Consider the following 67,155-nt stretch of genomic DNA (forward strand, 5'->3'; position numbering starts at 1 on the left):
AAAGGAAAAAAAGAAAAGAAAATAGAGGGGACAAGAGAAAAGAGAAAAGAAGAGAGAAGAGAAAAGAAGAGGAAAGAGAAAAGACAAAACAAGAAAAAAGAGAAAAAGAGAATAGAAGACAAAAGGGAACAGAGGAAAGAAGATAAAAGAGAACAGAAGAAAATAGAGAAAAGAGAAAAGAAGAGAACAGAATAAAAGAAGTGAAAAGGGAAAAGAGTAAAGAAGAGAAAAGAAGAGAAAAGAGGAAAAAGAGTATAGAAGAGAAAAGCGAAAAGAGAAATGAAAAGTGAAAAGAGAAAAGAAGAGAAAAGAAATGAAAAGAAGAGAAAAGGAGAAAAGAAGTGAAAAAAGGGAAAAGAAAAAAGAAGAGAAAAGAAGAGAAAAGAGAAAAGGGAAAAGAGATAAGAAGAGAAAAGAGAAAAGAGAAAAGAAAAGTGAAAAGTGAAAAGTGAAAAGTGAAAAGTTAAGGGTAAAGAAATGAAAAGAAGAGAAAAGAGAAAAGAAGAGAAAAAAAAAAGAAAAAAGGGAAAAGAGAAAAAGAAGAGAAAAGAGAAAATTGAAAAAAGAAAAGAGAAAAGAGGAGAAAAGGATAAAGAGAAAAGAAAATAAAGGGGACAAGGGAAAAGAGAAAAGAAGAGAAAAGGAAAAAGAGAAAAGAAAATAAAGTGGGCAAGAGAAAAGAGAAAAGAAGAGAAAAGGAAAAAAAGAAAAGAAAATAGAGGGGACAAGAGAAAAGAGAAAAGAAGAGAGAAGAGAAAAGAAGAGGAAAGAGAAAAGACAAAACAAGAAAAAAGAGAAAAAGAGAATAGAAGACAAAAGGGAACAGAGGAAAGAAGATAAAAGAGAACAGAAGAAAATAGAGAAAAGAGAAAAGAAGAGAAAAGAGAAAAGAAGAGAAAAGGAAAAGAGAAAAGAAAATAGATGGGACAACAGAAAAGAGAAAAGAAGAGAGAAGAGAAAAGAAGAGGACAGAGAAAAGACAAAACCAGGGAAAAGAGAAAAAGAATAGAGGAGAAAAGGGAACAGAGGAAAAAAGACAAAACAGAACAGAAGAGAATAGAGAAAAGAGAAAAGAAGATGAAAGTAGACAGAAGAAGAGAAAATAGAAAAGAGTAAAGAAGAGAAAAGAAGAGAAAAGAGAAAAGAGAAATGAAAAGTGAAAAGAGAAAAGAAGAGAAAAGAAATCAAAAGAAGAGAAAAGAGAAAAAGAGAAATGAAGAGAAAAAAAGGAAAAGAAAAAAGAAGAGAAAAGAAGAGAAAAGAGAAAGGAGGAGAAAAGGGAAAAGAGAAAAGAACAGAAAAGAGAAAAGGGAAAAGAGATAAGAAGAGAAAAGAGAAAAAGAGAATAGAGAAAAGAAGAGTAAAGGGAAAAGAGAAAATAAGATAAAAGTGAAAAGAGTACAGAAGAGAAAAGAGGAAAGAGAAAAGAAGAGAAAAGAGAAAAGAGAAAAGAAGAGAAAAGGAAAAGAGAAAAGAAAATAGATGGGACAAGAGAAAAGAGAAAAGAAGAGAGAAGAGAAAAGAAGAGGAAAGAGAAAAGACAAAACAAGGGAAAAGAGAAAAAGAATAGAGGAGAAAAGGGAACAGAGGAAAAAAGACAAAACAGAACCGAAGAGAATCGAGAAAAGAAGATGAATGTAGGCACAAAAGAGAAAATAGAAAAGAGTAAAGAAGAGAAAAGAAGAGAAAAGAGAAAAGAGAAATGAAAAGTGAAAAGACAAAAGAAGAGAAAAGAAACCAAAAGAAGAGAAAAGAGAATAAGAGAAAAGAAGAGAAAAAACGGAAAAGAAAAAAGAAGAGAAAAGAAGAGAAAAGAGAACAGAAGAGAATAGAGAAAAGAGAAAAGAGACAAGAAGAGAAAAGAGGAAAGAGAAAAGAAGAGAAAAGAGAAAAGAGAAAAGAAGAGAAAAGGAAAAGAGGAAAGAAAATAGATGGGTCAAGAGAAAAGAGAACAGAAGAGAATAGAGAAAAGAGAAAAGAGACAAGAAGAGAAAAGAGAAAAGAGAAAAGAAAAGTGAAAAGTGAAAAGTTAAGGGTAAAGAAATGAAAAGAAGAGAAAAGAGAAAAGAAGAGAAAAAAGAAAACAAGAGAAAAGGGAAAAGAGAAAAAGAGGAGAAAAGAGAAAAGAGAAAAAATAAAAGAGAAAAGAAGAGAAAAGGAAAAAGAGAAAAGAAAATAAAGGGGGCAAGAGAAAAGAGAAAAGAAGAGAAAAGGAAAAAGAGAAAAGAAAATAGAGGGGACAAGAGAAAAGAGAAAAGAAGAGAGAAGAGAAAAGAAGAGGAAAGAGAAAAGACAAAACAAGAGAAAAGAGAAAAAGAGAATAGAAGACAAAAGGGAACTGAGGAAAGAAGACAAAAGAGAACAGAAGAAAATAGAGAAAAGAGAAAAGAAGAGAACAGAATAAAAGAAGTTAAAATGGAAAAGAGTAAAGAAGAGAAAAGAAGAGAAAAGAGAAAAAAGAGTATAGAAGAGAAAAGCGAAAAGAGAAATGAAAAGTGAAAAGAGAAAAGAAGAGAAAAGAAATGAAAAGAAGAGAAAAGGAGAAAAGAAGTGAAAAAAGGGAAAAGAAAAAAGAACAGAAAAGAAGAGAAAAGAGAAAAGGGAAAAGAGATAAGAAGAGAAAAGAGAAAAGAGAAAAGAAAAGTGAAAAGTGAAAAGTGAAAAGTGAAAAGTTAAGGGTAAAGAAATGAAAAGAAGAGAAAAGAGAAAAGAAGAGAAAAAAGAAAACAAGAGAAAAGGGAAAAGAGAAAAAGAAGAGAAAAGAGAAAAGAGAAAAAAGAAAAGAGAAAAGAAGAGAAAAGGATAAAGAGAAAAGAAAATAAAGGGGACAAGGGAAAAGAGAAAAGAAGAGAAAAGGAAAAAGAGAAAAGAAAATAAAGTGGGCAAGAGAAAAGAGAAAAGAAGAGAAAAGGAAAAAAAGAAAAGAAAATAGAGGGGACAAGAGAAAAGAGAAAAGAAGAGAGAAGAGAAAAGAAGAGGAAAGAGAAAAGACAAAACAAGAAAAAAGAGAAAAAGAGAATAGAAGACAAAAGGGAACAGAGGAAAGAAGATAAAAGAGAACAGAAGAAAATAGAGAAAAGAGAAAAGAAGAGAACAGAATAAAAGAAGTGAAAAGGGAAAAGAGTAAAGAAGAGAAAAGTAGAGAAAAGAGGAAAAAGAGTATAGAAGAGAAAAGCGAAAAGAGAAATGAAAAGTGAAAAGAGAAAAGAAGAGAAAAGAAATGAAAAGAAGAGAAAAGGAGAAAAGAAGTGAAAAAAGGGAAAAGAAAAAAGAAGAGAAAAGAAGAGAAAAGAGAAAAGGGAAAAGAGATAAGAAGAGAAAAGAGAAAAGAGAAAAGAAAAGTGAAAAGTGAAAAGTGAAAAGTGAAAAGTTAAGGGTAAAGAAATGAAAAGAAGAGAAAAGAGAAAAGAAGAGAAAAAAAAAAGAAAAAAGGGAAAAGAGAAAAAGAAGAGAAAAGAGAAAAGAGAAAAAAGAAAAGAGAAAAGAGGAGAAAAGGATAAAGAGAAAAGAAAATAAAGGGGACAAGGGAAAAGAGAAAAGAAGAGAAAAGGAAAAAGAGAAAAGAAAATAAAGTGGGCAAGAGAAAAGAGAAAAGAAGAGAAAAGGAAAAAAAGAAAAGAAAATAGAGGGGACAAGAGAAAAGAGAAAAGAAGAGAGAAGAGAAAAGAAGAGGAAAGAGAAAAGACAAAACAAGAAAAAAGAGAAAAAGAGAATAGAAGACAAAAGGGAACAGAGGAAAGAAGATAAAAGAGAACAGAAGAAAATAGAGAAAAGAGAAAAGAAGAGAACAGAATAAAAGAAGTGAAAAGGGAAAAGAGTAAAGAAGAGAAAAGAAGAGAAAAGAGGAAAAAGAGTATAGAAGAGAAAAGCGAAAAGAGAAATGAAAAGTGAAAAGAGAAAAGAAGAGAAAAGAAATGAAAAGAAGAGAAAAGCAGAAAAGAAGTGAAAAGGGAAAAGAGTAAAGAAGAGAAAAGAAGAGAAAAGAGAAAAGGGAAAAGAGATAAGAAGAGAAAAGAGAAAAGAGAAAAGAAAAGTGAAATGTGAAAAGTGAAAAGTGAAAAGTTAAGGGTAAAGAAATGAAAAGAAGAGAAAAGAGAAAAGAAGAGAAAAAAGAAAACAAGAGAAAAGGGAAAAGAGAAAAAGAAGAGAAAAGAGAAAAGAGAAAAACGAAAAGAGAAAAGAAGAGAAAAGGAAAAAGAGAAAAGAAAATAAAGGGGGCAAGAGAAAAGAGAAAAGAAGAGAAAAGGAAAAAAAGAAAAGAAAATAGAGGGGACAAGAGAAAAGAGAAAAGAAGAGAGAAGAGAAAAGAAGAGGAAAGAGAAAAGACAAAACAAGAAAAAAGAGAAAAAGAGAATAGAAGACAAAAGGGAACACAGGAAAGAGGAGAAAAGAGAACTGAAGAAAATAGAGAAAAGAGAAAAGAAGAGAACAGAATAAAAGAAGTGAAAAGGGAAAAGAGTAAAGAAGAGAAAAGGGAAAAGAGAAAAGAACTGAAAAGAGAAAAGAAGAGAAAAGAGAAGAGAGAAAAAAGAAAAGAGAAAAGAAGAGAAAAGAAAAAAGAAGAGAAAAGGGAAAAGAGAAATGAAAAGTGAAAAGAGAAAAGAAATCAAAAGAAGAGAAAAGAGAAAAGAAAAGTGAAAAGTGAAAAGTGAAAAGTTTAGGGTAAAGAAATGAAAAGAAGAGAAAAGTGAAAAGAAGAGAAAAAAGAAAACAAGAGAAAAGGGAAAAGAGAAAAAGGAAAAGAAATAAAGAAGAGAAAAGAGAAAAGAGAAAAATGAAAAGAGAAAAGAAGAGAAAAGGAAAACGAGAAAAGAAAATAAAGGGGACAAGAGAAAAGAGAAAAGTCGAGAAAAGGAAAAAGAGAAAAGATAATAGAGGGAAAAGAGAAAAGAGAAAAGAAGAGAGAAGAGAAAAGAAGAGGAAAGAGAAAAGACACAACAAGAGAAAAGAGAAAAAGAGAAAAGAAGAGAAAAAAGGGATAAGAAAAAAGAAGAGATAAGAGGAGAAAAGGGAAAAGAGAAAAGAACAGAAAAGAGAAAAGGGAAAAGAGATAAGACGAGAAAAGAGAAAAAGAGAATAGAGAAAAGAAGAGTAAAGGGAAAAGAGAAAAGAAGATAAAAGTGAAACGAGTACAGAAGAGAAAAGAGGAAAGAGAAAAGAAGAGAAAAGAGAAAAGAAGAGAAAAGGAAAAGAGAAAAGAAAATAGATGGGACAACAGAAAAGAGAAAAGAAGAGAGAAGAGAAAAGAAGAGGACAGAGAAAAGACAAAACAAGGGAAAAGAGAAAAAGAATAGAGGAGAAAAGGGAACAGAGGAAAAAAGACAAAACAGAACAGAAGAGAATAGAGAAAAGAGAAAAGAAGATGAAAGTAGACAGAAGAAGAGAAAATAGAAAAGAGTAAAGAAGAGAAAAGAAGAGAAAAGAGAAAAGAGAAATGAAAAGTGAAAAGAGAAAAGAAGAGAAAAGAAATCAAAAGAAGAGAAAAGAGAAAAAGAGAAATGAAGAGAAAAAAGGGAAAAGAAAAAAGAAGAGAAAAGAAGAGAAAAGAGAAAGGAGGAGAAAAGGGAAAAGAGAAAAGAACAGAAAAGAGAAAAGGGAAAAGAGATAAGAAGAGAAAAGAGAAAAAGAGAATAGAGAAAAGAAGAGTAAAGGGAAAAGAGAAAATAAGATAAAAGTGAAAAGAGTACAGAAGAGAAAAGAGGAAAGAGAAAAGAAGAGAAAAGAGAAAAGAGAAAAGAAGAGAAAAGGAAAAGAGAAAAGAAAATAGATGGGACAAGAGAAAAGAGAAAAGAAGAGAGAAGAGAAAAGAAGAGGAAAGAGAAAAGACAAAACAAGGGAAAAGAGAAAAAGAATAGAGGAGAAAAGGGAACAGAGGAAAAAAGACAAAACAGAACCGAAGAGAATCGAGAAAAGAAGATGAATGTAGACACAAAAGAGAAATTAGAAAAGAGTAAAGAAGAGAAAAGAAGAGAAAAGAGAAAAGAGAAATGAAAAGTGAAAAGACAAAAGAAGAGAAAAGAAATCAAAAGAAGAGAAAAGAGAAAAAGAGAAAAGAAGAGAAAAAACGGAAAAGAAAAAAGAAGAGAAAAGAAGAGAAAAGAGAACAGACGAGAATAGAGACAAGAGAAAAGAGACAAGAAGAGAAAAGAGGAAAGAGAAAAGAAGAGAAAAGAGGGAAGAGAAAAGAAGAGAAAAGGAAAAGAGAAAAGAAAATAGATGGGTCAAGAGAAAAGAGAACAGAAGAGAATAGAGAAAAGAGAAAAGAGACAAGAAGAGAAAAGAGAAAAGAAAAGTGAAAAGTGAAAAGTGAAAAGTTAAGGGTAAAGAAATGAAAAGAAGAGAAAAGAGAAAAGAAGAGAAAAAAGAAAACAAGAGAAAAGGGAAAAGAGAAAAAGAGGAGAAAAGAGAAAAGAGAAAAAATAAAAGAGAAAAGAAGAGAAAAGGAAAAAGAGAAAAGAAAATAAAGGGGGCAAGAGAAAAGAGAAAAGAAGAGAAAAGGAAAAAGAGAAAAGAAAATAGAGGGGACAAGAGAAAAGAGAAAAGAAGAGAGAAGAGAAAAGAAGAGGAAAGAGAAAAGACAAAACAAGAGAAAAGAGAAAAAGAGAATAGAAGACAAAAGGGAACTGAGGAAAGAAGACAAAAGAGAACAGAAGAAAATAGAGAAAAGAGAAAAGAAGAGAACAGAATAAAAGAAGTTAAAATGGAAAAGAGTAAAGAAGAGAAAAGAAGAGAAAAGAGAAAAGAGAAAAAAGAGGATAGAAGAGAAAAGCGAAAAGAGAAATGAAAAGTGAAAAGAGAAAAGAAGAGAAAAGAAATGAAAAGAAGAGAAAAGGAGAAAAGAAGGGAAAAAAGGGAAAAGAAAAAAGAAGAGAAAAGAAGAGAAAAGAGAAAAGGGAAAAGAGATAAGAAGAGAAAAGAGAAAAGAGAAAAGAAAAGTGAAAAGTGAAAAGTGAAAAGTGAAAAGTTAAGGGTAAAGAAATGAAAAGAAGAGAAAAGAGAAAAGAAGAGAAAAAAAAAGAAAAAAGGGAAAAGAGAAAAAGAAGAGAAAAGAGAAAAGAGAAAAAAGAAAAGAGAAAAGAGGAGAAAAGGATAAAGAGAAAAGAAAATAAAGGGGACAAGGGAAAAGAGAAAAGAAGAGAAAAGGAAAAAGAGAAAAGAAAATAAAGTGGGCAAGAGAAAAGAGAAAAGAAGAGAAAAGGAAAAAAAGAAAAGAAAATAGAGGGGACAAGAGAAAAGAGAAAAGAAGAGAGAAGAGAAAAGAAGAGGAAAGAGAAAAGACAAAACAAGAAAAAAGAGAAAAAGAGAATAGAAGACAAAAGGGAACAGAGGAAAGAAGATAAAAGAGAACAGAAGAAAATAGAGAAAAGAGAAAAGAAGAGAACAGAATAAAAGAAGTGAAAAGGGAAAAGAGTAAAGAAGAGAAAAGAAAAGAGAAAAGAGAAATGAAAAGTGAAAAGAGAAAAGAAGAGAAAAGAAATGAAAAGAAGTGAAAAGGAGAAAAGAAGTGAAAAAAGGGAAAAGAAAAAGGAAGAGAAAAGAAGAGAAAAGAGAAAAGAGAAAAAGAGAATAGAGAAAAGAAGAGTAAAGGGAAAAGAGAACAGAAGAGAAAAGGGAACAGAGAAAAGAAGAGAAAGGAAGATAAAAGTGAAAAGAGAACAGAAGAGGAAAGAGGAAAGAGAAAAGAAGAGAAAAGAAAATAAAAGTGAAAAGAGAACAGAAGAGAAAAGAAATGAAAAGAAGAGAAAAGAGAAAAGAGAACAGAAGAGAAAAAAGGGAAAAGAAAAAAGAAGAGAAAAGAAGAGAAAAGAGAAAGGAGGAGAAAAGGGAAAAGAGAACAGAACAGAAAAGAGAAAAGGGAAAAGAGATATGAAGAGAAAAGAGAAAAAGAGAATAGAGAAAAGAAGAGTAAAGGGAAAAGAGAAAAGAAGATAAAAGAGGAAAGAGAAAAGAAGAGAAAAGAGAAAAGAAGAGAAAAGGAAAAGAGAAAAGAAAATAGATGGGACAAGAGAAAAGAGAAAAGAAGAGAGAAGAGAAAAGAAGAGGACAGAGAAAAGACAAAACAAGGGAAAAGAGAAAAAGAATAGAGGAGAAAAGGGAACAGAGGAAAAAAGACAAAACAGAACAAAAGAGAATAGAGAAAAGAGAAAAGAAGATGAAAGTAGAGAGAAGAGAAAATAGAAAAGAGTAAAGAAGAGAAAAGAAGACAAAAGAGAAAAGAGAAAAAAGAGAAAAGAAGAGAAAAGACAAAAGCGAAATGAAAAGTGAAAAGAGAAAAGAAGAGAAAAGAAATCAAAAGAAGAGAAAAGAGAAAAAGAGAAAAGAAGAGAAAAAAGGGAAAAGAAAAAAGAAGAGAAAAGAAGGGAAAAGAGAACAGAAGCGAATAGAGAAAAGAGAAAAGAGACAAGAAGAGAAAAGAGAAAAGAGAAATGAAAAGTGAAAAGTGAAATTTGAAAAGTTAAGGGTAAAGAAATGAAAAGAAGAGAAAAGAGAAAAGAAGAGACAAAAGAAAACAAGAGAAAAGGGAAAAGAGAAAAAGGAAAAGAGAAAAAGAAGAGAAAAGAGAAAAGAGAAAAAAGAAAAGAGAAAAGAAGAGAAAAGGAAAAAGAGAAAAGAATATAAAGGGGACAAGAGAAAAGAGAAAAGAAGAGATAAGGAAAAAGAGAAAAGAAAATAGAGGGGACAAGAGAAAAGAGAAAAGAACAGAGAAGAGAAAAGAAGAGGAAAGAGAAAAGACAAAACAAGAGAAAAGAGAAAAAGAGAATAGAAGACAAACTGGAACAGAGGAAAGAAGACAAAAGAGAACAGAAGAAAATAGAGAAAAGAGAAAAGAAGAGAACAGAATAAAAGAAGTGAAAAGGGGAAAGAGTAAAGAAGAGAAAAGAGAAAAGAGAAAAAAGAGACAAGAAGAGAAAAGAGAAAAGAGAAATGAAAAGTGAAAATTGAAATTTGAAAAGATAAGGGTAAAGAAATGAAAAGAAGAGAAAAGAGAAAAGGGAAAAGAAGAGTAAAGGGAAAAGAGAAAATAAGATAAAAGTGAAAAGAGTACAGAAGAGAAAAGAGAAAAGAAGAGAGAAGTGAAAAGAAGATGAAAGAGAAAAGACAAAACAAGAGAAAAGAGAAAAAGAGAATAGAAGACAAAAGGGAACAGAGGAAAGAAGACAAAAGAGAATAGAAGAAAATAGAGAAAAGAGAAAAGAAGAGAACAGAATAAAAGAAGTGAAAAGGGAAAAGAGTAAAGAAGAGAAAAGAAAAGAGAAAAGAGAAAAAAGAGTAAAGAAGAGAAAAGAGAAATGAAAAGTGAAAAGAGAAAAGAAGAGAAAAGAAATGAAAAGAAGATAAAAGGAGAAAAGAAGTGAAAAAAGGTTAAAGAAAAAAGAAGAGAAAGAAGAGAAAAGAGAAAAGAGAAAAAGAGAATAGAGAAAAGAAGTGTAAAGGGAAAAGAGAACAGAAGAGAAAAGGGAAAAGAGAAAAAAAGATAAAAGTGAAAAGAGAACGGAAGAGAAAAGAGGAAAGAGAAAAGAAGAGAAAAGAGAAAAGAGAAAAGAAGAGAAAAGGAAAAGAGAAAAGAAAATAGATGGGACAAGAGAAAAGAGAAAAGAAGAGAGAAGAGAAAAGAAGAGGAAAGAGAAAAGACAAAACAAGGGAAAAGAGAAAAAGAATAGAGGAGAAAAGGGAACAGAGGAAAAAAGACAAAACAGAACCGAAGAGAATCGAGAAAAGAAGATGAATGTAGACACAAAAGAGAAAATAGAAAAGAGTAAAGAAGAGAAAAGAAGAGAAAAGAGAAAAGAGAAATGAAAAGTGAAAAGACAAAAGAAGAGAAAAGAAACCAAAAGAAGAGAAAAGAGAATAAGAGAAAAGAAGAGAAAAAACGGAAAAGAAAAAAGAAGAGAAAAGAAGAGAAAAGAGAACAGAAGAGAATAGAGAAAAGAGAAAAGAGACAAGAAGAGAAAAGAGGAAAGAGAAAAGAAGAGAAAAGAGAAAAGAGAAAAGAAGAGAAAAGGAAAAGAGGAAAGAAAATAGATGGGTCAAGAGAAAAGAGAACAGAAGAGAATAGAGAAAAGAGAAAAGAGACAAGAAGAGAAAAGAGAAAAGACAAAAGAAAAGTGAAAAGTGAAAAGTTAAGGGTAAAGAAATGAAAAGAAGAGAAAAGAGAAAAGAAGAGAAAAAAGAAAACAAGAGAAAAGGGAAAAGAGAAAAAGAGGAGAAAAGAGAAAAGAGAAAAAATAAAAGAGAAAAGAAGAGAAAAGGAAAAAGAGAAAAGAAAATAAAGGGGGCAAGAGAAAAGAGAAAAGAAGAGAAAAGGAAAAAGAGAAAAGAAAATAGAGGGGACAAGAGAAAAGAGAAAAGAAGAGAGAAGAGAAAAGAAGAGGAAAGAGAAAAGACAAAACAAGAGAAAAGAGAAAAAGAGAATAGAAGACAAAAGGGAACTGAGGAAAGAAGACAAAAGAGAACAGAAGAAAATAGAGAAAAGAGAAAAGAAGAGAACAGAATAAAAGAAGTTAAAATGGAAAAGAGTAAAGAAGAGAAAAGAAGAAAAGAGAAAAGAGAAAAAAGAGTATAGAAGAGAAAAGCGAAAAGCGAAATGAAAAGTGAAAAGAGAAAAGAAGAGAAAAGAAATGAAAAGAAGAGAAAAGGAGAAAAGAAGTGAAAAAAGGGAAAAGAAAAAAGAAGAGAAAAGAAGAGAAAAGAGAAAAGGGAAAAGAGATAAGAAGAGAAAAGAGAAAAGAGAAAAGAAAAGTGAAAAGTGAAAAGTGAAAAGTGAAAAGTTAAGGGTAAAGAAATGAAAAGAAGAGAAAAGAGAAAAGAAGAGAAAAAAGAAAACAAGAGAAAAGGGAAAAGAGAAAAAGAAGAGAAAAGAGAAAAGAGAAAAAAGAAAAGAGAAAAGAAGAGAAAAGGATAAAGAGAAAAGAAAATAAAGGGGACAAGGGAAAAGAGAAAAGAAGAGAAAAGGAAAAAGAGAAAAGAAAATAAAGTGGGCAAGAGAAAAGAGAAAAGAAGAGAAAAGGAAAAAAAGAAAAGAAAATAGAGGGGACAAGAGAAAAGAGAAAAGAAGAGAGAAGAGAAAAGAAGAGGAAAGAGAAAAGACAAAACAAGAAAAAAGAGAAAAAGAGAATAGAAGACAAAAGGGAACAGAGGAAAGAAGATAAAAGAGAACAGAAGAAAATAGAGAAAAGAGAAAAGAAGAGAACAGAATAAAAGAAGTGAAAAGGGAAAAGAGTAAAGAAGAGAAAAGAAGAGAAAAGAGGAAAAAGAGTATAGAAGAGAAAAGCGAAAAGAGAAATGAAAAGTGAAAAGAGAAAAGAAGAGAAAAGAAATGAAAAGAAGAGAAAAGGAGAAAAGAAGTGAAAAAAGGGAAAAGAAAAAAGAAGAGAAAAGAAGAGAAAAGAGAAAAGGGAAAAGAGATAAGAAGAGAAAAGAGAAAAGAGAAAAGAAAAGTGAAAAGTGAAAAGTGAAAAGTGAAAAGTTAAGGGTAAAGAAATGAAAAGAAGAGAAAAGAGAAAAGAAGAGAAAAAAAAAAGAAAAAAGGGAAAAGAGAAAAAGAAGAGAAAAGAGAAAATTGAAAAAAGAAAAGAGAAAAGAGGAGAAAAGGATAAAGAGAAAAGAAAATAAAGGGGACAAGGGAAAAGAGAAAAGAAGAGAAAAGGAAAAAGAGAAAAGAAAATAAAGTGGGCAAGAGAAAAGAGAAAAGAAGAGAAAAGGAAAAAAAGAAAAGAAAATAGAGGGGACAAGAGAAAAGAGAAAAGAAGAGAGAAGAGAAAAGAAGAGGAAAGAGAAAAGACAAAACAAGAAAAAAGAGAAAAAGAGAATAGAAGACAAAAGGGAACAGAGGAAAGAAGATAAAAGAGAACAGAAGAAAATAGAGAAAAGAGAAAAGAAGAGAAAAGAGAAAAGAAGAGAAAAGGAAAAGAGAAAAGAAAATAGATGGGACAACAGAAAAGAGAAAAGAAGAGAGAAGAGAAAAGAAGAGGACAGAGAAAAGACAAAACCAGGGAAAAGAGAAAAAGAATAGAGGAGAAAAGGGAACAGAGGAAAAAAGACAAAACAGAACAGAAGAGAATAGAGAAAAGAGAAAAGAAGATGAAAGTAGACAGAAGAAGAGAAAATAGAAAAGAGTAAAGAAGAGAAAAGAAGAGAAAAGAGAAAAGAGAAATGAAAAGTGAAAAGAGAAAAGAAGAGAAAAGAAATCAAAAGAAGAGAAAAGAGAAAAAGAGAAATGAAGAGAAAAAAAGGAAAAGAAAAAAGAAGAGAAAAGAAGAGAAAAGAGAAAGGAGGAGAAAAGGGAAAAGAGAAAAGAACAGAAAAGAGAAAAGGGAAAAGAGATAAGAAGAGAAAAGAGAAAAAGAGAATAGAGAAAAGAAGAGTAAAGGGAAAAGAGAAAATAAGATAAAAGTGAAAAGAGTACAGAAGAGAAAAGAGGAAAGAGAAAAGAAGAGAAAAGAGAAAAGAGAAAAGAAGAGAAAAGGAAAAGAGAAAAGAAAATAGATGGGACAAGAGAAAAGAGAAAAGAAGAGAGAAGAGAAAAGAAGAGGAAAGAGAAAAGACAAAACAAGGGAAAAGAGAAAAAGAATAGAGGAGAAAAGGGAACAGAGGAAAAAAGACAAAACAGAACCGAAGAGAATCGAGAAAAGAAGATGAATGTAGGCACAAAAGAGAAAATAGAAAAGAGTAAAGAAGAGAAAAGAAGAGAAAAGAGAAAAGAGAAATGAAAAGTGAAAAGACAAAAGAAGAGAAAAGAAACCAAAAGAAGAGAAAAGAGAATAAGAGAAAAGAAGAGAAAAAACGGAAAAGAAAAAAGAAGAGAAAAGAAGAGAAAAGAGAACAGAAGAGAATAGAGAAAAGAGAAAAGAGACAAGAAGAGAAAAGAGGAAAGAGAAAAGAAGAGAAAAGAGAAAAGAGAAAAGAAGAGAAAAGGAAAAGAGGAAAGAAAATAGATGGGTCAAGAGAAAAGAGAACAGAAGAGAATAGAGAAAAGAGAAAAGAGACAAGAAGAGAAAAGAGAAAAGAGAAAAGAAAAGTGAAAAGTGAAAAGTTAAGGGTAAAGAAATGAAAAGAAGAGAAAAGAGAAAAGAAGAGAAAAAAGAAAACAAGAGAAAAGGGAAAAGAGAAAAAGAGGAGAAAAGAGAAAAGAGAAAAAATAAAAGAGAAAAGAAGAGAAAAGGAAAAAGAGAAAAGAAAATAAAGGGGGCAAGAGAAAAGAGAAAAGAAGAGAAAAGGAAAAAGAGAAAAGAAAATAGAGGGGACAAGAGAAAAGAGAAAAGAAGAGAGAAGAGAAAAGAAGAGGAAAGAGAAAAGACAAAACAAGAGAAAAGAGAAAAAGAGAATAGAAGACAAAAGGGAACTGAGGAAAGAAGACAAAAGAGAACAGAAGAAAATAGAGAAAAGAGAAAAGAAGAGAACAGAATAAAAGAAGTTAAAATGGAAAAGAGTAAAGAAGAGAAAAGAAGAAAAGAGAAAAGAGAAAAAAGAGTATAGAAGAGAAAAGCGAAAAGCGAAATGAAAAGTGAAAAGAGAAAAGAAGAGAAAAGAAATGAAAAGAAGAGAAAAGGAGAAAAGAAGTGAAAAAAGGGAAAAGAAAAAAGAAGAGAAAAGAAGAGAAAAGAGAAAAGGGAAAAGAGATAAGAAGAGAAAAGAGAAAAGAGAAAAGAAAAGTGAAAAGTGAAAAGTGAAAAGTGAAAAGTTAAGGGTAAAGAAATGAAAAGAAGAGAAAAGAGAAAAGAAGAGAAAAAAGAAAACAAGAGAAAAGGGAAAAGAGAAAAAGAAGAGAAAAGAGAAAAGAGAAAAAAGAAAAGAGAAAAGAAGAGAAAAGGATAAAGAGAAAAGAAAATAAAGGGGACAAGGGAAAAGAGAAAAGAAGAGAAAAGGAAAAAGAGAAAAGAAAATAAAGTGGGCAAGAGAAAAGAGAAAAGAAGAGAAAAGGAAAAAAAGAAAAGAAAATAGAGGGGACAAGAGAAAAGAGAAAAGAAGAGAGAAGAGAAAAGAAGAGGAAAGAGAAAAGACAAAACAAGAAAAAAGAGAAAAAGAGAATAGAAGACAAAAGGGAACAGAGGAAAGAAGATAAAAGAGAACAGAAGAAAATAGAGAAAAGAGAAAAGAAGAGAACAGAATAAAAGAAGTGAAAAGGGAAAAGAGTAAAGAAGAGAAAAGAAGAGAAAAGAGGAAAAAGAGTATAGAAGAGAAAAGCGAAAAGAGAAATGAAAAGTGAAAAGAGAAAAGAAGAGAAAAGAAATGAAAAGAAGAGAAAAGGAGAAAAGAAGTGAAAAAAGGGAAAAGAAAAAAGAAGAGAAAAGAAGAGAAAAGAGAAAAGGGAAAAGAGATAAGAAGAGAAAAGAGAAAAGAGAAAAGAAAAGTGAAAAGTGAAAAGTGAAAAGTGAAAAGTTAAGGGTAAAGAAATGAAAAGAAGAGAAAAGAGAAAAGAAGAGAAAAAAAAAAGAAAAAAGGGAAAAGAGAAAAAGAAGAGAAAAGAGAAAATTGAAAAAAGAAAAGAGAAAAGAGGAGAAAAGGATAAAGAGAAAAGAAAATAAAGGGGACAAGGGAAAAGAGAAAAGAAGAGAAAAGGAAAAAGAGAAAAGAAAATAAAGTGGGCAAGAGAAAAGAGAAAAGAAGAGAAAAGGAAAAAAAGAAAAGAAAATAGAGGGGACAAGAGAAAAGAGAAAAGAAGAGAGAAGAGAAAAGAAGAGGAAAGAGAAAAGACAAAACAAGAAAAAAGAGAAAAAGAGAATAGAAGACAAAAGGGAACAGAGGAAAGAAGATAAAAGAGAACAGAAGAAAATAGAGAAAAGAGAAAAGAAGAGAAAAGAGAAAAGAAGAGAAAAGGAAAAGAGAAAAGAAAATAGATGGGACAACAGAAAAGAGAAAAGAAGAGAGAAGAGAAAAGAAGAGGACAGAGAAAAGACAAAACCAGGGAAAAGAGAAAAAGAATAGAGGAGAAAAGGGAACAGAGGAAAAAAGACAAAACAGAACAGAAGAGAATAGAGAAAAGAGAAAAGAAGATGAAAGTAGACAGAAGAAGAGAAAATAGAAAAGAGTAAAGAAGAGAAAAGAAGAGAAAAGAGAAAAGAGAAATGAAAAGTGAAAAGAGAAAAGAAGAGAAAAGAAATCAAAAGAAGAGAAAAGAGAAAAAGAGAAATGAAGAGAAAAAAAGGAAAAGAAAAAAGAAGAGAAAAGAAGAGAAAAGAGAAAGGAGGAGAAAAGGGAAAAGAGAAAAGAACAGAAAAGAGAAAAGGGAAAAGAGATAAGAAGAGAAAAGAGAAAAAGAGAATAGAGAAAAGAAGAGTAAAGGGAAAAGAGAAAATAAGATAAAAGTGAAAAGAGTACAGAAGAGAAAAGAGGAAAGAGAAAAGAAGAGAAAAGAGAAAAGAGAAAAGAAGAGAAAAGGAAAAGAGAAAAGAAAATAGATGGGACAAGAGAAAAGAGAAAAGAAGAGAGAAGAGAAAAGAAGAGGAAAGAGAAAAGACAAAACAAGGGAAAAGAGAAAAAGAATAGAGGAGAAAAGGGAACAGAGGAAAAAAGACAAAACAGAACCGAAGAGAATCGAGAAAAGAAGATGAATGTAGGCACAAAAGAGAAAATAGAAAAGAGTAAAGAAGAGAAAAGAAGAGAAAAGAGAAAAGAGAAATGAAAAGTGAAAAGACAAAAGAAGAGAAAAGAAACCAAAAGAAGAGAAAAGAGAATAAGAGAAAAGAAGAGAAAAAACGGAAAAGAAAAAAGAAGAGAAAAGAAGAGAAAAGAGAACAGAAGAGAATAGAGAAAAGAGAAAAGAGACAAGAAGAGAAAAGAGGAAAGAGAAAAGAAGAGAAAAGAGAAAAGAGAAAAGAAGAGAAAAGGAAAAGAGGAAAGAAAATAGATGGGTCAAGAGAAAAGAGAACAGAAGAGAATAGAGAAAAGAGAAAAGAGACAAGAAGAGAAAAGAGAAAAGAGAAAAGAAAAGTGAAAAGTGAAAAGTTAAGGGTAAAGAAATGAAAAGAAGAGAAAAGAGAAAAGAAGAGAAAAAAGAAAACAAGAGAAAAGGGAAAAGAGAAAAAGAGGAGAAAAGAGAAAAGAGAAAAAATAAAAGAGAAAAGAAGAGAAAAGGAAAAAGAGAAAAGAAAATAAAGGGGGCAAGAGAAAAGAGAAAAGAAGAGAAAAGGAAAAAGAGAAAAGAAAATAGAGGGGACAAGAGAAAAGAGAAAAGAAGAGAGAAGAGAAAAGAAGAGGAAAGAGAAAAGACAAAACAAGAGAAAAGAGAAAAAGAGAATAGAAGACAAAAGGGAACTGAGGAAAGAAGACAAAAGAGAACAGAAGAAAATAGAGAAAAGAGAAAAGAAGAGAACAGAATAAAAGAAGTTAAAATGGAAAAGAGTAAAGAAGAGAAAAGAAGAGAAAAGAGAAAAAAGAGTATAGAAGAGAAAAGCGAAAAGAGAAATGAAAAGTGAAAAGAGAAAAGAAGAGAAAAGAAATGAAAAGAAGAGAAAAGGAGAAAAGAAGTGAAAAAAGGGAAAAGAAAAAAGAACAGAAAAGAAGAGAAAAGAGAAAAGGGAAAAGAGATAAGAAGAGAAAAGAGAAAAGAGAAAAGAAAAGTGAAAAGTGAAAAGTGAAAAGTGAAAAGTTAAGGGTAAAGAAATGAAAAGAAGAGAAAAGAGAAAAGAAGAGAAAAAAGAAAACAAGAGAAAAGGGAAAAGAGAAAAAGAAGAGAAAAGAGAAAAGAGAAAAAAGAAAAGAGAAAAGAAGAGAAAAGGATAAAGAGAAAAGAAAATAAAGGGGACAAGGGAAAAGAGAAAAGAAGAGAAAAGGAAAAAGAGAAAAGAAAATAAAGTGGGCAAGAGAAAAGAGAAAAGAAGAGAAAAGGAAAAAAAGAAAAGAAAATAGAGGGGACAAGAGAAAAGAGAAAAGAAGAGAGAAGAGAAAAGAAGAGGAAAGAGAAAAGACAAAACAAGAAAAAAGAGAAAAAGAGAATAGAAGACAAAAGGGAACAGAGGAAAGAAGATAAAAGAGAACAGAAGAAAATAGAGAAAAGAGAAAAGAAGAGAACAGAATAAAAGAAGTGAAAAGGGAAAAGAGTAAAGAAGAGAAAAGTAGAGAAAAGAGGAAAAAGAGTATAGAAGAGAAAAGCGAAAAGAGAAATGAAAAGTGAAAAGAGAAAAGAAGAGAAAAGAAATGAAAAGAAGAGAAAAGGAGAAAAGAAGTGAAAAAAGGGAAAAGAAAAAAGAAGAGAAAAGAAGAGAAAAGAGAAAAGGGAAAAGAGATAAGAAGAGAAAAGAGAAAAGAGAAAAGAAAAGTGAAAAGTGAAAAGTGAAAAGTGAAAAGTTAAGGGTAAAGAAATGAAAAGAAGAGAAAAGAGAAAAGAAGAGAAAAAAAAAAGAAAAAAGGGAAAAGAGAAAAAGAAGAGAAAAGAGAAAAGAGAAAAAAGAAAAGAGAAAAGAGGAGAAAAGGATAAAGAGAAAAGAAAATAAAGGGGACAAGGGAAAAGAGAAAAGAAGAGAAAAGGAAAAAGAGAAAAGAAAATAAAGTGGGCAAGAGAAAAGAGAAAAGAAGAGAAAAGGAAAAAAAGAAAAGAAAATAGAGGGGACAAGAGAAAAGAGAAAAGAAGAGAGAAGAGAAAAGAAGAGGAAAGAGAAAAGACAAAACAAGAAAAAAGAGAAAAAGAGAATAGAAGACAAAAGGGAACAGAGGAAAGAAGATAAAAGAGAACAGAAGAAAATAGAGAAAAGAGAAAAGAAGAGAACAGAATAAAAGAAGTGAAAAGGGAAAAGAGTAAAGAAGAGAAAAGAAGAGAAAAGAGGAAAAAGAGTATAGAAGAGAAAAGCGAAAAGAGAAATGAAAAGTGAAAAGAGAAAAGAAGAGAAAAGAAATGAAAAGAAGAGAAAAGCAGAAAAGAAGTGAAAAGGGAAAAGAGTAAAGAAGAGAAAAGAAGAGAAAAGAGAAAAGGGAAAAGAGATAAGAAGAGAAAAGAGAAAAGAGAAAAGAAAAGTGAAATGTGAAAAGTGAAAAGTGAAAAGTTAAGGGTAAAGAAATGAAAAGAAGAGAAAAGAGAAAAGAAGAGAAAAAAGAAAACAAGAGAAAAGGGAAAAGAGAAAAAGAAGAGAAAAGAGAAAAGAGAAAAACGAAAAGAGAAAAGAAGAGAAAAGGAAAAAGAGAAAAGAAAATAAAGGGGGCAAGAGAAAAGAGAAAAGAAGAGAAAAGGAAAAAAAGAAAAGAAAATAGAGGGGACAAGAGAAAAGAGAAAAGAAGAGAGAAGAGAAAAGAAGAGGAAAGAGAAAAGACAAAACAAGAAAAAAGAGAAAAAGAGAATAGAAGACAAAAGGGAACACCGGAAAGAGGAGAAAAGAGAACTGAAGAAAATAGAGAAAAGAGAAAAGAAGAGAACAGAATAAAAGAAGTGAAAAGGGAAAAGAGTAAAGAAGAGAAAAGGGAAAAGAGAAAAGAACTGAAAAGAGAAAAGAAGAGAAAAGAGAAGAGAGAAAAAAGAAAAGAGAAAAGAAGAGAAAAGAAAAAAGAAGAGAAAAGGGAAAAGAGAAATGAAAAGTGAAAAGAGAAAAGAAATCAAAAGAAGAGAAAAGAGAAAAGAAAAGTGAAAAGTGAAAAGTGAAAAGTTTAGGGTAAAGAAATGAAAAGAAGAGAAAAGTGAAAAGAAGAGAAAAAAGAAAACAAGAGAAAAGGGAAAAGAGAAAAAGGAAAAGAAATAAAGAAGAGAAAAGAGAAAAGAGAAAAATGAAAAGAGAAAAGAAGAGAAAAGGAAAACGAGAAAAGAAAATAAAGGGGACAAGAGAAAAGAGAAAAGTCGAGAAAAGGAAAAAGAGAAAAGATAATAGAGGGAAAAGAGAAAAGAGAAAAGAAGAGAGAAGAGAAAAGAAGAGGAAAGAGAAAAGACACAACAAGAGAAAAGAGAAAAAGAGAAAAGAAGAGAAAAAAGGGATAAGAAAAAAGAAGAGATAAGAGAAAAGAGGAGAAAAGGGAAAAGAGAAAAGAACAGAAAAGAGAAAAGGGAAAAGAGATAAGTAGAGAAAAGAGAAAAAGAGAATAGAGAAAAGAAGAGTGAAGGGAAAAGAGAAAAGAAGAGAAAAGAAGATAAAAGTGAAAAGAGTACAGAAGACAAAAGAGGAAAGAGAAAAAAGAGAATAGAGAAAAGAGAAAAGAAGAGAAAAGGGAAAAGAGAAAAGAAAATAGATGGGACAAGAGAAAAGAGAAAAGAAGAGAGAAGAGAAAAGAGAAAAAAGGAAAGAGAAAAGAAGAGAAAAGGAAAAAGAGAAAAGAAAATAAAGGGGACAAGAGAAAAGAGAAAAGAAGAGAGAAGAGAAAAGAAGAGGAAAGAGAAAAAACAAAACAAGAGAAAAGAGAAAAAGAGAATACAGGAGAAAAAGGAACAGAGGAAAAAAGACAAAACAGAACAGAAGAGAATAGAGAAAAGAGAAAAGAAGATGAAAGTAGACAGAAGAAGAGAAAATAGAAAAGAGTAAAGAAGAGAAAAGAAGAGAAAAGAGAACAGAGAAAAGAAGAGAAAAAAGAGAAAAGAGAAAACAGAAATGAAAAGTGAAAAGAGAAAAGAAGAGAAAAGAAATCAAAAGAAGAGAAAAGAGAAAAAGAGAAAAGAAGAGAAAAAGGGAAAAGAAAAAATAAGAGAAAAGAAGAGAAAAGAGAACAGAAGAGAATAGAGAAAAGAGAAAAGAGATAAGAAGAGAAAAGAGAAAAGAGAAAAGAAAAGTGAAAAGTGAAATGTTAAGGGTAAAGAAATGAAAAGAAGAGAAAAGAGAAAAGAAGAGAAAAAAGAAAACAAGAGAAAAGGGAAAAGAGAAAAGAACAGAAAAGAGAAAAGGGAAAAGAGATAAGTAGAGAAAAGAGAAAAAGAGAATAGAGAAAAGAAGAGTAAAGGGAAAAGAGAAAAGAAGAGAAAAGAAGATAAAAGTGAAAAGAGTACAGAAGACAAAAGAGGAAAGAGAAAAAAGAGAAAAGAGAAAAGAGAAAAGAGAAAAGGGAAAAGAGAAAAGAAAATAGATGGGACAAGAGAAAAGAGAAAAGAAGAGAGAAGAGAAAAGAAGAGGAAAGAGAAAAGACAAAACAAGAGAAAAGAGAAAAAGAGAATACAGGAGAAAAAGGAACAGAGGAAAAAAGACAAAACAGAACAGAAGAGAATAGTGAAAAGAGAAAAGAAGATGAAAGTAGACAGAAGAAGAGAAAATAGAAAAGAGTAAAGAAGAGAAAAGAAGAGAAAAGAGAACAGAGAAAAGAAGAGAAAAGAAGAGAAAAGAGAAAAGAGAAATGAAAAGTGAAAAGAGAAAAGAAGAGAAAAGAAATCAAAAGAAGAGAAAAGAGAAAAAGAGAAAAGAAGAGAAAAAGGGAAAAGAAAAAATAAGAGAAAAGAAGAGAAAAGAGAACAGAAGAGAATAGAGAAAAGAGAAAAGAGATAAGAAGAGAAAAGAGAAAAGAGAAAAGAAAAGTGAAAAGTGAAATGTTAAGGGTAAAGAAATGAAAAGAAGAGAAAAGAGAAAAGAAGAGAAAAAAGAAAACAAGAGAAAAGGGAAAAGAAAAAGAAGAGAAAATAGAAAAGAGAAAAAAGAAAAGAGAAAAGAAGAGAAAAGGATAAAGAGAAAAGAAAATAAAGGGGACAAGGGAAAAGAGAAAAGAAGAGAAAAGGAAAAAGAGATAAGAAAATAGAGGGGACAAGAGAAAAGAGAAAAGAAGAGAGAAGAGAAAAGAAGAGGAAAGAGAAAAGACAAAACAAGAGAAAAGAGAAAAAGAGAATTGAAGACAAAAGGGAACAGAGGAAAGAAGACAAAAGAGAACAGAAGAAAATAGAGAAAAGAGAAAAGAAGAGAACAGAATAAAAAAAGTGATAAGGGAAAATAGTAAAGAAGAGAAAAGAAGAGAAAAGAGATAAGAGGAGAAAAGGGAAAAGAGAAAAGAACAGAAAAGAGAAAAGGGAAAGGAGATAAAAAGAGAAAAGAGAAATAGAGAATAGAGAAAAGAAGAGTAAAGGGAAAAGAGAACAGAAGAGAAAAGGGAAAAGAGAAAAGAAGAGAAAAGAAGATAAAAGTGAAAAGAGAACAGAAGAGAAAAGAAATGAAAAGAAGAGAAAAGAGAAAAAGAGAAAAGAAGAGAAAAAAGGGAAAAGGAAAAAGAAGAGAAAAGAGGAGAAAAGGGAAAAGAGAAAAGAACAGAAAAGAGAAAAGGGAAAAGAGATAAGTAGAGAAAAGAGAAAAAGAGAATAGAGAAAAGAAGAGTAAAGGGAAAAGAGAAAAGACGAGAAAAGAAGATAAAAGTGAAAAGAGTACAGAAGACAAAAGAGGAAAGAGAAAAAAGAGAAAAGAGAAAAGAGAAACGAAGAGAAAAGGGAAAAGAGAAAAGAAAATAGATGGGACAAGAGAAAAGAGAAAAGAAGAGAGAAGAGAAAAGAAGAGGAAAGAGAAAAGACGAAACAAGAGAAAAGAGAAAAAGAGAATACAGGAGAAAAAGGAACAGAGGAAAAAAGACAAAACAGAACAGAAGAGAATAGAGAAAAGAGAAAAGAAGATGAAAGTAGACAGAAGAAGAGAAAATAGAAAAGAGTAAAGAAGAGAAAAGAAGAGAAAAGAGAACAGAGAAAAGAAGAGAAAAGAAGAGAAAAGAGAAAAGAGAAATGAAAAGTGAAAAGAGAAAAGAAGAGAAAAGAAATCAAAAGAAGAGAAAAGAGAAAAAGAGAAAAGAAGAGAAAAAGGGAAAAGAAAAAATAAGTGAAAAGAAGAGTAATGAGAACAGAAGAGAATAGAAAAAAGAGAAAAGAGATAAGAAGAGAAAAGAGAAAAGAGAAAAGAAAAGTGAAAAGTGAAATGTTAAGGGTAAAGAAATGAAAAGAAGAGAAAAGAGAAAAGAAGAGAAAAAAGAAAACAAGAGAAAAGGGAAAAGAAAAAGAAGAGAAAATAGAAAAGAGAAAAAAGAAAAGAGAAAAGAAGAGAAAAGGATAAAGAGAAAAGAAAATAAAGGGGACAAGGGAATAGAGAAAAGAAGAGAAAAGGAAAAAGAGATAAGAAAATAGAGGGGACAAGTGAAAAGAGAAAAGAAGAGAGAAGAGAAAAGAAGAGGAAAGAGAAAAGACAAAACAAGAGAAAAGAGAAAAAGAGAATTGAAGACAAAAGGGAACAGAGGAAAGAAGACAAAAGAGAACAGAAGAAAATAGAGAAAAGAGAAAAGAAGAGAACAGAATAAAAGAAGTGATAAGGGAAAATAGTAAAGAAGAGAAAAGAAGAGAAAAGAGAAAAGAGGAGAAAAGGGAAAAGAGAAAAGAACAGAAAAGAGAAAAGGGAAAGGAGATAAGAAGAGAAAAGAGAAATAGAGAATAGAGAAAAGAAGTGTAAAGGGAAAAGAGAACAGAAGAGAAAAGAAATGAAAAGAAGAGAAAAGAGAAAAAGAGAAAAGAAGAGAAAAAAGGGAAAAGGAAAAAGAAGAGAAAAGAGGAGAAAAGGGAAAAGAGAAAAGAACAAAAAAGAGAAAAGGGAAAAGAGATAAGTAGAGAAAAGAGAAAAAGAGAATAGAGAAAAGAAGAGTAAAGGGAAAAGAGAAAAGAAGAGAAAAGAAGATAAAAGTGAAAAGAGTACAGAAGACAAAAGAGGAAAGAGAAAAAAGAGAAAAGAGAAAAGAGAAAAGAAGAGAAAAGGGAAAAGAGAAAAGAAAATAGATGGGACAAGAGAAAAGAGAAAAGAAGAGAGAAGAGAAAAGAAGAGGAAAGAGAAAAGACAAAACAAGAGAAAAGAGAATAAGAGAATACAGGAGAAAAAGGAACAGAGGAAAAAAGACAAAACAGAACAGAAGAGTATAGAGAAAAGAGAAAAGAAGATGAAAGTAGACAGAAGAAGAGAATATAGAAAAGAGTAAAGAAGAGAAAAGAAGAGAAAAGAGAACAGAGAAAAGAAGAGAAAAGAGAAAAGAGAAATGAAAAGTGAAAAGAGAAAAGAAGAGAAAAGAAATCAAAAGAAGAGAAAAGAGAAAAAGAGAAAAGAAGAGAAAAAGGGAAAAGAAAAAATAAGAGAAAAGAAGAGAAAAGAGAACAGAAGAGAATAGAGAAAAGAGAAAAGAGATAAGAAGAGAAAAGAGAAAAGAGAAAAGAAAAGTGAAAAGTGAAATGTTAAGGGTAAAGAAATGAAAAGAAGAGAAAAGAGAAAAGAAGAGAAAAAAGAAAACAAGAGAAAAGGGAAAAGAAAAAGAAGAGAAAAGAGAAAAGAGAAAAAAGAAAAGAGAAAAGAAGAGAAAAGGATAAAGAGAAAAGAAAATAAAGGGGACAAGAGAAAAGAGAAAAGAAGAGAGAAGAGAAAAGAAGAGGAAAGAGAAAAGACAAAACAAGAGAAAAGAGAAAAAGAGAATTGAAGACAAAAGGGAACAGAGGAAAGAAGACAAAAGAGAACAGAAGAAAATAGAGAAAAGAGAAAAGAAGAGAACAGAATAAAAGAAGTGATAAGGGAAAATAGTAAAGAAGAGAAAAGAAGAGAAAAGAGAAAAGAGGAGAAAAGGGAAAAGAGAAAAGAACAGAAAAGAGAAAAGGGAAAGGAGATAAGAAGAGAAAAGAGAAATAGAGAATAGCGAAAAGAAGAGTAAAGGGAAAAGAGAACAGAAGAGAAAAGGGAAAAGAGAAAAGAAGAGAAAAGAAGATAAAAGTGAAAAGAGAACAAAAGAGAAAAGAAATGAAAAGAAGAGAAAAGAGAAAAAGAGAAAAGAAGAGAAAAAAGGGGAAAGAAAAAAGAAGAGAAAAGAAGAGAAAAGAGAAAAGAGGAGAAAAGGGAAAAGAGAAAAGAACAGAAAAGAGAAAAGGGAAAAGAGATAAGTAGAGAAAAGAGAAAAAGAGAATTGAGAAAAGAAGAGTAAAGGGAAAAGAGAAAAGAAGAGAAAAGAAGATAAAAGTGAAAAGAGTACAGAAGACAAAAGAGGAAAGAGAAAAAAGAGAACAGAGAAAAGAAGACAAAAGGGAAAAGAGAAAAGAACAGAAAAGAGAAAAGGGAAAGGAGATAAGAAGAGAAAAGAGAAATAGAGAATAGCGAAAAGAAGAGTAAAGGGAAAAGAGAACAGAAGAGAAAAGGGAAAAGAGAAAAGAAGAGAAAAGAAGATAAAAGTGAAAAGAGAACAAAAGAGAAAAGAAATGAAAAGAAGAGAAAAGAGAAAAAGAGAAAAGAAGAGAAAAAAGGGGAAAGAAAAAAGAAGAGAAAAGAAGAGAAAAGAGAAAAGAGGAGAAAAGGGAAAAGAGAAAAGAACAGAAAAGAGAAAAGGGAAAAGAGATAAGTAGAGAAAAGAGAAAAAGAGAATAGAGAAAAGAAGAGTAAAGGGAAAAGAGAAAAGAAGAGAAAAGAAGATAAAAGTGAAAAGAGTACAGAAGACAAAAGAGGAAAGAGAAAAAAGAGAACAGAGAAAAGAAGAGAAAAGGGAAAAGAGAAAAGAAAATAGATGGGACAAGAGAAAAGAGAAAAGAAGAGAGAAGAGAAAAGAAGAGGAAAGAGAAAAGACAAAACAAGAGAAAAGAGAAAAAGAGAATACAGGAGAAAAAGGAACAGAGGAAAAAAGACAAAACAGAACAGAAGAGAATAGTGAAAAGAGAAAAGAAGATGAAAGTAGACAGAAGAAGAGAAAATAGAAAAGAGTAAAGAAGAGAAAAGAAGAGAAAAGAGAAAAGAGGAGAAAAGGGAAAAGAGAAACGAACAGAAAAGAGAAAAGGGAAAGGAGATAAGAAGACAAAAGAGAAATAGAGAATAGAGAAAAGAAGAGTAAAGGGAAAAGAGAACAGAAGAGAAAAGAAATGAAAAGAAGAGAAAAGAGAAAAGAGAAAAGAAGAGAAAAAAGAAAACAAGAGAAAAGGGAAAAGAGAAAAAGAGGAGAAAAGAGAAAAGAGAAAAAATAAAAGAGAAAAGAAGAGAAAAGGAAAAAGAGAAAAGAAAATAAAGGGGGCAAGAGAAAAGAGAAAAGAAGAGAAAAGGAAAAAGAGAAAAGAAAATAGAGGGGACAAGAGAAAAGAGAAAAGAAGAGAGAAGAGAAAAGAAGAGGAAAGAGAAAAGACAAAACAAGAGAAAAGAGAAAAAGAGAATAGAAGACAAAAGGGAACAGAGGAAAGAAGACAAAAGAGAACAGAAGAAAATAGACAAAAGAGAAAAGAAGAGAACAGAATAAAAGAAGTGAAAAGGGAAAAGAGTAAAGAAGAGAAAAGAGAAAAGAGAAAAAAGTGTATAGAAGAGAAAAGCGAAAAGAGAAATGAAAAGTGAAAAGAGAAAAGAAGAGAAAAGAAATGAAAAGAAGAGAAAAGGAGAAAAGAAGTGAAAAAAGGGAAAAGAAAAAAGAAGAGAAAAGAAGAGAAAAGAGAAAAGGGAAAAGAGATAAGAAGAGAAAAGAGAAAAGAGAAAAGAAAAGTGAAAAGTGAAAAGTGAAAAGTGAAAAGTTAAGGGTAAAGAAATGAAAAGAAGGGAAAAGAGAAAAGAAGAGAAAAAAGAAAACAAGAGAAAAGGGAAAAGAGAAAAAGAAGAGAAAAGAGAAAAGAGAAAAATGAAAAGAGAAAAGAAGAGAACAGGAAAACGAGAAAAGAAAATAAAGGGGACAAGAGAAAAGAGAAAAGTCGAGAAAAGGAAAAAGAGAAAAGAAAATAGAGGGGAAAGAGAAAAGAGAAAAGAAGAGAGAAGAGAAAAGAAGAGGAAAGAGAAAAGACACAACAAGAGAAAAGAGAAAAATAGAAAAGAAGAGATAAAAGGGATAAGAAAAAAGAAGAGATAAGAGAAAAGAGGAGAAAAGGGAAAAGAGAAAAGAACAGAAAAGAGAAAAGGGAAAAGAGATAAGTAGAGAAAAGAGAAAAAGAGAATAGAGAAAACAAGAGTGAAGGGAAAAGAGAAAAGAAGAGAAAAGAAGATAAAAGTGAAAAGAGTACAGAAGACAAAAGAGGAAAGAGAAAAAAGAGAAAAGAGAAAAGAGAAAAGAAGAGAAAAGGGAAAAGAGAAAAGAAAATAGATGGGACAATGGAAAAGAGAAAAGAAGAGAGAAGAGAAAAGAGAAAAAAGAAAAGAGAAAAGAAGAGAAAAGGAAAAAGAGAAAAGAAAATAAAGGGGACAAGAGAAAAGAGAAAAGAAGAGAGAAGAGAAAAGAAGAGGAAAGAGAAAAGACAAAACAAGAGAAAAGAGAAAAAGAGAATACAGGAGAAAAAGGAACAGAGGAAAAAAGACAAAACAGAACAGAAGAGAATAGAGAAAAGAGAAAAGAAGATGAAAGTAGACAGAAGAAGAGAAAATAGAAAAGAGTAAAGAAGAGAAAAGAAGAGAAAAGAGAACAGAGAAAAGAAGAGAAAAAAGAGAAAAGAGAAAACAGAAATGAAAAGTGAAAAGAGAAAAGAAGAGAAAAGAAATCAAAAGAAGAGAAAAGAGAAAAAGAGAAAAGAAGAGAAAAAGGGAAAAAAAAAATAAGAGAAAAGAAGAGAAAAGAGAACAGAAGAGAATAGAGAAAAGAGAAAAGAGATAAGAAGAGAAAAGAGAAAAGAGAAAAGAAAAGTGAAAAGTGAAATGTTAAGGGTAAAGAAATGAAAAGAAGAGAAAAGAGAAAAGAAGAGAAAAAAGAAAACAAGAGAAAAGGGAAAAGAGAAAAGAACATAAAAGAGAAAAGGGAAAAGAGATAAGTAGAGAAAAGAGAAAAAGAGAATAGAGAAAAGAAGAGTAAAGGGAAAAGAGAAAAGAAGAGAAAAGAAGATAAAAGTGAAAAGAGTACAGAAGACAAAAGAGGAAAGAGAAAAAAGAGAAAAGAGAAAAGAGAAAAGAGAAAAGGGAAAAGAGAAAAGAAAATAGATGGGACAAGAGAAAAGAGAAAAGAAGAGAGAAGAGAAAAGAAGAGGAAAGAGAAAAGACAAAACAAGAGAAAAGAGAAAAAGAGAATACAGGAGAAAAAGGAACAGAGGAAAAAAGACAAAACAGAACAGAAGAGAATAGTGAAAAGAGAAAAGAAGATGAAAGTAGACAGAAGAAGAGAAAATAGAAAAGAGTAAAGAAGAGAAGAGAAGAGAAAAGAGAACAGAGAAAAGAAGAGAAAAGAAGAGAAAAGAGAAAAGAGAAATGAAAAGTGAAAAGAGAAAAGAAGAGAAAAGAAATCAAAAGAAGAGAAAAGAGAAAACGAGAAAAGAAGAGAAAAAGGGAAAAGAAAAAATAAGAGAAAAGAAGAGAAAAGAGAACAGAAGAGAATAGAGAAAAGAGAAAAGAGATAAGAAGAGAAAAGAGAAAAGAGAAAAGAAAAGTGAAAAGTGAAATGTTAAGGGTAAAGAAATGAAAAGAAGAGAAAAGAGAAAAGAAGAGAAAAAAGAAAACAAGAGAAAAGGGAAAAGAAAAAGAAGAGAAAATAGAAAAGAGAAAAAAGAAATGAGAAAAGAAGAGAAAAGGATAAAGAGAAAAGAAAATAAAGGGGACAAGGGAAAAGAGAAAAGAAGAGAAAAGGAAAAAGAGATAAGAAAATAGAGGGGACAAGAGAAAAGAGAAAAGAAGAGAGAAGAGAAAAGAAGAGGAAAGAGAAAAGACAAAACAAGAGAAAAGAGAAAATGAGAATTGAAGACAAAAGGGAACAGAGGAAAGAAGACAAAAGAGAACAGAAGAAAATAGAGAAAAGAGAAAAGAAGAGAACAGAATAAAAGAAGTGATAAGGGAAAATAGTAAAGAAGAGAAAAGAAGAGAAAAGAGAAAAGAGGAGAAAAGGGAAAAGAGAAAAGAACAGAAAAGAGAAAAGGGAAAGGAGATAAGAAGAGAAAAGAGAAATAGAGAATAGAGAAAAGAAGAGTAAAGGGAAAAGAGAACAGAAGAGAAAAGGGAAAAGACAAAAGAAGAGAAAAGAAGATAAAAGTGAAAAGAGAACAGAAGAGAAAAGAAATGAAAAGAAGAGAAAAGAGAAAAAGAGAAAAGAAGAGAAAAAAGGGAAAACGAAAAAGAAGAGAAAAGAAGAGAACAGAGAAAAGAGGAGAAAAGGGAAAAGAGAAAAGAACAGAAAAGAGAAAAGGGAAAAGAGATAAGTAGAGAAAAGAGAAAAAGAGAATAGAGAAAAGAAGAGTAAAAGGAATAGAGAAAAGAAGAGAAAAGAAGATAAAAGTGAAAAGAGTACAGAAGACAAAAGAGGAAAGAGAAAAAAGAGAAAAGAGAAAAGAGAAACGAAGAGAAAAGGGAAAAGAGAAAAGAAAATAGATGGGACAAGAGAAAAGAGAAAAGAAGAGAGAAGAGAAAAGAAGAGGAAAGAAAAAGGCGAAACAAGAGAAAAGAGAAAAAGAGAATACAGGAGAAAAAGGAACAGAGGAAAAAAGACAAAACAGAACAGAAGAGAATAGAGAAAAGAGAAAAGAAGATGAAAGTAGACAGAAGAAGAGAAAGTAGAAAAGAGTAAAGAAGAGAAAAGAGAACAGAGAAAAGAAGAGAAAAGAAGAGAAAAGAGAAAAGAGAAATGAAAAGTGAAAAGAGAAAAGAAGAGAAAAGAAATCAAAAGAAGAGAAAAGAGAAAAAGAGAAAAGAAGAGAAAAAGGGAAAAGAAAAAATAAGTGAAAAGAAGAGAAAAGAGAACAGAAGAGAATAGAGAAAAGAGAAAAGAGATAAGAAGAGAAAAGAGAAAAGAGAAAAGAAAAGTGAAAAGTGAAATGTTAAGGGTAAAGAAATGAAAAGAAGAGAAAAGAGAAAAGAAGAGAAAAAAGAAAACAAGAGAAAAGGGAAAAGAAAAAGAAGAGAAAAGAGAAAAGAGAAAAAAGAAAAGAGAAAAGAAGAGAAAAGGATAAAGAGAAAAGAAAATAAAGGGGACAAGGGAAAAGAGAAAAGAAGAGAAAAGGAAAAAGAGATAAGAAAATAGAGGGGACAAGTGAAAAGAGAAAAGAAGAGAGAAGAGAAAAGAAGAGGAAAGAGAAAAGACAAAACAAGAGAAAAGAGAAAAAGAGAATTGAAGACAAAAGGGAACAGAGGAAAGAAGAGAAAAGAGAACAGAAGAAAATAGAGAAAAGAGAAAAGAAGAGAATAGAATAAAAGAAGTGATAAGGGAAAATAGTAAAGAAGAGAAAAGAAGAGAAAAGAGAAAAGAGGAGAAAAGGGAAAAGAGAAAAGAACAGAAAAGAGAAAAGGGAAAGGAGATAAGAAGAGAAAAGAGAAATAGAGAATAGAGAAAAGAAGAGTAAAGGGAAAAGAGAACAGAAGAGAAAAGGGAAAAGAGAAAAGAAGAGAAAAGAAGATAAAAGTGAAAAGAGAACAAAAGAGAAAAGAAATGAAAAGAAGAGAAAAGAGAAAAAGAGAAAAGAAGAGAAAAAAGGGAAAACGAAAAAGAAGAGAAAAGAAGAGAAAAGAGTAGAAAAGGGAAAAGAGAAAAGAACAGAAAAGAGAAAAGGGAAAAGAGATAAGTAGAGAAAAGAGAAAAAGAGAATAGAGAAAAGAAGAGTAAAGGGAAAAGTGAAAAGAAGAGAAAAGAAGATAAAAGTGAAAAGAGTACAGAAGACAAAAGAGGAAAGAGAAAAAAGAGAAAAGAGAAAAGAGAAACGAAGAGAAAAGGGAAAAGAGAAAAGAAAATAGATGGGACAAGAGAAAAGAGAAAAGAAGATGAAAGTAGACAGAAGAAGAGAAAATAGAAAAGAGTAAAGAAGAGAAAAGAAGAGAAAAGAGAACAGAGAAAAGAAGAGAAAAAAGAGAAAAGAGAAAACAGAAATGAAAAGTGAAAAGAGAAAAGAAGAGAAAAGAAATCAAAAGAAGAGAAAAGAGAAAAAGAGAAAAGAAGAGAAAAAGGGAAAAGAAAAAATAAGAGAAAAGAAGAGAAAAGAGAACAGAAGAGAATAGAGAAAAGAGACAAGAGATAAGAAGAGAAAAGAGAAAAGAGAAAAGAAAAGTGAAAAGTGAAATGTTAAGGGTAAAGAAATGAAAAGAAGAGAAAAGAGAAAAGAAGAGAAAAAAGAAAACAAGAGAAAAGGGAAAAGAGAAAAGAACAGAAAAGAGAAAAGGGAAAAGAGATAAGTAGAGAAAAGAGAAAAAGAGAATAGAGAAAAGAAGAGTGAAGGGAAAAGAGAAAAGAAGAGAAAAGAAGATAAAAGTGAAAAGAGTACAGAAGACAAAAGAGGTAAGAGAAAAAAGAGAAAAGAGAAAAGAGAAAAGAGAAAAATGGGAAAAGAGAAAAGAAAATAGATGGGACAAGAGAAAAGAGAAAAGAAGAGAGAAGAGAAAAGAAGAGGAAAGAGAAAAGACAAAACAAGAGAAAAGAGAAAAAGAGAATACAGGAGAAAAAGGAACAGAGGAAAAAAGACAAAACAGAACAGAAGAGAATAGTGAAAAGAGAAAAGAAGATGAAAGTAGACAGAAGAAGAGAAAATAGAAAAGAGTAAAGAAGAGAAAAGAAGAGAAAAGAGAACAGAGAAAAGAAGAGAAAAGAAGAGAAAAGAGAAAAGAGAAATGAAAAGAGAAAAGAGAAAAGAAGAGAAAAAGGGAAAAGAAAAAATAAGAGAAAAGAAGAGAAAAGAGAACAGAAGAGAATAGAGAAAAGAGAAAAGAGATAAGAAGAGAAAAGAGAAAAGAGAAAAGAAAAGTGAAAAGTGAAATGTTAAGGGTAAAGAAATGAAAAGAAGAGAAAAGAGAAAAGAAGACAAAAAAGAAAACAAGAGAAAAGGGAAAAGAAAAAGAAGAGAAAATAGAAAAGAGAAAAGAAGAGAAAAGGATAAAGAGAAAAGAAAATAAAGGGGACAAGGGAAAAGAGAAAAGAAGAGAAAAGGAAAAAGAGATAAGAAAATAGAGGGGACAAGAGAAAAGAGAAAAGAAGAGAGAAGAGAAAAGAAGAGGAAAGAGAAAAGACAAAACAAGAGAAAAGAGAAAAAGAGAATTGAAGACAAAAGGGAACAGAGGAAAGAAGACAAAAGAGAACAGAAGAAAATAGAGAAAAGAGAAAAGAAGAGAACAGAATAAAAGAAGTGATAAGGGAAAATAGTAAAGAAGAGAAAAGAAGAGAAAAGAGAAAAGAGGAGAAAAGGGAAAAGAGAAAAGCACAGAAAAGAGAAAAGGGAAAGGAGATAAGAAGAGAAAAGAGAAATAGAGAATAGAGAAAAGAAAAGTAAAGGGAAAAGAGAACAGAAGAGAAAAGGGAAAAGACAAAAGAAGAGAAAAGAAGATAAAAGTGAAAAGAGAACAGAAGAGAAAAGAAATGAAAAGAAGAGAAAAGAGAAAAAGAGAAAAGAAGAGAAAAAAGGGAAAACGAAAAAGAAGAGAAAAGAAGAGAACAGAGAAAAGAGGAGAAAAGGGAAAAGAGAAAAGAACAGAAAAGAGAAAAGGGAAAAGAGATAAGTAGAGAAAAGAGAAAAAGAGAATAGAGAAAAGAAGAGTAAAGGGAAAAGAGAAAAGAAGAGAAAAGAAGATAAAAGTGAAAAGAGTACAGAAGACAAAAGAGGAAAGAGAAAAAAGAGAAAAGAGAAAAGAGAAACGAAGAGAAGAGGGAAAAGAGAAAAGAAAATAGATGGGACAAGAGAAAAGAGAAAAGAAGAGAGAAGAGAAAAGAAGAGGAAAGAAAAAGGCGAAACAAGAGAAAAGAGAAAAAGAGAATACAGGAGAAAAAGGAACAGAGGAAAAAAGACAAAACAGAACAGAAGAGAATAGAGAAAAGAGAAAAGAAGATGAAAGTAGACAGAAGAAGAGAAAGTAGAAAAGAGTAAAGAAGAGAAAAGAAGAGAAAAGAGAACAGAGAAAAGAAGAGAAAAGAAGAGAAAAGAGAAAAGAGAAATGAAAAGTGAAAAGAGAAAAGAAGAGAAAAGAAATCAAAAGAAGAGAAAAGAGAAAAAGAGAAAAGAAGAGAAAAAGGGAAAAGAAAAAATAAGTGAAAAGAAGAGAAAAGAGAACAGAAGAGAATAGAGAAAAGAGAAAAGAGATAAGAAGAGAAAAGAGAAAAGAGAAAAGAAAAGTGAAAAGTGAAATGTTAAGGGTAAAGAAATGAAAAGAAGAGAAAAGAGAAAAGAAGAGAAAAAAGAAAACAAGAGAAAAGGGAAAAGAAAAAGAAGAGAAAAGAGAAAAGAGAAAAAAGAAAAGAGAAAAGAAGAGAAAAGGATAAAGAGAAAAGAAAATAAAGGGGACAAGGGAAAAGAGAAAAGAAGAGAAAAGGAAAAAGAGATAAGAAAATAGAGGGGACAAGTGAAAAGAGAAAAGAAGAGAGAAGAGAAAAGAAGAGGAAAGAGAAAAGACAAAACAAGAGAAAAGAGAAAAAGAGAATTGAAGACAAAAGGGAACAGAGGAAAGAAGACAAAAGAGAACAGAAGAAAATAGAGAAAAGAGAAAAGAAGAGAATAGAATAAAAGAAGTGATAAGGGAAAATAGTAAAGAAGAGAAAAGAAGAGAAAAGAGAAAAGAGGAGAAAAGGGAAAAGAGAAAAGAACAGAAAAGAGAAAAGGGAAAGGAGATCAGAAGAGAAAAGAGAAATAGAGAATAGAGAAAAGAAGAGTAAAGGGAAAAGAGAACAGAAGAGAAAAGGGAAAAGAGAAAAGAAGAGAAAAGAAGATAAAAGTGAAAAGAGAACAAAAGAGAAAAGAAATGAAAAGAAGAGAAAAGAGAAAAAGAGAAAAGAAGAGAAAAAAGGGAAAACGAAAAAGAAGAGAAAAGAAGAGAAAAGAGTAGAAAAGGGAAAAGAGAAAAGAACAGAAAAGAGAAAAGGGAAAAGAGATAAGTAGAGAAAAGAGAAAAAGAGAATAGAGAAAAGAAGAGTAAAGGGAAAAGAGAAAAGAAGAGAAAAGAAGATAAAAGTGAAAAGAGTACAGAAGACAAAAGAGGAAAGAGAAAAAAGAGAAAAGAGAAAAGAGAAAAGAAGAGAAAAGGGAAAAGAGAAAAGAAAATAGATGGGACAAGAGAAAAGAGAAAAGAAGAGAGAAGAGCAAAGAAGGGGAAAGAGAAAAGACAAAACAAGAGAAAAGAGACAAAGAGAATACAGGAGAAAAAGGAACAGAGGAAAAAAGACAAAACAGATCAGAAGAGTATAGAGAAAAGAGAAAAGAAGATGAAAGTAGACAGAAGAAGAGAATATAGAAAAGAGTAAAGAAGAGAAAAGAGAACAGAGAAAAAAAGAGAAAAGAAGAGAAAAGAGAAAAGAGAAATGAAAAGTGAAAAGAGAAAAGAAGAGAAAAGAAATCAAAAGAAGAGAAAAGAGAAAAAGAGAAAAGAAGAGAAAAAGCGAAAAGAAAAAATAAGAGAAAAGAAGAGAAAAGAGAACAGAAGAGAATAGAGAAAAGAGAAAAGAGATAAGAAGAGAAAAGAGAAAAGAGAAAAGAAAAGTGAAAAGTGAAATGTTAAGGGTAAAGAAATGAAAAGAAGAGAAAAGAGAAAAGAAGAGGAAAAAGAAAACAAGAGAAAAGGGAAAAGAAAAAGAAGAGAAAAGTGAAAAGAGAAAAAAGAAAAGAGAAAAGAAGAGAAAAGAATAAAAGAAGTGAAAAGGGAAAAGAGTAAAGAAGAGAAAAGAAGAGAAAAGAGAAAAGAGAAAAGAAGAGAAAAGGGAAAAGAGAAAAGAAAATAGATGGACAAGAGAAAAGAGAAAAGAAGAGAGAAGAGAAAAGAAGAGGAAAGAGAAAAAACAGAACAAGGGAAAAGAGAAAAAGAGAATAGAGGAGAACAGGGAACAGAGGAAAAATGACAAAACAGAACAGAAGAGAATAGAGAAAAGAGAAAAGAAGATGAAAGTAGACTGAAGAAGAGAAAATAGAAAAGAGTAAAGAAGAGAAAAGAAGAGAAAAGTGAAAAGATAGAAAAAGAGAAAAGGAGAGAAAAGAGAAAAGAGAAATGAAAAGTGAAAAGAGAAAAGAAGAGAAAAGAAATCAAAAGAAGAGAAAAGAGAAAAAGAGAAAAGAAGAGAAAAAAGGGAAAAGAAAAAAGAAGAGAAAAGAGAACAGAAGCGAATAGAGAAAAGAGAAAATAGACAAGAAGAGAAAAGAGAAAAGAGAAAAGAAAAGTGAAAAGTGAAAAGTTAAGGGTAAAGAAATGAAAAGAAGAGAAAAGAGAAAAGAAGAGACAAAAGAAAACAAGAGAAAAGGGAAAAGAGAAAAAGGAAAAGAGAAAAAGAACAGAAAAGAGAAAAGAGAAAAATGAAAAGAGAAAAGAAGAGAAAAGGAAAAAGAGAAAAGAAAATAAAGGGGACAAGAGAAAAGAGAAAAGAAGAGAAAAGGAAAAAGAGAAAAGAAAATAGAGGGGACAAGAGAAAAGAGAAAAGAAGAGAGAAGAGAAAAGAAGAGGAAAGGGAAAAGAGAAAAGAAAATAGATGGGACAAGAGAAAAGAGAAAAGAAGAGAGACGAGAAAAGAAGAGGAAAGAGATAAGACAAAACAAGGGAAAAGAGAAAAAGAGAATAGAGGAGAAAAGGGAACAGAGGAAAAAGGACCAAACAGAACAGAAGAGAATACAGAACAGAGAAAAGAGACAAGAAGAGAAAAGAGAAAAGAGAAAAGAAAAGTGAAAAGTGAAAAGTGAAAAGTTAAGTGTAAAGAAATGAAAAGAAGAGAAAATAGAAAAGAAGAGACAAAAGAAAACAAGAGAAAAGGGAAAAGAGAAAAAGGAAAAGAGAAAAAGAAGAGAAAAGAGAAAAGAGAAAAAAGAAAAGAGAAAACAAGAGAAAAGGGAAAAGAGAAAAGAAAATAAAGGGAACAAGAGAAACGAGAAAAGAAGAGAAAAGGAAAACGAGAAATGAAAATAGAGGGGACAAGAGAAAAGAGAAAAGAAGAGAGAAGAGAAAAGAAGAGGAAAGAGAAAAGAAGAGGAAAGAGAAAAGACAAAACAAGAGAAAAGAGAATAGAAGACAAAAGGGAACAGAGGAAAGAAGACAAAAGAGAACAAAAGAAAATAGAGAAAAGAGAAAAGAAGAGAACAGAATAAAAGAAGTGAAAAGGGAAAAGAGTAAGGAAGAGAAAAGAAGAGAAAAGAGAAAAGAAGAGAAAAGGGAAAAGAGAAAAGAAAATAGATGGGACAAGGGAAAAGAGAAAAGAAGAGAGAAGAGAAAAGAAGAGGAAAGAGAAAAGACAAAACAAGAGAAAAGAGAAAAAGAGAATAGAGGAGAAAAGGGAACAGAGGAAAGAAGACAAAAGAGAACAGAAGAAAATAGAGAAAAGAGAAAAGAAGAGAACAGAATAAAAGAAGTGAAAAGGGAAAAGAGTAAAGAAGAGAAAAGAAGAGAAAAGAGAAAAGAAGAGGAAAGAGAAAAGGCAAAACAAGAGAAAAGAGAATAGAAGACAAAAGGGAACAGAGGAAAGAAGACAAAAGAGAACAGAAGAAAATAGAGAAAAGAGAAAAGAAGAGAACAGAATAAAAGAAGTGAAAAGGGAAAAGAGTAAAGAAGGGAAAAGAAGAGAGAAGAGAAAAGAAGAGGAAAGAGAAAAGACAAAACAAGGGAAAAGAGAAAAAGAGAATAGAGGAGAAAAGGGAACAGAGGAAAAAAGACAAAACAGAACAGAAGAGAATAGAGAAAAGAGAAAAGAGACAAGAAGAGAAAAGAGAAAAGAGAAAAGAAAAGTGAAAAGTGAAAAGTGAAAAGTTAAGGGTAAAGAAATGAAAAGAAGAGAAAATAGAAAAGAAGAGACAAAAGAAAACAAGAGAAAAGGGAAAAGAGAAAAAGGAAAAGAGAAAAAGAAGAGAAAAGAGAAAAGTGAAAAAAGAAAAGAGAAAAGAAGAGAAAAGGAAAAAGAGTAAAGAAAATAAAGGGGACAAGAGAAAAGAGAAAAGAAGAGAGAAGAGAAAAGAAGAGGAAAGAGAAAAGACAAAACAAGAGAAAAGAGAAAAAGAGAATAGAAGACAAAAGGGAACAGAGGAAAGAAGATAAAAGAGAACAGAAGAAAATAGAGAAAAGAGAAAAGAAGAGAACAGAATAAAAGAAGTGAAAAGGGGAAAGAGTAAAGAAGAGAAAAGAAGCGAAAAGAGAAAAGGGAAAAGAAGAGAAAAGGGAAAAGAAGAGAAAAGAGAAAAGACAAAACAAGGGAAAAGAGAAAAAGAGAATAGAGGAGAACAGGGAACAGAGGAAAAAAGACAAAACAGAACAGCAGAGAATAGAGAAAAGAGACTGAAGAAGAGAAAATAGAAAAGAGTAAAGAAGAGAAAAGAAGACAAAAGAGAAAAGATAGAAAAAGAGAAAAGAAGAGAAAAGAGAAAAGAGAAATGAAAAGTGAAAAGAGAAAAGAAGAGAAAAGAAATCAAAAGAAGAGAAAAGAGAAAAAGAGAAAAGAAGAGAAAAAAGGGAAAAGAAAAAAGAAGAGAAAAGAGAACAGAAGCGAATAGAGAAAAGAGAAAATAGACAAGAAGAGAAAAGAGAAAAGTGAAAAGAAAAGTGAAAAGTGAAAAGTGAAAAGTTAAGGGTAAAGAAATGAAAAGAAGAGAAAAGAGAAAAGAAGAGACAAAAGAAAACAAGAGAAAAGGGAAAAGAGAAAAAGGAAAAGAGAAAAAGAAGAGAAAAGAGAAAAGAGAAAAAAGAAAAGAGAAAAGAAGAGAAAAGGAAAAAGAGAAAAGAAAATAAAGGGGACAAGAGAAAAGAGAAGAGAAAAGGAAAAAGAGAAAAGAAAATAGAGGGGACAAGAGAAAAGAGAAAAGAAGAGAGAAGAGAAAAGAAGAGGAAAGAGAAAAGACAAAACAAGAGAAAAGAGAATAGAAGACAAAAGGGAACAGAGGAAAGAAGACAAACGAGAACAGAAGAAAATAGAGAAAAGAGAAAAGAAGAGAACAGAATAAAAGAAGTGAAAAGGGAAAAGAGTAAAGAAGAGAAAAGAAGAGAAAAGAGAAAAGAAGAGAAAGGGAAAAGAGAAAAGAAAATAGATGGGACAAGAGAAAAGAGAAAAGAAGAGAGACGAGAAAAGAAGAGGAAAGAGAAAAGACAAAACAGGGGAAAAGAGAAAAAGAGAATAGAGGAGAACAGGGAACAGAGGAAAAAAGACCAAACAGAACAGAAGAGAATAGAGAAAAGAGAAAAGAGACAAGAAGAGAAAAGAGAAAAGAAAAGTGAAAAGTGAAAAGTGAAAAGTTAAGGGTAAAGAAATGAAAAGAAGAGAAAATAGAAAAGAAGAGACAAAAGAAAACAAGAGAAAAGGGAAAAGAGAAAAAGGAAAAGAGAAAAAGAAGAGAAAAGAGAAAAGAGAAAAAAGAAAAGAGAAAACAAGAGAAAAGGGAAAAGAGAAAAGAAAATAAAGGGAACAAGAGAAACGAGAAAAGAAGAGAAAAGGAAAAAGAGAAAAGAAAATAGAGGGGACAAGAGAAAAGAGAAAAGAAGAGAGAAGAGAAAAGAAGAGGAAAGAGAAAAGAAGAGGAAAGAGAAAAGACAAAACAAGAGAAAAGAGAATAGAAGACAAAAGGGAACAGAGGAAAGAAGACAAAAGAGAACAGAAGAAAATAGAGAAAAGAGAAAAGAAGAGAACAGAATAAAAGAAGTGAAAAGGGAAAAGAGTAAAGAAGAGAAAAGAAGAGAAAAGAGAAAAGAGAAAAGAAAAGTGAAAAGTGAAAAGTGAAAAGTTAAGGGTAAAGAAATGAAAAGAAGAGAAAATAGAAAAGAAGAGACAAAAGCAAACAAGAGAAAAGGGAAAAGAGAAAAAGGAAACGAGAAAAAGAAGAGAAAAGAGAAAAGTGAAAAAAGAAAAGAGAAAAGAAGAGAAAAGGAAAAAGAGAAAGGAAAATAAAGGGGACAAGAGAAAAGAGAAAAGAAGAGAGAAGAGAAAAGAAGAGGAAAGAGAAAAGACAAAACAAGAGAAAAGAGAAAAAGAGAATAGAAGACAAAAGGGAACAGAGGAAAGAAGACAAAAGAGAACAGAAGAAAATAGAGAACAGAGAAAAGAAGAGAACAGAATAAAAGAAGTGAAAAGGGAAAAAAGTAAAGAAGAGAAAAGAAGAGAAAAGTGAAAAGAGAAAAAAAGAGAAAAGAAGAGAAAAGAGAAAAGAGAAATGAAAAGTGAAAAGAGAAAAGAAGAGAAAAGAAATGAAAAGAAGAGAAAAGGAGAAAAGAAGTGAAAAAAGGGAAAAGAAAAAAGAAGAGAAAAGAAGAGAAAAGAGAAAAGAGAAAAAGACAATAGCGAAATGAGAGTAAAGGGAAAAGAGAGCAGAAGAGAAAAGGGAAAAGAGAAAAGAAAAGAAAAAAGAGAAAAAAGAAAAGAGAAAAGAAGAGAAAAGGAAAAAGAGAAAAGAAAATAAAGGGAACAAGAGAAAAGAGAAAAGAAGAGAAAAGGAAAAAGAGAAAAGAAAATAAAGGGGACAAGAGAAAAGAGAAAAGAAGAGAAAAGGAAAAAGAGAAAAGAAAATAGAGGGGACAAGAGAAAAGAGAAAAGAAGAGAGAAGAGAAAAGAAGAGGAAAGACAAAAGACAAAACAAGAGAAAAGAGAATAGAAGACAAAAGGGAACAGAGGAAAAAAGACAAAACAGAACAGAAGAGAATAGAGAAAAGAGAAAAGAGACAAGAAGAGAAAAGAGAAAAGAGAAAAGAAAAGTGAAAAGTGAAAAGTGAAAAGTTAAGGGTAAAGAAATGAAAAGAAGAGAAAATAGAAAAGAAGAGACAAAAGAAAACAAGAGAAAAGGGAAAAGAGAAAAAGAAGAGAAAAGAGAAAAGAGAAAAAAGAAAAGAGAAAAGAAGAGAAAAGGAAAAAGAGAAAAGAAAATAAAGGGGACAAGAGAAAAGAGAAAAGAAGAGAAAAGGAAAAAGAGAAAAGAAAATAGAGGGGACAAGAGAAAAGAGAAAAGAAGAGAGAAGAGAAAAGAAGAGGAAAGAGAAAAGACAAAACAAGAGAAAAGAGAATAGAAGACAAAAGGGAACAGAGGAAAGAAGACAAAAGAGAACAGAAGAAAATAGAGAAAAGAGAAAAGAAGAGAACAGAATAAAAGAAGTGAAAAGGGAAAAGAGTAAAGAAGAGAAAAGAAGAGAAAAGAGAAAAGAAGAGAAAAGGGAAAAGAGAAAAGAAAATAGATGGGACAAGAGAAAAGAGAAAAGAAGAGAGACGAGAAAAGAAGAGGAAAGAGAAAAGACAAAACAAGGGAAAAGAGAAAAAGAGAATAGAGGAGAACAGGGAACAGAGGAAAAAAGACCAAACAGAACAGAAGAGAATAGAGAAAAGAGAAAAGAGACAAGAAGAGAAAAGAGAAAAGAGAAAAGAAAAGTGAAAAGTGAAAAGTGAAAAGTTAAGGGTAAAGAAATGAAAAGAAGAGAAAATAGAAAAGAAGAGACAAAAGAAAACAAGAGAAAAGGGAAAAGAGAAAAAGGAAAAGAGAAAAAGAAGAGAAAAGAGAAAAGAGAAAAAAGAAAAGAGAAAACAAGAGAAAAGGGAAAAGAGAAAAGAAAATAAAGGGAACAAGAGAAACGAGAAAAGAAGAGAAAAGGAAAAAGAGAAAAGAAAATAGAGGGGACAAGAGAAAAGAGAAAAGAAGAGAGAAGAGAAAAGAAGAGGAAAGAGAAAAGAAGAGGAAAGAGAAAAGACAAAACAAGAGAAAAGAGAATAGAAGACAAAAGGGAACAGAGGAAAGAAGACAAAAGAGAACAGAAGAAAATAGAGAAAAGAGAAAAGAAGAGAACAGAATAAAAGAAGTGAAAAGGGAAAAGAGTAAAGAAGAGAAAAGAAGAGAAAAGAGAAAAGAGAAAAGAAAAATGAAAAGTGAAAAGTGAAAAGTTAAGGGTAAAGAAATGAAAAGAAGAGAAAATAGAAAAGAAGAGACAAAAGCAAACAAGAGAAAAGGGAAAAGAGAAAAAGGAAACGAGAAAAAGAAGAGAAAAGAGAAAAGTGAAAAAAGAAAAGAGAAAAGAAGAGAAAAGGAAAAAGAGAAAGGAAAATAAAGGGGACAAGAGAAAAGAGAAAAGAAGAGAGAAGAGAAAAGAAGAGGAAAGAGAAAAGACAAAACAAGAGAAAAGAGAAAAAGAGAATACAGGAGAAAAAGGAACAGAGGAAAAAAGACAAAACAGAACAGAAGAGAATAGAGAAAAGAGAAAAGAAGATGAAAGTAGACAGAAGAAGAGAAAATAGAAAAGAGTAAAGAAGAGAAAAGAAGAGAAAAGAGAACAGAGAAAAGAAGAGAAAAAAGAGAAAAGAGAAAACAGAAATGAAAAGTGAAAAGAGAAAAGAAGAGAAAAGAAATCAAAAGAAGAGAAAAGAGAAAAAGAGATAAGAAGAGAAAAAGGGAAAAGAAAAAATAAGAGAAAAGAAGAGAAAAGAGAACAGAAGAGAATAGAGAAAAGAGAAAAGAGATAAGAAGAGAAAGGAGAAAAGAGAAAAGAAAAGTGAAAAGTGAAATGTTAAGGGTAAAGAAATGAAAAGAAGAGAAAAGAGAAAAGAAGAGAAAAAAGAAAACAAGAGAAAAGGGAAAAGAGAAAAGAACAGAAAAGAGAAAAGGGAAAAGAGATAAGTAGAGAAAAGAGAAAAAGAGAATAGAGAAAAGAAGAGTAAAGGGAAAAGAGAAAAGAAGAGAAAAGAAGATAAAAGTGAAAAGAGTACAGAAGACAAAAGAGGAAAGAGAAAAAAGAGAAAAGAGAAAAGGGAAAAGAGAAAAGAAAATAGATGGGACAAGAGAAAAGAGAAAAGAAGAGAGAAGAGAAAAGAAGAGGAAAGAGAAAAGACAAAACAAGAGAAAAGAGAAAAAGAGAATACAGGAGAAAAAGGAACAGAGGAAAAAAGACAAAACAGAACAGAAGAGAATAGTGAAAAGAGAAAAGAAGATGAAAGTAGACAGAAGAAGAGAAAATAGAAAAGAGTAAAGAAGAGAAGAGAAGAGAAAAGAGAACAGAGAAAAGAAGAGAAAAGAAGAGAAAAGAGAAAAGAGAAATGAAAAGTGAAAAGAGAAAAGAAGAGAAAAGAAATCAAAAGAAGAGAAAAGAGAAAACGAGAAAAGAAGAGAAAAAGGGAAAAGAAAAAATAAGAGAAAAGAAGAGAAAAGAGAACAGAAGAGAATAGAGAAAAGAGAAAAGAGATAAGAAGAGAAAAGAGAAAAGAGAAAAGAAAAGTGAAAAGTGAAATGTTAAGGGTAAAGAAATGAAAAGAAGAGAAAAGAGAAAAGAAGAGAAAAAAGAAAACAAGAGAAAAGGGAAAAGAGAAAAGAACAGAAAAGAGAAAAGGGAAAAGAGATAAGTAGAGAAAAGAGAAAAAGAGAATAGAGAAAAGAAGAGTAAAGGGAAAAGAGAAAAGAAGAGAAAAGAAGATAAAAGTGAAAAGAGTACAGAAGACAAAAGAGGAAAGAGAAAAAAGAGAAAAGAGAAAAGAGAAAAGAGAAAAGGGAAAAGAGAAAAGAAAATAGATGGGACAAGAGAAAAGAGAAAAGAAGAGAGAAGAGAAAAGAAGAGGAAAGAGAAAAGACAAAACAAGAGAAAAGAGAAAAAGAGAATACAGGAGAAAAAGGAACAGAGGAAAAAAGACAAAACAGAACAGAAGAGAATAGTGAAAAGAGAAAAGAAGATGAAAGTAGACAGAAGAAGAGAAAATAGAAAAGAGTAAAGAAGAGAAGAGAAGAGAAAAGAGAACAGAGAAAAGAAGAGAAAAGAAGAGAAAAGAGAAAAGAGAAATGAAAAGTGAAAAGAGAAAAGAAGAGAAAAGAAATCAAAAGAAGAGAAAAGAGAAAACGAGAAAAGAAGAGAAAAAGGGAAAAGAAAAAATAAGAGAAAAGAAGAGAAAAGAGAACAGAAGAGAATAGAGAAAAGAGAAAAGAGATAAGAAGAGAAAAGAGAAAAGAGAAAAGAAAAGTGAAAAGTGAAATGTTAAGGGTAAAGAAATGAAAAGAAGAGAAAAGAGAAAAGAAGAGAAAAAAGAAAACAAGAGAAAAGGGAAAAGAAAAAGAAGAGAAAATAGAAAAGAGAAAAAAGAAAAGAGAAAAGAAGAGAAAAGGAAAAAGAAAAGAAAATAAAAGGGACAAGAGAAAAGAGAAAAGAAGAGAAAAGGAAAAAGTGAAAAGAAAATAGAGGGGACAAGAGAAAAGAGAAAAGAGGAGAGAAGAGAAAAGAAGAGGAAAGAGAAAAGACAAAACAAGAGAAAAGAGAAAAAGAGAATTGAAGACAAAAGGGAACAGAGGAAAGAAGACAAAAGAGAACAGAAGAAAATAGAGAAAAGAGAAAAGAAGAGAACAGAATAAAAGAAGTGATAAGGGAAAATAGTAAAGAAGAGAAAAGAAGAGAAAAGAGAAAAGAGGAGAAAAGGGAAAAGAGAAAAGAACAGAAAAGAGAAAAGGGAAAGGAGATAAGAAGAGAAAAGAGAAATAGAGAATAGAGAAAAGAAGAGTAAAGGGAAAAGAGAACAGAAGAGAAAAGGGAAAAGAGAAATGAAAAGTGAAAAGAGAAAAGAAGAGAAAAGAAATCAAAAGAAGAGAAAAGAGAAAAAGAGAAAAGAAGAGAAAAAAGGGAAAACGAAAAAGAAGAGAAAAGAAGAGAACAGAGAAAAGAGGAGAAAAGGGAAAAGAGAAAAGAACAGAAAAGAGAAAAGGGAAAAGAGATAAGTAGAGAAAAGAGAAAAAGAGAATAGAGAAAAGAAGAGTAAAGGGAATAGAGAAAAGAAGAGAAAAGAAGATAAAAGTGAAAAGAGTACAGAAGACAAAAGAGGAAAGAGAAAAAAGAGAAAAGAGAAACGAAGAGAAAAGAGAAAAGAGAAAAGAAAATAGATGGGACAAGAGAAAAGAGAAAAGAAGAGAGAAGAGAAAAGAAGAGGAAAGAAAAAGGCGAAACAAGAGAAAAGAGAAAAAGAGAATACAGGAGAAAAAGGAACAGAGGAAAAAAGACAAAACAGAACAGAAGAGAATAGAGAAAAGAGAAAAGAAGATGAAAGTAGACAGAAGAAGAGAAAGTAGAAAAGAGTAAAGAAGAGAAAAGAGAACAGAGAAAAGAAGAGAAAAGAAGAGAAAAGAGAAAAGAGAAATGAAAAGTGAAAAGAGAAAAGAAGAGAAAAGAAATCAAAAGAAGAGAAAAGAGAAAAAGAGAAAAGAAGAGAAAAAGGGAAAAGAAAAAATAAGTGAAAAGAAGAGAAAAGAGAACAGAAGAGAATAGAGAAAAGAGAAAAGAGATAAGAAGAGAAAAGAGAAAAGAGAAAAGAAAAGTGAAAAGTGAAATGTTAAGGGTAAAGAAATGAAAAGAAGAGAAAAGAGAAAAGAAGAGAAAAAAGAAAACAAGAGAAAAGGGAAAAGAAAAAGAAGAGAAAAGAGAAAAGAGAAAAAAGAAAAGAGAAAAGAAGAGAAAAGGATAAAGAGAAAAGAAAATAAAGGGGACAAGGGAAAAGAGAAAAGAAGAGAAAAGGAAAAAGAGATAAGAAAATAGAGGGGACAAGTGAAAAGAGAAAAGAAGAGAGAAGAGAAAAGAAGAGGAAAGAGAAAAGACAAAACAAGAGAAAAGAGAAAAAGAGAATTGAAGACAAAAGGGAACAGAGGAAAGAAGAGAAAAGAGAACAGAAGAAAATAGAGAAAAGAGAAAAGAAGAGAATAGAATAAAAGAAGTGATAAGGGAAAATAGTAAAGAAGAGAAAAGAAGAGAAAAGAGAAAAGAGGAGAAAAGGGAAAAGAGAAAAGAACAGAAAAGAGAAAAGGGAAAGGAGATAAGAAGAGAAAAGAGAAATAGAGAATAGAGAAAAGAAGAGTAAAGGGAAAAGAGAACAGAAGAGAAAAGGGAAAAGAGAAAAGAAGAGAAAAGAAGATAAAAGTGAAAAGAGAACAAAAGAGAAAAGAAATGAAAAGAAGAGAAAAGAGAAAAAGAGAAAAGAAGAGAAAAAAGGGAAAACGAAAAAGAAGAGAAAAGAAGAGAAAAGAGTAGAAAAGGGAAAAGAGAAAAGAACAGAAAAGAGAAAAGGGAAAAGAGATAAGTAGAGAAAAGAGAAAAAGAGAATAGAGAAAAGAAGAGTAAAGGGAAAAGTGAAAAGAAGAGAAAAGAAGATAAAAGTGAAAAGAGTACAGAAGACAAAAGAGGAAAGAGAAAAAAGAGAAAAGAGAAAAGAGAAACGAAGAGAAAAGGGAAAAGAGAAAAGAAAATAGATGGGACAAGAGAAAAGAGAAAAGAAGATGAAAGTAGACAGAAGAAGAGAAAATAGAAAAGAGTAAAGAAGAGAAAAGAAGAGAAAAGAGAACAGAGAAAAGAAGAGAAAAAAGAGAAAAGAGAAAACAGAAATGAAAAGTGAAAAGAGAAAAGAAGAGAAAAGAAATCAAAAGAAGAGAAAAGAGAAAAAGAGAAAAGAAGAGAAAAAGGGAAAAGAAAAAATAAGAGAAAAGAAGAGAAAAGAGAACAGAAGAGAATAGAGAAAAGAGACAAGAGATAAGAAGAGAAAAGAGAAAAGAGAAAAGAAAAGTGAAAAGTGAAATGTTAAGGGTAAAGAAATGAAAAGAAGAGAAAAGAGAAAAGAAGAGAAAAAAGAAAACAAGAGAAAAGGGAAAAGAGAAAAGAACAGAAAAGAGAAAAGGGAAAAGAGATAAGTAGAGAAAAGAGAAAAAGAGAATAGAGAAAAGAAGAGTGAAGGGAAAAGAGAAAAGAAGAGAAAAGAAGATAAAAGTGAAAAGAGTACAGAAGACAAAAGAGGTAAGAGAAAAAAGAGAAAAGAGAAAAGAGAAAAGAGAAAAATGGGAAAAGAGAAAAGAAAATAGATGGGACAAGAGAAAAGAGAAAAGAAGAGAGAGTAGAAAAGAAGAGGAAAGAGAAAAGACAAAACAAGAGAAAAGAGAAAAAGAGAATACAGGAGAAAAAGGAACAGAGGAAAAAAGACAAAACAGAACAGAAGAGAATAGTGAAAAGAGAAAAGAAGATGAAAGTAGACAGAAGAAGAGAAAATAGAAAAGAGTAAAGAAGAGAAAAGAAGAGAAAAGAGAACAGAGAAAAGAAGAGAAAAGAAGAGAAAAGAGAAAAGAGAAATGAAAAGAGAAAAGAGAAAAGAAGAGAAAAGAAATCAATTGATGAGAAAAGAGAAAAAGAGAAAAGAAGAGAAAAAGGGAAAAGAAAAAATAAGAGAAAAGAAGAGAAAAGAGAACAGAAGAGAATAGAGAAAAGAGAAAAGAGATAAGAAGAGAAAAGAGAAAAGAGAAAAGAAAAGTGAAAAGTGAAATGTTAAGGGTAAAGAAATGAAAAGAAGAGAAAAGAGAAAAGAAGACAAAAAAGAAAACAAGAGAAAAGGGAAAAGAAAAAGAAGAGAAAATAGAAAAGAGAAAAGAAGAGAAAAGGATAAAGAGAAAAGAAAATAAAGGGGACAAGGGAAAAGAGAAAAGAAGAGAAAAGGAAAAAGAGATAAGAAAATAGAGGGGACAAGAGAAAAGAGAAAAGAAGAGAGAAGAGAAAAGAAGAGGAAAGAGAAAAGACAAAACAAGAGAAAAGAGAAAAAGAGAATTGAAGACAAAAGGGAACAGAGGAAAGAAGACAAAAGAGAACAGAAGAAAATAGAGAAAAGAGAAAAGAAGAGAACAGAATAAAAGAAGTGATAAGGGAAAATAGTAAAGAAGAGAAAAGAAGAGAAAAGAGAAAAGAGGAGAAAAGGGAAAAGAGAAAAGCACAGAAAAGAGAAAAGGGAAAGGAGATAAGAAGAGAAAAGAGAAATAGAGAATAGAGAAAAGAAAAGTAAAGGGAAAAGAGAACAGAAGAGAAAAGGGAAAAGACAAAAGAAGAGAAAAGAAGATAAAAGTGAAAAGAGAACAGAAGAGAAAAGAAATGAAAAGAAGAGAAAAGAGAAAAAGAGAAAAGAAGAGAAAAAAGGGAAAACGAAAAAGAAGAGAAAAGAAGAGAACAGAGAAAAGAGGAGAAAAGGGAAAAGAGAAAAGAACAGAAAAGAGAAAAGGGAAAAGAGATAAGTAGAGAAAAGAGAAAAAGAGAATAGAGAAAAGAAGAGTAAAGGGAAAAGAGAAAAGAAGAGAAAAGAAGATAAAAGTGAAAAGAGTACAGAAGACAAAAGAGGAAAGAGAAAAAAGAGAAAAGAGAAAAGAGAAACGAAGAGAAGAGGGAAAGGAGAAAAGAAAATAAAGGGGACAAGGGAAAAGAGAAAAGAAGAGAAAAGGAAAAAGAGATAAGAAAATAGAGGGGACAAGAGAAAAGAGAAAAGAAGAGAGAAGAGAAAAGAAGAGGAAAGAGAAAAGACAAAACAAGAGAAAAGAGAAAAAGAGAATTGAAGACAAAAGGGAACAGAGGAAAGAAGACAAAAGAGAACAGAAGAAAATAGAGAAAAGAGAAAAGAAGAGAACAGAATAAAAGAAGTGATAAGGGAAAATAGTAAAGAAGAGAAAAGAAGAGAAAAGAGAAAAGAGGAGAAAAGGGAAAAGAGAAAAGCACAGAAAAGAGAAAAGGGAAAGGAGATAAGAAGAGAAAAGAGAAATAGAGAATAGAGAAAAGAAAAGTAAAGGGAAAAGAGAACAGAAGAGAAAAGGGAAAAGACAAAAGAAGAGAAAAGAAGATAAAAATGAAAAGAGAACAGAAGAGAAAAGAAATGAAAAGAAGAGAAAAGAGAAAAAGAGAAAAGAAGAGAAAAAAGGGAAAACGAAAAAGAAGAGAAAAGAAGAGAACAGAGAAAAGAGGAGAAAAGGGAAAAGAGAAAAGAACAGAAAAGAGAAAAGGGAAAAGAGATAAGTAGAGAAAAGAGAAAAAGAGAATAGAGAAAAGAAGAGTAAAGGGAAAAGAGAAAAGAAGAGAAAAGAAGATAAAAGTGAAAAGAGTACAGAAGACAAAAGAGGAAAGAGAAAAAAGAGAAAAGAGAAAAGAGAAACGAAGAGAAGAGGGAAAAGAGAAAAGAAAATAGATGGGACAAGAGAAAAGAGAAAAGAAGAGAGAAGAGAAAAGAAGAGGAAAGAAAAAGGCGAAACAAGAGAAAAGAGAAAAAGAGAATACAGGAGAAAAAGGAACAGAGGAAAAAAGACAAAACAGAACAGAAGAGAATAGAGAAAAGAGAAAAGAAGATGAAAGTAGACAGAAGAAGAGAAAGTAGAAAAGAGTAAAGAAGAGAAAAGAAGAGAAAAGAGAACAGAGAAAAGAAGAGAAAAGAAGAGAAAAGAGAAAAGAGAAATGAAAAGTGAAAAGAGAAAAGAAGAGAAAAGAAATCAAAAGAAGAGAAAAGAGAAAAAGAGAAAAGAAGAGAAAAAGGGAAAAGAAAAAATAAGTGAAAAGAAGAGAAAAGAGAACAGAAGAGAATAGAGAAAAGAGAAAAGAGATAAGAAGAGAAAAGAGAAAAGAGAAAAGAAAAGTGAAAAGTGAAATGTTAAGGGTAAAGAAATGAAAAGAAGAGAAAAGAGAAAAGAAGAGAAAAAAGAAAACAAGAGAAAAGGGAAAAGAAAAAGAAGAGAAAAGAGAAAAGAGAAAAAAGAAAAGAGAAAAGAAGAGAAAAGGATAAAGAGAAAAGAAAATAAAGGGGACAAGGGAAAAGAGAAAAGAAGAGAAAAGGAAAAAGAGATAAGAAAATAGAGGGGACAAGTGAAAAGAGAAAAGAAGAGAGAAGAGAAAAGAAGAGGAAAGAGAAAAGACAAAACAAGAGAAAAGAGAAAAAGAGAATTGAAGACAAAAGGGAACAGAGGAAAGAAGACAAAAGAGAACAGAAGAAAATAGAGAAAAGAGAAAAGAAGAGAATAGAATAAAAGAAGTGATAAGGGAAAATAGTAAAGAAGAGAAAAGAAGAGAAAAGAGGAGAAAAGGGAAAAGAGAAAAGAACAGAAAAGAGAAAAGGGAAAGGAGATAAGAAGAGAAAAGAGAAATAGAGAATAGAGAAAAGAAGAGTAAAGGGAAAAGAGAACAGAAGAGAAAAGGGAAAAGAGAAAAGAAGAGAAAAGAAGATAAAAGTGAAAAGAGAACAAAAGTGAAAAGAAATGAAAAGAAGAGAAAAGAGAAAAAGAGAAAAGAAGAGAAAAAAGGGAAAACGAAAAAGAAGAGAAAAGAAGAGAAAAGAGTAGAAAAGGGAAAAGAGAAAAGAACAGAAAAGAGAAAAGGGAAAAGAGATAAGTAGAGAAAAGAGAAAAAGAGAATAGAGAAAAGAAGAGTAAAGGGAAAAGAGAAAAGAAGAGAAAAGAAGATAAAAGTGAAAAGAGTACAGAAGACAAAAGAGGAAAGAGAAAAAAGAGAAAAGAGAAAAGAGAAAAGAAGAGAAAAGGGAAAAGAGAAAAGAAAATAGATGGGACAAGAGAAAAGAGAAAAGAAGAGAGAAGAGCAAAGAAGAGGAAAGAGAAAAGACAAAACAAGAGAAAAGAGACAAAGAGAATACAGGAGAAAAAGGAACAGAGGAAAAAAGACAAAACAGATCAGAAGAGTATAGAAAAAAGAGAAAAGAAGATGAAAGTAGACAGAAGAAGAGAATATAGAAAAGAGTAAAGAAGAGAAAAGAAGAGAAAAGAGAACAGAGAAAAAAAGAGAAAAGAAGAGAAAAGAGAAAAGAGAAATGAAAAGTGAAAAGAGAAAAGAAGAGAAAAGAAATCAAAAGAAGAGAAAAGAGAAAAAGAGAAAAGAAGAGAAAAAGCGAAAAGAAAAAATAAGAGAAAAGAAGAGAAAAGAGAACAGAAGAGAATAGAGAAAAGAGAAAAGAGATAAGAAGAGAAAAGAGAAAAGAGAAAAGAAAAGTGAAAAGTGAAATGTTAAGGGTAAAGAAATGAAAAGAAGAGAAAAGAGAAAAGAAGAGGAAAAAGAAAACAAGAGAAAAGGGAAAAGAAAAAGAAGAGAAAAGTGAAAAGAGAAAAAAGAAAAGAGAAAAGAAGAGAAAAGAATAAAAGAAGTGAAAAGGGAAAAGAGTAAAGAAGAGAAAAGAAGAGAAAAGAGAAAAGAGAAAAGAAGAGAAAAGGGAAAAGAGAAAAGAAAATAGATGGACAAGAGAAAAGAGAAAAGAAGAGAGAAGAGAAAAGAAGAGGAAAGAGAAAAGACAAAACAAGGGAAAAGAGAAAAAGAGAATAGAGGAGAACAGGGAACAGAGGAAAAATGACAAAACAGAACAGAAGAGAATAGAGAAAAGAGAAAAGAAGATGAAAGTAGACTGAAGAAGAGAAAATAGAAAAGAGTAAAGAAGAGAAAAGAAGAGAAAAGTGAAAAGATAGAAAAAGAGAAAAGGAGAGAAAAGAGAAAAGAGAAATGAAAAGTGAAAAGAGAAAAGAAGAGAAAAGAAATCAAAAGAAGAGAAAAGAGAAAAAGAGAAAAGAAGAGAAAAAAGGGAAAAGAAAAAAGAAGAGAAAAGAGAACAGAAGCGAATAGAGAAAAGAGAAAATAGACAAGAAGAGAAAAGAGAAAAGAGAAAAGAAAAGTGAAAAGTGAAAAGTTAAGGGTAAAGAAATGAAAAGAAGAGAAAAGAGAAAAGAAGAGACAAAAGAAAACAAGAGAAAAGGGAAAAGAGAAAAAGGAAAAGAGAAAAAGAACAGAAAAGAGAAAAGAGAAAAATGAAAAGAGAAAAGAAGAGAAAAGGAAAAAGAGAAAAGAAAATAAAGGGGACAAGAGAAAAGAGAAAAGAAGAGAAAAGGAAAAAGAGAAAAGAAAATAGAGGGGACAAGAGAAAAGAGAAAAGAAGAGAGAAGAGAAAAGAAGAGGAAAGGGAAAAGAGAAAAGAAAATAGATGGGACAAGAGAAAAGAGAAAAGAAGAGAGACGAGAAAAGAAGAGGAAAGAGATAAGACAAAACAAGGGAAAAGAGAAAAAGAGAATAGAGGAGAAAAGGGAACAGAGGAAAAAGGACCAAACAGAACAGAAGAGAATACAGAACAGAGAAAAGAGACAAGAAGAGAAAAGAGAAAAGAGAAAAGAAAAGTGAAAAGTGAAAAGTGAAAAGTTAAGTGTAAAGAAATGAAAAGACGAGAAAATAGAAAAGAAGAGACAAAAGAAAACAAGAGAAAAGGGAAAAGAGAAAAAGGAAAAGAGAAAAAGAAGAGAAAAGAGAAAAGAGAAAAAAGAAAAGAGAAAACAAGAGAAAAGGGAAAAGAGAAAAGAAAATAAAGGGAACAAGAGAAACGAGAAAAGAAGAGAAAAGGAAAACGAGAAATGAAAATAGAGGGGACAAGAGAAAAGAGAAAAGAAGAGAGAAGAGAAAAGAAGAGGAAAGAGAAAAGAAGAGGAAAGAGAAAAGACAAAACAAGAGAAAAGAGAATAGAAGACAAAAGGGAACAGAGGAAAGAAGACAAAAGAGAACAAAAGAAAATAGAGAAAAGAGAAAAGAAGAGAACAGAATAAAAGAAGTGAAAAGGGAAAAGAGTAAGGAAGAGAAAAGAAGAGAAAAGAGAAAAGAAGAGAAAAGGGAAAAGAGAAAAGAAAATAGATGGGACAAGGGAAAAGAGAAAAGAAGAGAGAAGAGAAAAGAAGAGGAAAGAGAAAAGACAAACCAAGAGAAAAGAGAAAAAGAGAATAGAGGAGAAAAGGGAACAGAGGAAAGAAGACAAAAGAGAACAGAAGAAAATAGAGAAAAGAGAAAAGAAGAGAACAGAATAAAAGAAGTGAAAAGGGAAAAGAGTAAAGAAGAGAAAAGAAGAGAAAAGAGAAAAGAAGAGGAAAGAGAAAAGACAAAACAAGAGAAAAGAGAATAGAAGACAAAAGGGAACAGAGGAAAGAAGACAAAAGAGAACAGAAGAAAATAGAGAAAAGAGAAAAGAAGAGAACAGAATAAAAGAAGTGAAAAGGGAAAAGAGTAAAGAAGGGAAAAGAAGAGAGAAGAGAAAAGAAGAGGAAAGAGAAAAGACAAAACAAGGGAAAAGAGAAAAAGAGAATAGAGGAGAAAAGGGAACAGAGGAAAAAAGACAAAACAGAACAGAAGAGAATAGAGAAAAGAGAAAAGAGACAAGAAGAGAAAAGAGAAAAGAGAAAAGAAAAGTGAAAAGTGAAAAGTGAAAAGTTAAGGGTAAAGAAATGAAAAGAAGAGAAAATAGAAAAGAAGAGACAAAAGAAAACAAGAGAAAAGGGAAAAGAGAAAAAGGAAAAGAGAAAAAGAAGAGAAAAGAGAAAAGTGAAAAAAGAAAAGAGAAAAGAAGAGAAAAGGAAAAAGAGTAAAGAAAATAAAGGGGACAAGAGAAAAGAGAAAAGAAGAGAGAAGAGAAAAGAAGAGGAAAGAGAAAAGACAAAACAAGAGAAAAGAGAAAAAGAGAATAGAAGACAAAAGGGAACAGAGGAAAGAAGATAAAAGAGAACAGAAGAAAATAGAGAAAAGAGAAAAGAAGAGAACAGAATAAAAGAAGTGAAAAGGGGAAAGAGTAAAGAAGAGAAAAGAAGCGAAAAGAGAAAAGGGAAAAGAAGAGAAAAGGGAAAAGAAGAGAAAAGAGAAAAGACAAAACAAGGGAAAAGAGAAAAAGAGAATAGAGGAGAACAGGGAACAGAGGAAAAAAGACAAAACAGAACAGCAGAGAATAGAGAAAAGAGACTGAAGAAGAGAAAATAGAAAAGAGTAAAGAAGAGAAAAGAAGACAAAAGAGAAAAGATAGAAAAAGAGAAAAGAAGAGAAAAGAGAAAAGAGAAATGAAAAGTGAAAAGAGAAAAGAAGAGAAAAGAAATCAAAAGAAGAGAAAAGAGAAAAAGAGAAAAGAAGAGAAAAAAGGGAAAAGAAAAAAGAAGAGAAAAGAGAACAGAAGCGAATAGAGAAAAGAGAAAATAGACAAGAAGAGAAAAGAGAAAAGTGAAAAGAAAAGTGAAAAGTGAAAAGTGAAAAGTTAAGGGTAAAGAAATGAAAAGAAGAGAAAAGAGAAAAGAAGAGATAAAAGAAAACAAGAGAAAAGGGAAAAGAGAAAAAGGAAAAGAGAAAAAGAAGAGAAAAGAGAAAAGAGAAAAAAGAAAAGAGAAAAGAAGAGAAAAGGAAAAAGAGAAAAGAAAATAAAGGGGACAAGAGAAAAGAAAAAAGAAGAGAAAAGGAAAAAGAGAAAAGAAAATAGAGGGTACAAGAGGAAAGAGAAAAGAAGAGAGAAGAGAAAAGAAGAGGAAAGAGAAAAGACAAAACAAGAGAAAAGAGAATAGAAGACAAAAGGGAACAGAGGAAAGAAGACAAACGAGAACAGAAGAAAATAGAGAAAAGAGAAAAGAAGAGAACAGAATAAAAGAAGTGAAAAGGGAAAAGAGTAAAGAAGAGAAAAGAAGAGAAAAGAGAAAAGAAGAGAAAGGGAAAAGAGAAAAGAAAATAGATGGGACAAGAGAAAAGAGAAAAGAAGAGAGACGAGAAAAGAAGAGGAAAGAGAAAAGACAAAACAGGGGAAAAGAGAAAAAGAGAATAGAGGAGAACAGGGAACAGAGGAAAAAAGACCAAACAGAACAGAAGAGAATAGAGAAAAGAGAAAAGAGACAAGAAGAGAAAAGAGAAAAGAGAAAAGAAAAGTGAAAAGTGAAAAGTGAAAAGTTAAGGGTAAAGAAATGAAAAGAAGAGAAAATAGAAAAGAAGAGACAAAAGAAAACAAGAGAAAAGGGAAAAGAGAAAAAGGAAAAGAGAAAAAGAAGAGAAAAGAGAAAAGAGAAAAAAGAAAAGAGAAAACAAGAGAAAAGGGAAAAGAGAAAAGAAAATAAAGGGAACAAGAGAAACGAGAAAAGAAGAGAAAAGGAAAAAGAGAAAAGAAAATAGAGGGGACAAGAGAAAAGAGAAAAGAAGAGAGAAGAGAAAAGAAGAGGAAAGAGAAAAGAAGAGGAAAGAGAAAAGACAAAACAAGAGAAAAGAGAATAGAAGACAAAAGGGAACAGAGGAAAGAAGACAAAAGAGAACAGAAGAAAATAGAGAAAAGAGAAAAGAAGAGAACAGAATAAAAGAAGTGAAAAGGGAAAAGAGTAAAGAAGAGAAAAGAAGAGAAAAGAGAAAAGAGAAAAGAAAAGTGAAAAGTGAAAAGTGAAAAGTTAAGGGTAAAGAAATGAAAAGAAGAGAAAATAGAAAAGAAGAGACAAAAGCAAACAAGAGAAAAGGGAAAAGAGAAAAAGGAAACGAGAAAAAGAAGAGAAAAGAGAAAAGTGAAAAAAGAAAAGAGAAAAGAAGAGAAAAGGAAAAAGAGAAAGGAAAATAAAGGGGACAAGAGAAAAGAGAAAAGAAGAGAGAAGAGAAAAGAAGAGGAAAGAGAAAAGACAAAACAAGAGAAAAGAGAAAAAGAGAATAGAAGACAAAAGGGAACAGAGGAAAGAAGACAAAAGAGAACAGAAGAAAATAGAGAACAGAGAAAAGAAGAGAACAGAATAAAAGAAGTGAAAAGGGAAAAAAGTAAAGAAGAGAAAAGAAGAGAAAAGTGAAAAGAGAAAAAAAGAGAAAAGAAGAGAAAAGAGAAAAGAGAAATGAAAAGTGAAAAGAGAAAAGAAGAGAAAAGAAATGAAAAGAAGAGAAAAGGAGAAAAGAAGTGAAAAAAGGGAAAAGAAAAAAGAAGAGAAAAGAAGAGAAAAGAGAAAAGAGAAAAAGACAATAGCGAAATGAGAGTAAAGGGAAAAGAGAGCAGAAGAGAAAAGGGAAAAGAGAAAAGAAAAGAAAAAAGAGAAAAAAGAAAAGAGAAAAGAAGAGAAAAGGAAAAAGAGAAAAGAAAATAAAGGGAACAAGAGAAAAGAGAAAAGAAGAGAAAAGGAAAAAGAGAAAAGAAAATAAAGGGGACAAGAGAAAAGAGAAAAGAAGAGAAAAGGAAAAAGAGAAAAGAAAATAGAGGGGACAAGAGAAAAGAGAAAAGAAGAGAGAAGAGAAAAGAAGAGGAAAGAGAAAAGACAAAACAAGAGAAAAGAGAATAGAAGACAAAAGGGAACAGAGGAAAAAAGACAAAACAGAACAGAAGAGAATAGAGAAAAGAGAAAAGAGACAAGAAGAGAAAAGAGAAAAGAGAAAAGAAAAGTGAAAAGTGAAAAGTGAAAAGTTAAGGGTAAAGAAATGAAAAGAAGAGAAAATAGAAAAGAAGAGACAAAAGAAAACAAGAGAAAAGGGAAAAGAGAAAAAGAAGAGAAAAGAGAAAAGAGAAAAAAGAAAAGGGAAAAGAAGAGAAAAGGAAAAAGAGAAAAGAAAATAAAGGGGACAAGAGAAAAGAGAAAAGAAGAGAAAAGGAAAAAGAGAAAAGAAAATAGAGGGGACAAGAGAAAAGAGAAAAGAAGAGAGAAGAGAAAAGAAGAGGAAAGAGAAAAGACAAAACAAGAGAAAAGAGAATAGAAGACAAAAGGGAACAGAGGAAAGAAGACAAAAGAGAACAGAAGAAAATAGAGAAAAGAGAAAAGAAGAGAACAGAATAAAAGAAGTGAAAAGGGAAAAGAGTAAAGAAGAGAAAAGAAGAGAAAAGAGAAAAGAAGAGAAAAGGGAAAAGAGAAAAGAAAATAGATGGGACAAGAGAAAAGAGAAAAGAAGAGAGACGAGAAAAGAAGAGGAAAGAGAAAAGACAAAACAAGGGAAAAGAGAAAAAGAGAATAGAGGAGAACAGGGAACAGAGGAAAAAAGACCAAACAGAACAGAAGAGAATAGAGAAAAGAGAAAAGAGACAAGAAGAGAAAAGAGAAAAGAGAAAAGAAAAGTGAAAAGTGAAAAGTGAAAAGTTAAGGGTAAAGAAATGAAAAGAAGAGAAAATAGAAAAGAAGAGACAAAAGAAAACAAGAGAAAAGGGAAAAGAGAAAAAGGAAAAGAGAAAAAGAAGAGAAAAGAGAAAAGAGAAAAAAGAAAAGAGAAAACAAGAGAAAAGGGAAAAGAGAAAAGAAAATAAAGGGAACAAGAGAAACGAGAAAAGAAGAGAAAAGGAAAAAGAGAAAAGAAAATAGAGGGGACAAGAGAAAAGAGAAAAGAAGAGAGAAGAGAAAAGAAGAGGAAAGAGAAAAGAAGAGGAAAGAGAAAAGACAAAACAAGAGAAAAGAGAATAGAAGACAAAAGGGAACAGAGGAAAGAAGACAAAAGAGAACAGAAGAAAATAGAGAAAAGAGAAAAGAAGAGAACAGAATAAAAGAAGTGAAAAGGGAAAAGAGTAAAGAAGAGAAAAGAAGAGAAAAGAGAAAAGAGAAAAGAAAAGTGAAAAGTGAAAAGTGAAAAGTTAAGGGTAAAGAAATGAAAAGAAGAGAAAATAGAAAAGAAGAGACAAAAGCAAACAAGAGAAAAGGGAAAAGAGAAAAAGGAAACGAGAAAAAGAAGAGAAAAGAGAAAAGTGAAAAAAGAAAAGAGAAAAGAAGAGAAAAGGAAAAAGAGAAAGGAAAATAAAGGGGACAAGAGAAAAGAGAAAAGAAGAGAGAAGAGAAAAGAAGAGGAAAGAGAAAAGACAAAACAAGAGAAAAGAGAAAAAGAGAATAGAAGACAAAAGGGAACAGAGGAAAGAAGACAAAAGAGAACAGAAGAAAATAGAGAACAGAGAAAAGAAGAGAACAGAATAAAAGAAGTGAAAAGGGAAAAAAGTTAAGAAGAGAAAAGAAGAGAAAAGTGAAAAGAGAAAAAAAGAGAAAAGAAGAGTAAAGAGAAAAGAGAAATGAAAAGTGAAAAGAGAAAAGAAGAGAAAAGAAATGAAAAGAAGAGAAAAGGAGAAAAGAAGTGAAAAAAGGGAAAAGAAAAAAGAAGAGAAAAGAAGAGAAAAGAGAAAAGAGAAAAAGACAATAGCGAAATGAGAGTAAAGGGAAAAGAGAGCAGAAGAGAAAAGGGAAAAGAGAAAAGAAAAGAAAAAAGAGAAAAAAGAAAAGAGAAAAGAAGAGAAAAGGAAAAAGAGAAAAGAAAATAAAGGGAACAAGAGAAAAGAGAAAAGAAGAGAAAAGGAAAAAGAGAAAAGAAAATAAAGGGGACAAGAGAAAAGAGAAAAGAAGAGAAAAGGAAAAAGAGAAAAGAAAATAGAGGGGACAAGAGAAAAGAGAAAAGAAGAGAGAAGAGAAAAGAAGAGGAAAGAGAAAAGACAAAACAAGAGAAAAGAGAATAGAAGACAAAAGGGAACAGAGGAAAAAAGACAAAACAGAACAGAAGAGAATAGAGAAAAGAGAAAAGAGACAAGAAGAGAAAAGAGAAAAGAGAAAAGAAAAGTGAAAAGTGAAAAGTGAAAAGTTAAGGGTAAAGAAATGAAAAGAAGAGAAAATAGAAAAGAAGAGACAAAAGAAAACAAGAGAAAAGGGAAAAGAGAAAAAGAAGAGAAAAGAGAAAAGAGAAAAAAGAAAAGAGAAAAGAAGAGAAAAGGAAAAAGAGAAACGAAAATAAAGGGGACAAGAGAAAAGAGAAAAGAAGAGAAAAGGAAAAAGAGAAAAGAAAATAGAGGGGACAAGAGAAAAGAGAAAAGAAGAGAGAAGAGAAAAGAAGAGGAAAGAGAAAAGACAAAACAAGAGAAAAGAGAATAGAAGACAAAAGGGAACAGAGGAAAGAAGACAAAAGAGAACAGAAGAAAATAGAGAAAAGAGAAAAGAAGAGAACAGAATAAAAGAAGTGAAAAGGGAAAAGAGTAAAGAAGAGAAAAGAAGAGAAAAGAGAAAAGAAGAGAAAAGGGAAAAGAGAAAAGAAAATAGATGGGACAAGAGAAAAGAGAAAAGAAGAGAGACGAGAAAAGAAGAGGAAAGAGAAAAGACAAAACAAGGGAAAAGAGAAAAAGAGAATAGAGGAGAACAGGGAACAGAGGAAAAAAAAACAAACAGAACAGAAGAGAATAGAGAAAAGAGAAAAGAGACAAGAAAAGTGAAAAGTGAAAAGTGAAAAGTTAAGGGTAAAGAAATGAAAAGAAGAGAAAATAGAAAAGAAGAGACAAAAGAAAACAAGAGAAAAGGGAAAAGAGAAAAAGGAAAAGAGAAATAGAAGAGAAAAGAGAAAAGAAAAAAAAGAAAAGAGAAAACAAGAGAAAAGGGAAAAGAGAAAAGAAAATAACGGGAACAAGAGAAACGAGAAAAGAAGAGAGAAGAGAAAAGAAGAGGAAAGAGAAAACAAGAGGAAAGAGAAAATACAAAACAAGAGAAAAGACAATAGAAGACAAAAGGGAACAGTGGAAAGAAGACAAAAGAGAACAGAAGAAAATAGAGAAAAGAGAAAAGAAGAGAACAGAATAAAAGAAGTGAAAAGGGAAAAGAGTAAAGAAGAGAAAAGAAGAGAAAAGAGAAAAGAAGAGAAAAGGGAAAAGAGAAAAGAAAATAGATGGGACAAGAGAAAAGAGAAAAGAAGAGAGAAGAGAAAAGAAGAGGAAAGAGAAAAGACAAAACAAGAGAAAAGAGAATAGAAGACAAAAGGGAACAGAGGAAAGAAGACAAAAGAGAACAGAAGAAAATAGAGAAAAGAGAAAAGAAGGGAACAGAATAAAAGAAGTGAAAAGGGAAAAGAGTAAAGAAGAGAAAAGAAGAGAAAAGAGAAAAGAAGAGAAAAGGGAAAAGAGAAAAGAAAAGAGATGGGACAAGAGAAAAGAGAAAAGAAGAGAGAAGAGAAAAGAAGAGAAAAGAGAAAAGACAAAACAAGGGAAAAGAGAAAAAGAGAATAGAGGAGAAAAGGGAACAGAGGAAAAAAGACAAAACAGAACAGAAGAGAATAGAGAAAAGAGAAAAGAGACAAGAAGAGAAAAGAGAAAAGAGAAAAGAAAAGTGAAAAGTGAAAAGTGAAACGTTAAGGGTAAAGAAATGAAAAGAAGAGAAAATAGAAAAGAAGAGACAAAAGAAAACAAGAGAAAAGGGAAAAGAGAAAAAGGAAAAGAGAAAAAGAAGAGAAAAGAGAAAAGTGAAAAAAGAAAAGAGAAAAGAAGAGAAAAGGAAAAAGAGAAAAGAAAATAAAGGGGACAAGAGAAAAGAGAAAAGAAGAGAGAAGAGAAAAGAAGAGGAAAGAGAAAAGACAATACAAGAGAAAAGAGAAAAAGAGAATAGAAGACAAAAGGGAACAGAGGAAAGAAGACAAAAGAGAACAGAAGAAAATAGAGAAAAGAGAAAAGAAGAGAACAGAATAAAAGAAGTGAAAAGGGAAAAAAGTAAAGAAGAGAAAAGAAGAGAAAAGTGAAAAGAGAAAAGAAGAGAAAAGAAATCAAAAGAAGAGAAAAGGAGAAAAGAAGTGAAAAAAGGGAAAAGAAAAAAGAAGATAAAAGAAGAGAAAAGAGAAAAGAGAAAAACAGAATTGCGCAATGAGAGTAAAGGGAAAAGAGAGCAGAAGAGAAAAGGGAAAAGAGAAAAGAAAAGAAAAGAGACAAGAGAAAAAAGAAAAGAGAAAAGAAGAGAAAAGGAAAAAGAGAAAAGAAAATAAAGGGAACAAGAGAAAAGAGAAAAGAAGAGAAAAGGAAAAAGAGAAAAGAAAATAGAGGGGACAAGAGAAAAGAGAAAAGAAGAGAGAAGAGAAAAGAAGAGGAAAGAGAAAAGAAGAGGAAAGAGAAAAGACAAAACAAGAGAAAAGAGAATAGAAGACAAAAGGGAACAAGGGAAAGAGGACAAAAGAGAACAGAAGAAAATAGAGAAAAGAGAAAAGAAGAGAACAGAATAAAAGAAGTGAAAAGGGAAAAGAGTAAAGAAGAGAAAAGAGAAAAGAGAAAAGAAAAGTGAAAAGTGAAAAGTGAAAAGTTAAGGGTAAAGAAATGAAAAGAAGAGAAAATAGAAAAGAAGAGACAAAAGCAAACAAGAGAAAAGGGAAAAGAGAAAAAGGAAACGAGAAAAAGAAGAGAAAAGAGAAAAGTGAAAAAAGAAAAGAGAAAAGAAGAGAAAAGGAAAAAGAGAAAAGAAAATAAAGGGGACAAGAGAAAAGAGAAAAGAAGAGAGAAGAGAAAAGAAGAGGAAAGAGAAAAGACAAAACAAGAGAAAAGAGAAAAAGAGAATAGAAGACAAAAGGGAACAGAGGAAAGAAGACAAAAGAGAACAGAAGAAAATAGAGAACAGAGAAAAGAAGAGAACAGAATAAAAGAAGTGAAAAGGGAAAAAAGTAAAGAAGAGAAAAGAAGAGAAAAGTGAAAAGAGAAAAAAAGAGAAAAGAAGAGAAAAGAGAAAAGAGAAATGAAAAGTGAAAAGAGAAAAGAAGAGAAAAGAAATGAAAAGAAGAGAAAAAGAGAAAAGAAGTGAAAAAAGGGAAAAGAAAAAAGAAGAGAAAAGAAGAGAAAAGAGAAAAGAGAAAAAGACAATAGCGAAATGAGAGTAAAGGGAAAAGAGAGCAGAAGAGAAAAGGGAAAAGAGAAAAGAAAAGAAAAAAGAGAAAAAAGAAAAGAGAAAAGAAGAGAAAAGGAAAAAGAGAAAAGAAAATAAAGGGAACAAGAGAAAAGAGAAAAGAAGAGAAAAGGAAAAAGAGAAAAGAAAATAAAGGGGACAAGAGAAAAGAGAAAAGAAGAGAAAAGGAAAAAGAGAAAAGAAAATAGAGGGGACAAGAGAAAAGAGAAAAGAAGAGAGAAGAGAAAAGAAGAGGAAAGAGAAAAGACAAAACAAGAGAAAAGAGAATAGAAGACAAAAGGGAACAGAGGAAAAAAGACAAAACAGAACAGAAGAGAATAGAGAAAAGAGAAAAGAGACAAGAAGAGAAAAGAGAAAAGAGAAAAGAAAAGTGAAAAGTGAAAAGTGAAACGTTAAGGGTAAAGAAATGAAAAGAAGAGAAAATAGAAAAGAAGAGACAAAAGAAAACAAGAGAAAAGGGAAAAGAGAAAAAGGAAAAGAGAAAAAGAAGAGAAAAGAGAAAAGTGAAAAAAGAAAAGAGAAAAGAAGAGAAAAGGAAAAAGAGAAAAGAAAATAAAGGGGACAAGAGAAAAGAGAAAAGAAGAGAGAAGAGAAAAGAAGAGGAAAGAGAAAAGACAATACAAGAGAAAAGAGAAAAAGAGAATAGAAGACAAAAGGGAACAGAGGAAAGAAGACAAAAGAGAACAGAAGAAAATAGAGAAAAGAGAAAAGAAGAGAACAGAATAAAAGAAGTGAAAAGGGAAAAAAGTAAAGAAGAGAAAAGAAGAGAAAAGTGAAAAGAGAAAAGAAGAGAAAAGAAATCAAAAGAAGAGAAAAGGAGAAAAGAAGTGAAAAAAGGGAAAAGAAAAAAGAAGATAAAAGAAGAGAAAAGAGAAAAACAGAATTGCGCAATGAGAGTAAAGGGAAAAGAGAGCAGAAGAGAAAAGGGAAAAGAGAAAAGAAAAGAAAAGAGACAAGAGAAAAAAGAAAAGAGAAAAGAAGAGAAAAGGAAAAAGAGAAAAGAAAATAAAGGGAACAAGAGAAAAGAGAAAAGAAGAGAAAAGGAAAAAGAGAAAAGAAAATAGAGGGGACAAGAGAAAAGAGAAAAGAAGAGAGAAGAGAAAAGAAGAGGAAAGAGAAAAGAAGAGGAAAGAGAAAAGACAAAACAAGAGAAAAGAGAATAGAAGACAAAAGGGAACAAGGGAAAGAAGACAAAAGAGAACAGAAGAAAATAGAGAAAAGAGAAAAGAAGAGAACAGAATAAAAGAAGTGAAAAGGGAAAAGAGTAAAGAAGAGAAAAGAGAAAAGAGAAAAGAAAAGTGAAAAGTGAAAAGTGAAAAGTTAAGGGTAAAGAAATGAAAAGAAGAGAAAATAGAAAAGAAGAGACAAAAGCAAACAAGAGAAAAGGGAAAAGAGAAAAAGGAAACGAGAAAAAGAAGAGAAAAGAGAAAAGTGAAAAAAGAAAAGAGAAAAGAAGAGAAAAGGAAAAAGAGAAAAGAAAATAAAGGGGACAAGAGAAAAGAGAAAAGAAGAGAGAAGAGAAAAGAAGAGGAAAGAGAAAAGACAAAACAAGAGAAAAGAGAAAAAGAGAATAGAAGACAAAAGGGAACAGAGGAAAGAAGACAAAAGAGAACAGAAGAAAATAGAGAACAGAGAAAAGAAGAGAACAGAATAAAAGAAGTGAAAAGGGAAAAAAGTAAAGAAGAGAAAAGAAGAGAAAAGTGAAAAGAGAAAAAAAGAGAAAAGAAGAGAAAAGAGAAAAGAGAAATGAAAAGTGAAAAGAGAAAAGAAGAGAAAAGAAATGAAAAGAAGAGAAAAAGAGAAAAGAAGTGAAAAAAGGGAAAAGAAAAAAGAAGAGAAAAGAAGAGAAAAGAGAAAAGAGAAAAAGACAATAGCGAAATGAGAGTAAAGGGAAAAGAGAGCAGAAGAGAAAAGGGAAAAGAGAAAAGAAAAGAAAAAAGAGAAAAAAGAAAAGAGAAAAGAAGAGAAAAGGAAAAAGAGAAAAGAAAATAAAGGGAACAAGAGAAAAGAGAAAAGAAGAGAAAAGGAAAAAGAGAAAAGAAAATAAAGGGGACAAGAGAAAAGAGAAAAGAAGAGAAAAGGAAAAAGAGAAAAGAAAATAGAGGGGACAAGAGAAAAGAGAAAAGAAGAGAGAAGAGAAAAGAAGAGGAAAGAGAAAAGACAAAACAAGAGAAAAGAGAATAGAAGACAAAAGGGAACAGAGGAAAAAAGACAAAACAGAACAGAAGAGAATAGAGAAAAGAGAAAAGAGACAAGAAGAGAAAAGAGAAAAGAGAAAAGAAAAGTGAAAAGTGAAAAGTTAAGGGTAAAGAAATGAAAAGAAGAGAAAATAGAAAAGAAGAGACAAAAGAAAACAAGAGAAAAGGGAAAAGAGAAAAAGAAGAGAAAAGAGAAAAGAGAAAAAAGAAAAGAGAAAAGAAGAGAAAAGGAAAAAGAGAAAAGAAAATAAAGGGGACAAGAGAAAAGAGAAAAGAAGAGAAAAGGAAAAAGAGAAAAGAAAATAGAGGGGACAAGAGAAAAGAGAAAAGAAGAGAGAAGAGAAAAGAAGAGGAAAGAGAAAAGACAAAACAAGAGAAAAGAGAATAGAAGACAAAAATGAACAGAGGAAAGAAGACAAAAGAGAACAGAAGAAAATAGAGAAAAGAGAAAAGAAGAGAACAGAATAAAAGAAGTGAAAAGGGAAAAGAGTAAAGAAGAGAAAAGAAGAGAAAAGAGAAAAGAAGAGAAAAGGGAAAAGAGAAAAGAAAATAGATGGGACAAGAGAAAAGAGAAAAGAAGAGAGATGAGAAAAGAAGAGGAAAGAGAAAAGACAAAACAAGGGAAAAGAGAAAAAGAGAATAGAGGAGAACAGGGAACAGAGGAAAAAAGACAAAACAGAACAGCAGAGAATAGAGAAAAGAGACTGAAGAAGAGAAAATAGAAAAGAGTAAAGAAGAGAAAAGAAGAGAAAAGTGAAAAGATAGAAAAAGAGAAAAGAAGAGAAAAGAGAAAAGAGAAATGAAAAGTGAAAAGAGAAAAGAAGAGAAAAGAAATCAAAAGAAGAGAAAAGAGAAAAAGAGAAAAGAAGAGAAAAAAGGGAAATGAAAAAAGAAGAGAAAAGAGAACAGAAGCGAATAGAGAAAAGAGAAAATAGACAAGAAGAGAAAAGAGAAAAGAGAAAAGAAAAGTGAAAAGTGAAAAGTGAAAAGTTAAGGGTAAAGAAATGAAAAGAAGAGAAAAGAGAAAAGAAGAGACAAAAGAAAACAAGAGAAAAGGGAAAAGAGAAAAAGGAAAAGAGAAAAGAAGAGAAAAGGAAAAAGAGAAAAGAAAATAAAGGGGACAAGAGAAAAGAGAAAAGAAGAGAAAAGGAAAAAAAGAAAATAAAGGGGACAAGAGAAAAGAGAAAAGAAGAGAAAAGGAAAAAGAGAAAAGAAAATAGAGGGGACAAGAGAAAAGAGAAAAGAAGAGAGAAGAGAAAAGAAGAGGAAAGAGAAAAGACAAAACAAGAGAAAAGAGAATAGAAGACAAAAGGGAACAGAGGAAAGAAGACAAAAGAGAACAGAAGAAAATAGAGAAAAGAGAAAAGAAGAGAACAGAATAAAAGAAGTGAAAAGGGAAAAGAGTAAAGAAGAGAAAAGAAGAGAAAAGAGAAAAGAAGAGAAAAGGGAAAAGAGAAAAGAAAATAGATGGGACAAGAGAAAAGAGAAAAGAAGAGAGACGAGAAAAGAAGAGGAAAGAGAAAAGACAAAACAAGGGAAAAGAGAAAAAGAGAATAGAGGAGAACAGGGAACAGAGGAAAAAAAAACAAACAGAACAGAAGAGAATAGAGAAAAGAGAAAAGAGACAAGAAAAGTGAAAAGTGAAAAGTTAAGGGTAAAGAAATGAAAAGAAGAGAAAATAGAAAAGAAGAGACAAAATAAAACAAGAGAAAAGGGAAAAGAGAAAACGGAAAAGAGAAAAAGAAGAGAAAAGAGAAAAGAGAAAAAAGAAAAGAGAAAAGAAGAGAAAAGGGAAAAGAGAAAAGACAATAAAGGGAACAAGAGAAAAGAGAAAAGAAGAGAAAAGGAAAAAGAGAAAAGAAAATAGAGGGGACAAAAGAAAAGAGAAAAGAAGAGAGAAGAGAAAAGAAGAGGAAAGAGAAAAGACAAAACAAGAGAAAAGAGAATAGAAGACAAAAGGGAACAGAGGAAAGAAGACAAAAGAGAACAGAAGAAAATAGAGAAAAGAGAAAAGAAGAGAACAGAATAAAAGAAGTGAAAAGGGAAAAGAGTAAAGAAGAGAAAAGAAGAGAAAAGAGAAAAGAAGAGAAAAGGGAAAAGAGAAAAGAAAATAGATGGGACAAGAGAAAAGAGAAATGAAGAGAGACGAGAAAAGAAGAGGAAAGAGAAAAGACAAAACAAGGGAAAGAGAAAAAGAGAATAGAGGAGAACAGGGAACAGAGGAAAAAAAAACAAACAGAACAGAAGAGAATAGAGAAAAGAGAAAAGAGACAAGAAAAGTAAAAAGTGAAAAGTGAAAAGTTAAGGGTAAAGAAATGAAAAGAAGAGAAAATAGAAAAGAAGAGACAAAAGAAAACAAGAGAAAAGGGAAAAGAGAAAAAGGAAAAGAGAAATAGAAGAGAAAAGAGAAAAGAGAAAAAAGAAAAGAGAAAACAAGAGAAAAGGGAAAAGAGAAAAGAAAATAAAGGGAACAAGAGAAACGAGAAAAGAAGAGAAAAGGAAAAAGAGAAAAGAAAATAGAGGGGACAAGAGAAAAGAGAAAAGAAGAGAGAAGAGAAAAGAAGAGGAAAGAAAAAAGAAGAGGAAAGAGAAAAGACAAAACAAGAGAAAAGAGAATAGAAGACAAAAGGGAACAGAGGAAAGAAGACAAAAGAGAACAGAAGAAAATAGAGAAAAGAGAAAAGAAGAGAACAGAATAAAAGAAGTGAAAAGGGAAAAGAGTAAAGAAGAGAAAAGAAGAGAAAAGAGAAAAGAAGAGAAAAGGGAAAAGAGAAAAGAAAATAGATGGGACAAGAGAAAAGAGAAAAGAAGAGAGAAGAGAAAAGAAGAGGAAAGAGAAAAGACAAAACAAGGGAAAAGAGAAAAAGAGAATAGAGGAGAAAAGGGAACAGAGGAAAGAAGACAAAAGAGAACAGAAGAAAATAGAGAAAAGAGTAAAGAAGAGAACAGAATAAAAGAAGTGAAAAGGGAAAAGAGTAAAGAAGAGAAAAGAAGAGAAAAGAGAAAAGAAGAGGAAAGAGAAAAGACGAAACAAGAGAAAAGAGAATAGAAGACAAAGGGAACAGAGGAATGAAGACAAAAGAGAACAGAAGAAAATAGAGAAAAGAGAAAAGAAGAGAACAGAATAAAAGAAGTGAAAAGGGAAAAGAGTAAAGAAGAGAAAAGAAGAGAAAAGAGAAAAGAAGAGAAAAGGGAAAAGAGAAAAGAAAATAGATGGGACAAGAGAAAAGAGAAAAGAAGAGAGAAGAGAAAAGAAGAGGAAAGAGAAAAGACAAAACAAGGGAAAAGAGAAAAAGAGAATAGAGGAGAAAAGGGAACAGAGGAAAAAAGACAAAACAGAACAGAAGAGAATAGAGAAAAGAGAAAAGAGACAAGAAGAGAAAAGAGAAAAGAGAAAAGAAAAGTGAAAAGTGAAAAGTGAAAAGATAAGGGTAAAGAAATGAAAAGAAGAGAAAATAGAAAAGAAGAGACAAAAGAAAACAAGAGAAAAGGGAAAAGAGAAAAAGGAAAAGAGAAAAAGAAGAGAAAAGAGAAAAGAGAAAAAAGAAAAGAGAAAAGAAGAGAAAAGGAAAAAGAGAAAAGAAAATAAAGGGGACAAGAGAAAAGAGAAAAGAAGAGAAAAGGAAAAAGAGAAAAGAAATTAGAGGGGACAAGAGAAAAGAGAAAAGAAGAGAGAAGAGAAAAGAAGAGGAAAGAGAAAAGACAAAACAAGAGAAAAGAGAAAAAGAGAATAGAAGACAAAAGGGAGCAGAGGAAAGAAGACAAAAGAGAACAGAAGAAAATAGAGAACAGAGAAAAGAAGAGAACAGAATAAAAGAAGTGAAAAGGGAAAACAGTAAAGAAGAGAAAAGAAGAGAAAAGAGAAAAGAAGAGAAAAGGGAAAAGAAAAAGAAAATAGATGGGACAAGAGAAAAGAGAAAAGAAGAGAGAAGACAAAAGAGAAAAAAGAAAAGAGAAAAGAAGAGAAAAGGAAAAAGAGAAAAGAAAATAAAGGGGACAAGAGAAAAGAGAAAAGAAGAGAAAAGGAAAAAGAGAAAAGAAAATAGAGGGGACAAGAGAAAAGAGAAAAGAAGAGAGAAGAGAAAAGAAGAGGAAAGAGAAAAGACAAAACAAGAGAAAAGAGAATAGAAGACAAAAGGGAACAGAGGAAAGAAGACAAAAGAGAACAGAAGAAAATAGAGAAAAGAGAAAAGAAGAGAACAGAATAAAAGAAGTGAAAAGGGAAAAGAGTAAAGAAGAGAAAAGAAGAGAAAAGAGAAAAGAAGAGAAAAGGGAAAAGAGAAAAGAAAATAGATGAGACAAGAGAAAAGAGAAAAGAAGAGAGACGAGAAAAGAAGAGGAAAGAGAAAAGACAAAACAAGGGAAAAGAGAAAAAGAGAATAGAGGAGAACAGGGAACAGAGGAAAAAAGACCAAACAGAACAGAAGAGAATAGAGAAAAGAGAAAAGAGACAAGAAGAGAAAAGAGAAAAGAGAAAAGAAAAGTGAAAAGTGAAAAGTTAAGGGTAAAGAAATGAAAAGAAGAGAAAATAGAAAAGAAGAGACAAAAGAAAACTTTAGAAAAGGGAAAAGAGAAAAAGGAAAAGGGAAAAGAAGAGAAAAGAGAAAAGAGAAAAAAGAAAAGAGAAAACAAGAGAAAAGGGAAAAGAGAAAAGAAAATAAAGTGAACAAGAGAAACGAGAAAAGAAGAGAAAAGGAAAGAGAGAAAAGAAAATAGAGGGGACAAGAGAAAAGAGAAAAGAAGAGAGAAGAGAAAAGAAGAGGAAAGAGAAAAGAAGAGGAAAGAGAAAAGACAAAACAAGAGAAAAGAGAATAGAAGACAAAAGGGAACAGAGGAAAGAAGACAAAAGAGAACAGAAGAAAATAGAGAAAAGAGAAAAGAAGAGAACAGAATAAAAGAAGTGAAAAGGGAAAAGAGTAAAGAAGAGAAAAGAAGAGAAAAGAGAAAAGAAGAGAAAAGGGAAAAGAGAAAAGAAAATAGATGGGACAAGAGAAAAGAGAAAAGAAGAGAGAAGAGAAAAGAAGAGGAAAGAGAAAAGACAAAAAAAGAGAAAAGAGAAAAGAGAAAAAAGAAAAGAGAAAAGAAGAGAAAAGGAAAAAGAGAAAAGAAAATAAAGGGAACAAGAGAAAAGAGAAAAGAAGAGAAAAGGAAAAAGAGAAAAGAAAATAGAGGGGACAAGAGAAAAGAGAAAAGAAGCGAGAAGAGAAAAGAAGAGGAAAGAGAAAAGACAAAACAAGAGAAAAGAGAAAAAGAGAATAGAAGACAAAAGGGAACAGAGGAAAGAAGATAAAAGAGAACAGAAGAAAATAGAGAAAAGAGAAAAGAAGAGAACAGAATAAAAGAAGTGAAAAGGGAAAAAAGTAAAGAAGAGAAAAGAAGAGAAAAGTGAAAAGAGAAAAACAGAGAAAAGAAGAGAAAAGAGAAAAGAGAAATGAAAAGTGCAAAGAGAAAAGAAGAGAAAAGAAATGAAAAGAAGAGAAAAGGAGAAAAGAAGTGAAAAAAGGGAAAAGAAAAAAGAAGAGAAAAGAAGAGAAAAGAGAAAAGAGAAAAAGAGAATAGCGAAATGAGAGTAAAGGGAAAAGAGAGCAGAAGAGAAAAGGGAAAAGAGAAAAGAAAAGAAAAGAGAAAAGAGGAAAGAGAAAAGACAAAACAAGAGAAAAGAGAAAAAGAGAAAAGAAGACAAAAGGGAACAGAGGAAAGAAGACAAAAGAGAACAGAAGAAAATAGAGTAAAGACAAAAGAAGAGAACAGAATAAAAGAAGTGAAAAGGGAAAAGAGTAAAGAAGAGAAAAGAAGAGTAAAGAGAAAAGAGAAAAGAAGAGAAAAGGGAAATGAGAAAAGAAAATAAAGGGGACAAGAGAAAAGAGAAAAGAGGAGAAAAGGAAAAAGAGAAAAGAAAATAGAGGGGACAAGAGAAAAGAGAAAAGAAGAGAGAAGAGAAAAGACAAAACAAGAGAAAAGAGAAAAAGAGAATAGAAGACAAAAGGGAACAGAGGAAAGAAGACAAAAGAGAACAGAAGAAAATAGAGAACAGAGAAAAGAAGAGAACAGAATAAAAGAAGTGAAAAGGGAAAAGAGTAAAGAAGAGAAAAGAAGAGAAAAGAGAAAAGAAGAGAAAAGGGAAAAGAGAAAAGAAAATAGATGGGACAAGAGGAAAGAGAAAAGAAGAGAGAAGAGAAAAGAAGA

Source organism: Chiloscyllium punctatum, chromosome 14, assembly GCF_047496795.1.
Source record: "Chiloscyllium punctatum isolate Juve2018m chromosome 14, sChiPun1.3, whole genome shotgun sequence".
In the NCBI taxonomy this organism is placed as follows: domain Eukaryota; kingdom Metazoa; phylum Chordata; class Chondrichthyes; order Orectolobiformes; family Hemiscylliidae; genus Chiloscyllium; species Chiloscyllium punctatum.